At 38.6% G+C, this 72,089-nt stretch overlaps 2 protein-coding genes across 2 annotated transcripts; one reads left to right on the top strand and one right to left on the bottom strand.

Annotated features, from left to right (window-relative positions):
* Window positions 1-37,653: 37,653 nt before the first annotated feature.
* On the top strand, window positions 37,654-39,197 carry LOC104084445 (UPF0496 protein 1-like). Its single transcript, XM_070196958.1, has one exon. It carries the CDS (start codon window positions 37,782-37,784, stop codon window positions 38,982-38,984), a length of 1,203 nt encoding a protein of 400 aa, XP_070053059.1. The 5' UTR covers window positions 37,654-37,781; the 3' UTR covers window positions 38,985-39,197.
* Window positions 39,198-48,339: 9,142 nt separating this feature from the next.
* Window positions 48,340-49,412, bottom strand: LOC108943050 (uncharacterized mitochondrial protein AtMg00810-like). The gene is made up of 3 exons (XM_018766721.2): window positions 49,385-49,412; window positions 48,723-49,221; window positions 48,340-48,673 (listed from the first exon to the last, which is right to left on the bottom strand). The coding sequence occupies exons 1-3, from the start codon at window positions 49,410-49,412 to the stop codon at window positions 48,340-48,342; spliced, it is 861 nt and encodes a 286-aa protein (XP_018622237.2).
* Window positions 49,413-72,089: the final 22,677 nt, after the last annotated feature.

Below are 72,089 nucleotides of genomic sequence, written 5' to 3'. Positions count from 1 at the left end.
AGACTAAGTGTCCCAATTCAATCCAAAACTCTCTCGAAACCAAGCCAACAACCCCAACAAGTCATGTATCAAGAAATACACATATGTAAAGCATCAAACAGGGGAAACATAGCTAAAATACTCAAATGATCGGTCAGGTCATTACATTCTCCCCCTCTTAAACAAACATTCATCCTCGAATGAGTCTAGAATCATACCTGGAATCTCAAAAAGGTGAGGGTATCTGTTCCGCATCTCCTTCTCGATCTCCCAAGTAGCCTCCTCGACCAACGGACCTCTCCAATGAACCTTCACCAATGCTATATTCTTCGACCTCAACTCACGAACCGACCAGTCTAAAACAGCCACCAGCTCCATAGTATAAGTTAAATCCTCATCCAACTGTACCATGCTGAAGTCCAATACATGTTAAGGACCCCCAAGATAACTCTTAAGCATGGAAACATGAAACATTGGTTGAACTCTCAAGAACCTCAAAAAGACCAATATACCGTGGGCTCAACTTTCCTTTCTTCGTGAACCTCATCACATCCTTCATGGGTGAAACTCTAAGTAGAACCTTCTCACCCAATGTATGCCACATCGAGAGCCTTCCTGTCAGCATAACTCTTCTTCCTGGGCTGTGATGTACAAAGTCGCTCCTGAATCATCTTTACCTTCTCCAAAGCATCACAGGCCAAATTAGTGCCCAACAACCTAGTTCCCCAAGCTCAAACCAACCAACCATAGAACGACATTGCCTCCTATATAAGGCCTCACACAGAGCCATCTGGATGTTCAGCTAATAGATGTTGTTGTAGAATAACTCTAATAATAGTAGAAATGGTTCCCATGATAATCAATGACACATGCTCGTAACATGTCCTCCAAAATTTGAATAGTACGCTTGGTCTTTTGTGTCTGTTTGGGAATGATATGTTGTACTCGGTTGGACCTATGTGTCCAACTCATGCTATACTGCAGTCCAAAAATGCGGTGAAAACTACGTGCCTCGATACATGATAATAGAAACTGGCACACCATGAAGGCAAACAATCTCCCAAATATAAATCCAAGCTGGCTGATCTGAAGAGTAGGTAGTCATGACTCGAATGACATTTGCAGACTTAGTCAATATTTCCACAATGACCCACAACGCATCAAATTTCCTCAAGGTCCATGGAAGCCCAACTACAAAATCCATACTGATAAGCTTCAACTTACCCTTCGGCATATTAGGCCTCTGAAGCAGTCCACTCGGTCTTTGATGCTCGTATATCACCTGTTGACAGTTCAAACACCGACAACATACTCCAAATATCCTTCTTCATCCTCCGCCTCCAATACTGCTACCTCAAATTATGGTACATCTTCGCGGCTATTGGATGAACGGAATACCATGAACTAAAGGCCTTCTCAAGAATCAACTCTCGCAACCCATCCATATTTTGGAACACAGATCCGGCACTGAAGCCTCAATACCCTATCATTTCCAATAGTAACCTCCTTAGCATCATTCTTCTGCACCGTGTCTTGTTAGGACAAGCATGTGGGGATCATCATACTGACGCGCCTTGCACTCAAACAAGGACGACTGTGATATAACACAAGAAAAAACACTACTAGGCTTTGAAATATCCAAACTCACAAACCGATTGGCCAAAACATGAACATCCAATGCTAACAGTCTCTTCCTAGATGGGATATAAGCAAGTGACCCTATGCTCTAAGCCTTCCTACTCAGAGCGTCAGCCACCATATTAGCTTTTTATGAGTGATAAAGAATGGTGATATCATAGTTCTTTAGTAACTCTAACCAACCATGTTGCCTTAAATTGAGATCCTTTTTGCTTGAACAAGTGCTGGAGACTCATGTGATATGTGAACACCTCACACGACACGCTGTAAAGATAATGCCTCCAAATATTAAGCGCGTGAACAATGGATGCTAACTCCAAATCATGTACTAGGTAGTTCTTCTCATGGGGCTTCAGCTAATGCGAAGTAAAAGCAATCCCTCTACCCTCCTGAATCAACACACATCCAATGCCAATCTGTGAAGCATCAAAATAGACTATATAAGAACCCGATCCCGAAGGTAAAATCGAAACTGGAGCTGTAGTGAAGCTAGTCTTGATCTTCTGAAAGCTCTCCTCATACTCATCAGACCACCTGAATGGGGAACCCTTCTGCATCAATCTAGTCAATGGGGCTGCTATTGATGAAAACCCCTCCATAAAATAGTGATAATACCGAGCAAACCCAAGAAAACTCTGGATCTCAGTAGGAGTAGACAGTCTAAGACAACTCTCAACTGCTTCAATCATTTTTTAATCCACCTTAATCCCCTTACTAGACACCACGTGGCCCATAAATACCACTAAGTCTAACCAAAACTCACTCTTGGAGAATTTAACATATAGCTTCTTCTCCCTCAAAGTTTGGAGCACAATCCTCAAGTGCTGCTCATGCTCTTCCTGGCTGCGAGAATACACCAATATATCATCAATGAAAACTATGGCGAAGGAATCCAAATAAGCCTGAAATATGTTGTTCATCAAGTGCATGAAAGCTGTTGGGGCATTGGGCAGCATAAAAGACGTCACCAAAAACTCATACTGTCCATAAAGTGTCCTGAAAGCTGTCGTAGTAATATCTGAAGTCTTAATATTCAACTGATGGAACCCAAATTTAAAGTCAATCTTCGAGAATACCCTATCAACCTGAAAATGATAAAACAAATCATCAATACATGGTAATAGGCACTTATTCTTGATAGTAACCTTGTCCTACTACTTGTAGTGAATGCACATCCTCATAGAACAATCTTTCTTCTACACAAAGAGTACTGGTGAACCCCATGATGACACATTAGGCCTGATGAAACCCTTATCAAGCAATTCCAATAACTGCTCATTCAATTACTTTAACTCCACTTGTGCCATGCGATATGGTGAAACAGATATGGGCTGAGTGCCCAACACCAAATCAATACCCAAATCAATATCCATGTTGGGTGGCATGACTAGCAGGTATGCAGGAACACATCTGTAAACTCCCTCACTACTGGAATTGACTCAACAGTAGGAGTATTTGCACTAACATCTCTCATGAAGTCCAAATACGTCGAACACCCCTTCTCAACCATCCGTAAGCCTTCAAATACGAAATCACTCTACTGGGAGTGTGACCAAGAGAACCTCTCCACCCTAGGAAACCCAAGCATCACCAATGTCACTATCTTGATGTGATAATCAAGAATAGCATTGTATGGAGATAGACAATCCATAACCAAAATCACCTAAAAATTAACCATACTAAGCAATAAAAGATCAAATCTAGTCTCATAACAGTTGATGGCAACCACGCACGACAAATATACACAATCCACCATAATAGAATCATCCACCAGTGGAGAGAAATGAACATGCATACCTAATGGATCGTGAGGGATATCCAAATAACGAGCGAAATAGGATGACACATAAGAGTAAGTGGAACCAGGGTCAAATAAAACTGAAGCATCCCTATGGCACACTGAAACAATAAATGTGATCATGGAGTCAGAAGAAACTACCTCTGGCCTGGTAGGAAATATATAGAAACGGGACTGACCAGTGCCTGACAGACCCCCCCCTCTAGGGAGACCTCGAATTGGGTGAGCCCCTCCACTAGCTGGTTGTGTGGGTGGTGCAGCTATTGGTGCTGAAACCATAGGCTGCATGCTCTACTATGGGAGTCTACTCAGAAGTCTTGGGCAATCCCTATTAAGATGACTCAAGTGTCCACACTCGAAACAACCGTTCCTCTAATGAGGCTGCTGACCCTAATAACCCGAATAACTGCTTGTGGAACCCTGAGCAATATAACACGGTAAGAACTATGTGCCAGCAGTGCACTGAATGATGACTGAACTACGCGAGCACTGTATGAAATGTGACTAATTAAAGAAACACGAGAAATCTAACGAGCTGCCTTAGCACACCTAAAACGACAACCTCTACTGAAATTTAACTGGCTTCCGGAAGAGGCCCGGCGAAAACCACCTGAACCACGGGGTGTCTTGTCCTCCTTCTCCTCTCGCTCAAGCCTTCGAACATGCTCCAAACGCCTAACAATCTCAACCACCAGGTCAAACATAACATCTGTCTCAGCCTCCCGAGACAAACTATATCATAGACCATAGTTGAGGAAATCAATGAACCTCCTGATCTTCTCCCTCTCAATGGGCACCAACCATACTGCATGATGTGCCAACTTCACGAATCTTATATCGTACTAGGTCACAGTCATACCCTCCTCGCGTAGCTTCTCAAAGTCCCTACATAACTCCTATCTGCGAGTCTGTGGAATAAATTTCTCTAGGAAGAGATATGAGAAGTGATGCCTTGTAAGTGGTGCTGTGACAGCTGGTCTGCTTGACTCATAGGTCTACCACCACCTGTAGGCTAGCCCTATCAGCTAAAAGTAGTATCCATGTCCACTAGTGCCCACAATACATGTTGTGAGAAGAATCTTATGACACCAATCTAGAAAACCCTGAGCATCCTCTGACTCTTCTCCACTAAACTAGGGAGGATGAATCCTCTAAAATCGTTCAGACCTTTTCTTCTCATCATAAGTTATAGATGGACCAACCTCGGCCCGACCATCAATAACTGGCTGAACTGGTGACATCCCTGGTGTCTGATAACCTCTAGCTAGCTGCTCCAATGTTTAGGCAAAGGGAGTCTGGGATTCTTCAATAGTCCGTGAGGTAGCTGGTGCACCTGATATCATACCCTCCTAAGCCAAAGTTGTGTACACACTCAAAATATGGGCCAAAGCCTCCTGAAGACCAGGTATAGCAACATGTAATGATGGTGTTTGATCTGGTCCCACCGGTTCAACATTAGCTAGAACCTGCTCCTCTATTGGAGACACTGGTGGCTCCACAGGTGCTGCTCTAGCTGCAATGCGAGCCCCACCTCGATCTCTACCTCGGCCACAACCTCTCGTGGCCCTGACTTGTGGCACTGGTGGCCGCTTGCCTGATCCGGCTGAATGTTTCCTCACCTTCCGTGAGAGGATAGAAGAGTAAAGCTTCAAAATTCAAAATTTAACAAATCCGCATGACAAGAATGCAGGAAAGTGAAGTTTTCGAATAGTTCGGTAGCCTCTCGAAGATAAGTACAGATGTCTCTGTACCAATCCGTAAGACTCTACTAAACTTTCTCATGACTCGTAGAACCTATTAATCTAGAGTTGTGATACAAACTTGTCACGACCAAAAATAACAAATAGCCATTATGGCACCTAACGCACTTGATATGTAAATCGAACATATCATTATCAGATCGTAATAACAAAAATAGCAGAAATAGTGCAACTCTAAAGCCAAAAACATAAAGAACTGTGCGAAATACAATAATCCCCCAGAACATGTAATGTAGTGTAATGAGATCTAAACAGAAGTACAAGTTTGGGATACAAATAGCAATAATGTCTAAATGGAAATAATATTTCTAAAAAGGAGAAAAGAGACGCCAAGACTGCAGTCGAGATGCAACTCTACATCGTCTCTCCAAAGTTCTCACAATAACACCTGACAGCTAGCCTAACTCGGTCCAAAACCTGGATCTAAACAATTAACTGTAGAGTGTAGTATGAGTATAACCGACCCCATGTACTCTGCAAGTATCATAACTAACCTCGGTGAGATAATATAAGCAAGATTATTAATGATACTCGCTATTCACTGTATAGTTCATAAATCTAACAAGTACAGAACATCAATATGATCAATTCAGGAACCACAGATAAAACCACCTTGATGCACACAGTAACTTAACAAACTCTACTCAGTAAACAATCCAACATATAAAGAAGATATGCAAGTAGAACTGATAAACGACCAAGGAAATTGCATGTAAAAAAGAAATGCAATAACATAATCAAACACTGGGCAGTCATTCCTCATACCGCATATACACCATCAAGAGAGAAACATGAAATGCTGACCCTAGGGGGATTAATACTTATGAAAACGCTACACGGACAACTCACGTGCCAAAATATGAACCATACGGACAACTCACGTGCCAATAATAACAACATCTCGGATCAACATGGACAACTCACGTGCCAATAATAATAATATCTCAAATCCGCACGGACAACTAACATGTTGCACGTACAACTGACGTGTTGTACGGATAACTCACGTGCCAATAGTAACAATATCTCAGATCCGCATAGAAAAATCTCGTGCTATCATATCTCAACCGCACGGATAACTCACGTGCCAATAATCACAGCCCCACAGACAACTCGCATGCTACCAGTCTAATCCATACACACAGAAGGCAGATATACAAGATTACATATACATGATGACACATTAGGCCTGATGAAACCCTTATAAAGCAATTCCAATAACTGCTCCTTCAATTACTTTAACTCCACTTGTGCCATGCGATATGGTGGAATAGATATGGGCTGAGTGCCCAACACCAAATCAATACCTAAATCAATATCCATGTTGGGTGGCATGCCTGGCAAGTATGCAGGAACACATCTGTAAACTCCCTCACTTCTGGAACTGACTCAACAGTAGGAGCATTTGCACTAACATCTCTCATGAAGGCCAAATACACCGAACACCCCTTCTCAACTATCCGCTAAGCCTTCAAATACAAAATCACTCTACTAGGAGTGTGACCAAGAAAACCTCTCCACCCTAGGAAACCCAAGCATCGCCAATGTCACTATCTTGATGTGATAATCAAGAATAGCATTGTATGGAGGTAGACAATCCATAACCAAAATCACCTCAAAATTAACCATACTAAGCAATAAAAGATCAAATCTAGTCTCATAACATTTTATGGAAACCACGCACGACAAATATACACGATCCACCATAATAGAATCATCCACCAGTGGAGATAAATGAACATGCATACCTAATGGATCGTGAGGCATATCCAAATAACGAGCGAAATAGGATGACACATAAGAGTAAGTGGAACCAGGGTCAAATAATACTGAAGCATCCCTATAGCACACTGAAACAATACATGTGATCATGGAGTCAGAAGCAACTACCTCTAAACTGGTAGGAAATATATAGAAAAGGGACTGACCACTGCCTGACAGACCTCCCCCTCTAGGGAGACCTCGAATTGGGTGAGCCCCTCCACTAGCTGGTTGTGTGGGTGGTGCAGCTATTGGTGCTAAAACCATAGGCTGCATGCTCTACTATGGGAGTCTACTCAGAAGTCTTGGGCAATCACTATTAAGATGACTCAAGTGTCCACACTCGAAACAACCATTCTTCTAATGAGGCTGCTGACCCTAATAACCCGAATAACTGCTTGTGAAACCCTGAGCAATATAACACGGTAAGAACTATGTGCCAGCAGTGCACTGAATGATGACTGAACTACGCGAGCACTGTATGAACTGTGGCTAATTAAAGAAACACGAGAAATCTAACGAGCTGCCTTAGCACACCTAAAACGACGACCTCTGCTGTAATTTAACTGGCTTCCGGAAGAAGCCCGGTGAAAATCACCTGAACCACGGGGTGTCTTGTCCTCCTTCTCCTCTAGCTCAAGCCTGCGAATATGCTCAAAACGCCTAACAATCTCAACCACCTGGTCAAACCTAACATCTGTCTCAGCCTCCCGAGACAAACTATATCATAGACCATAGTTGAGGAAATCAATGAACCTCCTGATCTTCTCCCTCTCAATGGGCACCAACCATACTGCATGATGTGCCAACTTCACGAATATTATATCGTACTAGGTCACAGTCATACCCTCCTCGCGTAGCTTCTCAAAGTCCCTACATAACCCCTATCTGCGAGTCTGTGGAATAAACGTCTCTAGGAAGAGAAATGAGAAGTGATGCCTTGTAAGTGGTGCTGTGCCAGCTGGTTTGCTTGACTCATAGGTCTACCACCACCTGTAGGCTATCCCTATCAACTAAAAGTAGCATCCATGTCCACTAGTGCCCACAATACATGTTATGCGAAGAATCTTATGACACCAATCTAGAAAACCCTGAGCATCCTCTGACTCTTCTCCACTGAACTAGGGAGGATGAATCCTCTGAAATCGTTCAGACCTCTTCTTCTCATCATCAGTTATAGATGGACCAACCTCGGCCCGAGCATCAATAACTGGCTGAACTGGTGACATCCCTGGTGTCTGATAACTTCTAGCTAGCTGCTCCAATGTTCAGGCAAAGGGAGTCTGGATTCTTCAATAGTCTGTGAGGTAGCTGGTGCACCTGATATCATACCCTCCTAAGACAATGTCGTGTACACACTCAAAATATGGGCCAAAGCCTCCTGAAGACCAGGTATAGCAACATGTAATGATGGTGTTTGATCTGGTCCCACCGGTTCAACATTAACTGGAACCTGCTCCTCTATTGGAGACACTGGTGGCTCCACAGGTGCTGCTCTAGCTGCAATGCGAGCCCCACCTCGATCTCTACCTCGGCCACAACCTCTCGTGGCCCTGACTTGTGGCAGTGGTGCCCGCTTGACTGATCCGGCTGAATGTTTCCTCACCTTCCGTGAGAGGATAGAAGAGTAAAGCTTCAAAATTCAAAATTTAACAAATCCGCATGACAAGAATGCAAGAAAGTGAAGTTTTCGAACAGTTCAGTAGCTTCTCGAAGATAAGTACAGATGTCTCTGTACCGATCCGTAAGACTCTACTAAAATTTCTCCTGACCCGTAGAACCTATTAACCTAGGGTTGTGATACAAACTTGTCACGACCCAAAAATAACAAATAGCCATTATGACACCTAACGCACTTGATATGCAAATCGAACATATCATTGTCAGATCGTAATAACAAAAATAGCAGAAATAGTACAAGTCTAAAGCCAAAAACATAAAGAACTGTGCGAAATACAATAATCCCCAAGAACATGTAATGTAGTGTAATGAGATCTAAACAGAAGTACAAGTTTGGGATACAAATAGCAATAATGTCTAAATGGAAATAATATTTCTAAAAAGGAGAAAAGAGACGCCAAGACTGCAGTCGAGATGCAACTCTACATCGTCTCTCCAAAGTTCTCACAATAACACCTCACAGCTAGCCTAACTCGGTCCAAAACCTGGATCTAAACAATTAACTGTAGAGTGTAGTATGAGTATAACTGACCCCATGTACTCTGCAAGTATCATAACTAACCTCGGTGAGGTAATATAAGCAAGATTATTAATGATACTCGCTATTCACTGTATAGTTCATAAATCTAACAAGTACAGAACATCAATATGATCAATTCAGGAACCACAGATAAAACCACCTTGATGCACATAGTAACTTAACAAACTCTACTCAGTAAACAATCCAACATATAAAGAAGATATGCAAGTAGAACTGATAAACGACCAAGGAAATTGCATATAAAAAAGAAATGCAATAACATAATCAAACACTGGGCAGTCATTCCTCATACCGCATATACACCATCAAGAGAGAAACATGAAATGCTAACCCTATGGGGATTAATACTTATGAAAACGCTACACGGACAACTCACGCGTTGCACCGACAACTCACGTGCCAAATTATGAACCGTACGGACAACTCACGTGCCAATAATAACAACATCTCGGATCCACACGGACAACTCACGTGCCAATAGTAATTACATCTCAGATCTGCACGGACAACTCACATGTTGCATGTACAACTGACGTGTTGTACGGATAACTTATGTGCCAATAGTAACATTATCTCAGATCCGCATAGAAAAATCTCGTGCTATCATATCTCAACCGCACGGACAACTCACGTGCCAATAATCACAGCCCCACAGACATCTCGCGTGCTACCAGTCTAATCCATACACACAGAAGGCAGATATACAAGATTACATATACATGATCAATGAATATCAATTTCATACTTCTAGATTGGTATAAGTGACATGCTAAAGTGTATGCATGTGCAAAATGTGCTATCACATCTCAAATCAGGCAATTTCATCACGAAAGTAGCAATTATCATGTTCACTCATGAGACTAACCTCTATGTAACCTCAAACATGGTTGATAGAGCTCACAGAAAGGGTAAAAATATAAGAAACACCAGAACATGAAGTTTAGCAATCAATTCAAGGCATATCATAGCCTAAACACTATCGCGACCATGAATAATACCCTGACGCACCCACATGGGCTCAACCCCACACATGTGTGCCACTCATAACACGTATCTATCACAAATAACTCAGGAAACTAGTGTCTCAACCAAGTTTAGTTAATATACTTACCTCAAGCAAGCTAAACCAGTACTCTAAAAATCCATTCTCACATGAATCAACCTCTAGACGACTCGAATCAAGCCAAAATAACTTAATAATATCAATAGAAGTCATAGAAAACAACCCCAAACAATAAAGCTAACATTTTGAATCAACGGAAAAGGGTCAGAAATGCCCTTAACGTATAAAAAATGACTCAAAAATGCCCTCCTTCTACCTATGGGTTAAAATTTGCCCTTAATATTATTTTTAGGATTAAAAAATGCCCCTCTTAACGGAAAGATGACATGGCATTGATGGGCATTTTAACATTAAGGGCAAATTTGAACCCATAATTGGAAGGAGGGTATTTTTGAGCCATTTCTAATATGTTAAGGGCATTTCTGGACCTTTTTCATTTTAATTAAACATGTAGCATTTATTTAGTTGAAAAATATTTTCTAAAATAATATTTTTGTAAAAACTGAAAAGCAATTTTCTAATGCAATATTTTTGTTAAGCTGGAAAAAAAATATTTCCTCTTCTTCTTCCTTCCTTGTTTGTCCATATGCTTTCTGAGTTCATTTTTTATATATTTTAGTTCTTCTAATGAGTTAGAACATCGAAACTGAAATATTTTCATTTTTTTATTTTTTAGTAAAAACAAATTCACTTTTTTTCAGACTAAATAAATGATATATGTTTAATTAAAACGAAAAAGAGCTAGAACTCAGAAAGCCAATATATTCCTAAATAAATGCTACATGTTTAACTAAATAAATTCTACATTTTCCGACACTAATGAATTTTTTTTTACTAAACACTGAAAAAATGAAAATATTTCAGTTTCGATATTCTAACTCATTAGAAGAACTAAAATATATAAAAAAAAATGAACTCAGAAAGCATATGGACAAACAAGGAAGGAAGAAGAAGAGGAAATATTTTTTTCAGCTTTTACAAAAACATTACTTTAGAAAATTGCTTTTCAGTTTTCTTTTTCCAGTTTCTACACTAAATAAATGCTACATATTTTATTAAAATGCCCATTAATGCCATGTCATCTTTCCGTTAAGAGGGGCATTTTTAAGCCTAAAAATAATATTAAGGGTAAATTTGAACCCATAGGTGGAAGGAGGGCATTTTTGAGCCATTTCTAATACGTTAAGGGCATTTCTGATCCTTTTCCGTTGAATCAATTATGCGAAGTCAACCCAAAAGTCCACCCCGGTCCCGCACCCCAAAACCAGACAAAACTCACAAATTCCCAACACCCATTTCAATACGAGTTCAAATATATATGTTTCATCCACATCCAACATCAAATCCTCAGTTTTCACTCTCTAAAATCATAGTCCAAAAAGCCACCCCCAAATCCCACCTTTAAGTCACTAAATTGGGTGTAATAATCTATGGGTAATCAATACTTAAAACCAATATTAAGTAAGGATTACTTACCCCTTCAATTGTGCTAAAACACCCTCCAAATATCACCTCCAACCAAGCAACTCGGGGAGCGCGACCGGCGCTCAACCTGGTGAACCCGGTCGAGCAAGCCTGTTAGACACTTTCTACCCAACTCACCCATGATCAAGAGGAGGTATGATTTCATTAATTAGATAGTAGGAAGATCATATACATACAATACCAAAACCTTTCTATTATGTTTCTTCATCGTTAATATCTCAAAATACACACCTCTTTATAATCTAATGTGAAACAAGAATTCAAAAACACAACAGTCTTTTTGACTTTTCTAGCACCCATGTACAACCTACATAGCATCTACGGAGCCTCTAAGAGATACAAAAGAGAGTTATGATAGTGCTGGCAACAAGGCTCCGGCTATACCTTAAAACGTGATAACAAAATGTACAAATATACATGACCCCAGAATGAGGTGGGGCTCACCAAGTCTGCTAGGAGGAAGGTGGACTGCTATCGCTGATCAACACTGCCTTCTATGGAACCACCTACATCCATTTAAATATGCAGCGCCCCCGGCAAAAGGGACGTTAGTACTGTCAAATAGTACTTAGTCATTTTAACATATTTTGAGTTATAGAGATCGAATTTGGGCGATTTTGCAGGTGATTTTCACGATATGGATTGGGGTATGTGATTTTTACTCGGATTTTTTAATTATTCATGATTCCAACCTTGATTATTGGATTTAATTGGTGAATCTTAGTGCAGGAATGTGGGCATTTAGTAAAAACTTTCCTAAAGAATAAATTGATGATTTGATGGTCGAATTGAGATGGGATTTAGATGAAATACATATATTTAAACTCGTAACGGAATGAGTATTCAGAATTTTTTACTTTCGTTGGGTTCCAGGGCATGGGCCCGGGGTTGAATTTTTTATTTTGGTTAAAGATCCTAGCTTTATCATTTGGAATCATTTTCTATGGATTTTATTGATGGTAATTGTAACACCCCGGAAAATTTCAAAGTACTTAAGTGTAAGGCCTGGTAAAGTTTGAAAAGAAAATAATATTTCATGGTGCCGGACTAGGCTTACGTGTCTGAGGATTATAGACCGCGGCTCGGACTTTTTGGGTTGAACAATGCACCGGAAAGTAAAAGAAAATTTTTGGTGGAAGTGTGCATTTCTGCGGTCCATTATGCAACCGCAGAACCACTCTACGGACCGCATAATGGCCGCAGAGTGAGGCAGTTAATTGGGTCAGTTGGAAGCAACTATGTGGTCGATTATGCGACCGCATAACTGTTATGCGGTGTATTATGCGACCGCATAACAGTTATGCGGACCGCATAGTGACCGCATACACAGACAGTTCTTTTGGCTATTTTGCAACCAATTATGCGACCGATATGCGGTCCGCATATCGCATATGCGATCGCATACCTTGTTCCGGAGCTCCATTTTTGTATTTTTAAAACCCAACCCTATTTCGTTAAACACACTCTTTGGGCCATTTTTTAGGCATAATCTGACATTTTAGAGTGAGAGAGAGTGCCCTAGAGTGAGAAGGTGTTCTTCAATAACTGTTCTTCAATTCTTGCTCAAGTTTTGGAAGATTCAGAAGGGAAGCTCACTAGGTCTTCATCCTAGAGGTAAGATTCTATACCCTAAACCCTAATTTCGAAATCTTCTGAAAATGGGTAACTAGCAAGATGATTTTTGGGTATGAGAGTTGTTTATTTTACATGCATGTGTTATCAAAGGGTGTAGGAAGATTTTTGAGCTAAAAATGGTCAGAATTGGGTTGTGGGATGACGGAATCCTTCATAGAAAGGACATTGAAACCTTATGCACACCTAGTGTTTGATAAAATGCTCAAATTAGCTAGAACCCTGATCATCTTCCTAATTTTGATTCAATTTGTTATATTTCTACAATAGATTGAAGTTGCTAAGAATTCTGAAACATTTAGAGTGTAAGGAAGCTCAAGTGAGGTATGTTGGCTAAACTCTTCTCTTAGAATTGAATCCCACGATATTCATGTAAATTATGTAAGTCCCGAGTGATTCATTATGAAATTGGCTATTCCGAGTAAGATTAGGTTGAAAGATATATGTTTAACAAGGATCCCAAATGCTCTATTCATGTTATGTTACCAATTGAGGATGTGTAAAAATATGGGTTGTGCATTAATAATGTTTCGACTTTAAGTCAAATTCAAATGGGGGCTATTATGCCAAATTTTGTGAAATATATCTATGTGCTTTAGACTCTAAATTGCTCACATGTGTACTACTCAACTTGATTTGAATTATATTTATTGTTGTTGATGATGATGATAATTGAAATTGAAGGTGAGCATGAAATACTGAATATGGCCAACGTGCCAAGAATGATTTTATAATTACGACCATTAGTGCCAATGAGATGAAAATAGGTGAAAGTAATACGAAATGTGATGATTGATACAAAAAGGTTGATGTCTCAAATAAGACAGCCTAGCCGGTCGAGTCGTGATCGGACACCATGCCGCACACATAGTGGTGATTGTGCTAGAAATTTATAATTTTAAATTGTGATTGTGGTCGATGTCCCTAATGGATAGCCTAGCCGACCGGGTCGTGATCGGACTCCGTGTTAAAGACGGTGGTATTGATATTGAGAGAAATTGTTGTTAATGTCTCTAATGAGATGGCCTAGCCGATCGGGTCATGATCGGACTCCGTGCTAAGAGTACGGTGGTACTGGTTTTGTGAATAATGGTATTGTGAATAATGGTATTGTGGACAATGGTATATCGATACTAAAAATCTCCCAATGTGAGATATGAGAATTAATTTGAACACTATCTTGATCCTAAATTGAGGTTTGATGTTAATTAAGGCTTTCATTGATATTATGATAATCTTGTTTGTATTTTTGTCATTCTATTGAGAGACTGTTTAGTTATACATACTAGTGCTATTCGACGGTACTAACGACCCTTTTATCGGGGGCGCTGCATCATTGAATGGATGCAGGTGGTTCCACAGCAGGAGATATTGATCAGTGATAGCAGTACACCTTCTTCCCAGCTGACTCGGTGAGCCCCCCTTCATTCTGGGGTCATGTATCTTTTGTACTTTATTTATTCGGTTTGAGGTATAGCCGGGGCCTTGTTGCCGGCATTATCACTGTACTCTTATTTATCTATAGAGGCTCCGTAGACATAGTGTGGGTTGTGTATTGGTGCTGGGAATGACAAACTATGTTATGTTATGGTTGTATTACTTGTTCTAGTTAAGACGACTAAAAACGATGGAACTATTGGTAATGAATTGGTATTGTGAACATGAACACCTTTTTGTCTAATTAATGAAAATATGTATTATCTTCATTCGTGGACTAGTTTGGGTAGAAGGAAATCTAACAGGCTTGCTCGGTCGGGTTCACTCGGTTGAGCGCCGGTCGCGCTCCTCGGTTTTGGGGCGTGACAAACTTGGTATCAGAGCCTAAGGTTTTAAAGTGTCCTAGGATGTCTCAGAGCCATGTCTAGTAGAGTCCTTATTATCGGTGTATTGTCGACCGCATCTATAATTAGGATGCTACATGGGCATTTAGGAATAATAACCTTCTTTAATGTTCTTAATCGTGCGATAAAGCTGGTTGTAAGATTGTTCCTCCTTTAACTCCTGAGTTGCTCTACTTTTCAGTACATGGCACCTAAGAAGAAGGCAAGAACTGGCCAACGAGCCAATGTCACCCCAAGAGTGACAGTTGATCCTATAAATGATGATGCGGGTGAGCACCCGAGGGGTGAGGATATTCCCCCAGTTACTACACTATCTGACTCTACTACAACTGATCAGATTGCACCTGTCCCTACACCTACTGAAGGTACAACAGTTCCTCCAACTGATATACTAGTTCCACCTCTAGTTCCAGCTTCCGATTCTGGTGTTTCTGATGTTGATCTTAGGGGAGCCATACAGATGTTGGCTCAAATAATGGCTTCCCAGACCCAAAGGTCAAATGTCGCACCCACTTCTTCCAGTCATCCAGGGGATTCTACTGGTTCCAGGGTGAACAAGTTTCTCTAGTTGGATCCTCCAGTGTTTACGGGTACTAACCCAGAGGAAGATCCCCAGGATTTCATCGATGAGATACACAAGACTCTCCGAGTCATGCGTGCTACTGAGACAGAGGAAGTGGAATTAGCCTCTTACCGCCTGAAAGAGGTGGCATATTCTTGGTTTGAACTATGGGAGGAGTCCAGTGGATAAGGGAGCTCTTCGGCGAGGTGGGGTGAGTTTGCCGATGCCTTCATTGATCATTTCTTTCCTGCCGAGACTAAGGCAGCCCATGCTGCTGAGTTTGAGAACTTGAGGCAATGTAGCCTGAGCGTGTGGGATTACCATATGAGATTCGCGTACCTATCTAAATATGCTATTTACATGCTGCATACTATGGAGGCCAGAGTTCACCGATTTGTACAGGCCTTAGTCCCTTGGTAATTAATGAGACTGCTACAACTGCCTTGAATTCTGATATGAACTATGGAAAGATGGTGGAATTCGCTCAAGCCACAGAGACCCGCAAATTAAGGAACATAATGGAGCGAAAGGGTAGTAATAAGGCCCGGTCTGCGGGCAACTTTGGTGGTTCTTCTAGTGGTGGCAAGTCAGCCTTCAGAAGAGGGTCGTCAGGGCCATCGCAGTCCTTTGCTCAGTCTTCAGTTAGTGCAATGCCATCAGGGCCCAGTCAGCAGTAGCAGTGGAGCCGTTTCAGGCCCAATCAGGGCAACATGGGAGCATATTAGCAAGGTCGTCACGGTGGTAGATTCCAGCAGCAGAGGAGGCCCTCATGCCCTCGTTGTGGAAAGATGCACCTAGGAATATGCTACATAGACTTACCCATATGCTACAGATGTAGATTGAGGGGTCATATTTAGAAGGATTTTCGTTCGTCCCGCCAGGGTGCGGGCAGGGGCCCAACATAGCTAGCTAGTTCTGCAGCTACTACATCCGCATCACCTCCTCCAGCTCGAGGCACTCCAACACCCGTAGGGCGTGGTGCAGCTAGGGGTAGAGCACAAAGTTCGGGAGGATCTGGCCGTTTCTATGCTATGAGGAGTCGCCAGAATTCAGAGGCTTCTCCAGATGTTGTCACAGGTATATTAACCGTCCAATATCATGATGTATATGCTCTTATTGATCCCGATTACACTTTGTCATATGTCACACCTTATGTTTCTATGGAATTTGCGATAGAACCAGAACAGCTTCATGAGTCGTTCTCTATATCTACTCCTATTGGTGAGTCTATTTTGGCCGCGCGGGTTTATAGGGATTGTGTTGTCACATTGCATGGCCGAGACACCGTGGCCAATCTTATTGAATTGAGAATGGTCGATTTTGATGTGATAATGGGGATGTATTGGCTTTATTCTTGTTTTGCCAAGCTTGATTGCCAAACCAGGATTGTTAGGTTCGAATTTCCAAATGAGCCAGTTATTGAGTGGAAGGGTGATGATGTATTGCTGAAGGGTAGGTTTATTTATTACCTTAAGGCCACGAAAATGATCAACAAGGGGTGTATTTACCATTTGGTCCGAGTTACGAACACCGATGCTGAGGCACCTACACTTGAGTCCATTCCTGTTGTGAATGAATTTACGGGAGTCTTTCCGGATGAACTCCCTGGGATCCCACCATACAGGGAGATTGATTTTGGTATTGATGTGATGCCAGACACACATTCTATATCTATTCCACCCTACAGAATGGCACCGACAGAATTGAAGGAGCTAAAGGAACAATTGAAAGATTTGTTAGAAAAGGGTTTCATCGACCTAGTTTGTCGCTTTGGGGTGCACCTGTTCTCTTTGTAAGAAAGAAAGATGGGTCACTACATATGTGTATTGACTATCGGCAACTTAATAAGGTCACAATCAAGAATAAGTATCCACTGCCAAGAATAGATGACTTGTTTGATCAATTGCAAGGTGCCAGGTACTTCTCCAAAATTTGTAGTGTTGTCGTCCTTGTTTGAATGCATCAAGGCTCGTTGGTATGGTGGTCTTCATTTGTTTTCATTTGGGTCATGGTGTTGTGAAATGGTACCTAAGAAGCGGTTATCAGAGATGGAGGTATATGGCGGCTTCAGGATCAGATAGGTGTCTCCATTGCCGATGGTTCGAGGGAGATGATCCTCGATAAGGCTCGGAGGTTATGGTATTCTATTCGTCCGTGCGTTACAGAGATGGATCATGATTCGAGGCAGCATTTTTAGCAGTGAAGGATGAGAAGGAACATGATAGGCAGAAGACTTAAGTCTATGTATTTCGTTTGAGATGATGTCTTCTATACTTAGGAAGTTTGAATATGACAGAAAGGAGTTTACTTGGAATGAAGAGGGATAGGAATGCTTGATTGTCGATTTGGGATGTAAAAACAGTACAACAGAAAAGGAAGATGACTCTAAGACTTACAAACGAAATGCAGCTCTAACTTGAGTTCTCTAAGTGATATCCTCCAAGCACCTCTCAGGACTCCGCTGGTACCAATGTCTGAATCTACACAAAAAGTGCAGAAGTGTAATATGAGTACAACCGACCCAATGTACTCAGTAAGTGTCGAGCCTAACCCCGACGACTTAATGACGAGGCTAATACAAGAAACCTACAAATAAAATTGTACAGTTATATATAGCAAGGAATAAAAAAAATAACAGGTAAAGTATCAAATACAATAACAACATATCAACATGTGCGAGAAATAATAAGTACATAAGTAAGGAACATAAAAACAAGAATGTGAAGAAGGTGTTACTGAGTAAACCACAACTCATGCTTTTACAACAACTCAACACAACCTTTCAAAAGTAAATTATGAAAACACAAAAGCCAAGTCAACAATCCTAATAACAAAGTAAGGAATAATGAAAACAACAAATGGCATGGAATCACCCTTCGTGTTTTTACTCTCATCCTCACATCATAATATAATAACAATCACGAAAATACCCTTCCTGCATATCCTCACTTTCTCTCAAGCACGGAAACACCCTTCATGCAATGATATTGATATATGAATAAAGCAGAAAAATACCCTTCGTGCACAATCACTCTTTCTTACAAGCACGGGAACACCTATTGTGCATTTTACTCTTCCTCACCAAGCATCACATAACACAATACCAACCGAGGTGGGAAGCACAAACAACATCAAGGGAAATATTTGAACATAACTCGCCATATGAGAATTTACCAACAAGTTTTTACCAATAACCAAATCAACAATTCAATGATAACGCCCAATCTCTCATTAAACTCAAAAATAGTAAGTAACATGAATACGAGAAATCAAGAACTATACAATCTATCTAAGGCATGGAAGACATAATACACAAAGTAACAGGGCACAAATAAGGTTGATTCTATCTTCATGCTTATCCTTTGGCCAACGCAGATATGCTAGTCACCTTGCATAAACGCCACCCCAACACATAGTTCACATAGCAAATAGACTCGATTATGTCCTATTTCCCTCAAATCAAGGTTAACCAAGACACTTCACTCTTTTTAGCACAAGCTCAACAATCCAACACGGATTTTCTTTTAAATAAGCCTCCAAACCACCCGAATCTAGTCAATTATTATTCAAATACGTCAAAACAAGCTTTAAAAACTATCCTCGTATGAAAAAGTTCGATCTTTAACATATTTGAAAAAGTCAACAATAAGTCAACCCGGACTCACGTGGTCCAAATCCAAAATTAAGACTAAATCCCGATTATACATTCATCTCTTAGTCCAAATATGGGATTTATTTTGAAATTCGACCTCAATTTGAGGTCTAGCTCTCAACTTTATAGGCATGGGCTTTAGGGGCTGGCAGGGTGGTTCTTCATCGCAAACTCGACAATAGTGTTGAGTTGCGAACATAGAGAGGCCTTTGCGAACATGATGGGTAGTTGGCCAGTGACCTTCGTGAATGCGACAGGTGCTTCACGAATGCGAAGAGCACTTGGCGCCATGGTATAAAAGGGCTGAAAATTGAGATTTAGCCTCTTTTCATTATTTTTGAGACCTAGATCACAGATTGAGGAGAATTTTGAGAGGATTTTCATCCCAACTTCATAGGTTAGTAACTTTAACTTATTTGTTTATTTATTTTCATGCATAGATTTTTATCCCTAAATCTAGTACTTTTAAATTTCAAAATTGGGGTTTTGGGGGAAATTTTATGAGGGTTAATTTTATAATTTTGGACCTCGATTTGAGGTCCAATTTTGATGCAAATCACATATTTGGACTCGGGAGAGAATGGGTAAAGGGAAATTGGTCTTAATTTCGGATTTAAACCATGTGGACCCGTGTTGACTTTTTGTTGACTTTTCCAAATGTGATAAAGATCGAACCTTTTTTATACTAAGGTAGTTTCTAAATATTTTTGACTTATTTGAGTATAAATTGGCTAGATTCGAGTGGTTTGGAGGATTCTGCTATAGGAAAGGTGATTTTGGAAGGCTGAATTGTTCTAGAAAGAGGTAAGTATCTTGGTTAACCTTGATTTGAGGGAATTAAAATATAATTGTGTCTATTTACTACGTGATATATGTGTTGGAGGCATCGTATATGCAAGGTGACGAGGGTATATACATTTGTTATAGGTTAAGCATGCGGGTAGAACTAGCCTTATTTATGTTATGTTGATTTTATGTATTATGTCTTACTTGCTTTAAATAGATTTTGAAATTCTTTGATGTTATCTATGTTGGTAGCTATGTTGGAATTGTTGAAATATTGGGCATTGGAAATTCTTGAAATGTAAGTCTGGCTATTGGTGCAAAAGTGATGGTTATCTCTCTTATGATGTGTTATATTTAATCGTTCACATTGATGTTGTTGTTGCTCCTCACCTTCTTTGGTACTGAATTTATGTGTTTTTGGTGAGGATGAGTGTTATGCATGACGGGTGCTTCCGTGTTGTGAGGTTGAGAGATATTGCACGATAGGTGCTTTTGTGCTGTGAGGTGAAAGATATTACACGACAAATGTTTTTGTGCTTGTGAGGAATAATGAATATGCACGACTTGTGTTTGCGTGATGTTGTTATGTTACCTTAAGTTCCTGTCATTTACTATGCGGACTGAATACTTGGCAATGTTATTTTGTGGTTATTTTGAAATGCTTGTTTGGAGTTGCTTGTGGAGCATAATCTGTTGTTAATCTTAGTCGTTTCTTTCATTATTTTCCCGTTCTATATCTTCTTGCTTTTATACTATTTATCTCTCTCTTGTTATCTATCTTTTCATCTTACTTACTATTTTACTTGTCATCCCATTGTTATATGTATCGTTATTTTCTCGTTATTTAACTGCACATACTTATATATAAGTGTCTTGTCTTAAAAGACAACAGAATAAAAAGAAAATCGATAAACTCATAAGAATGGGACCCAAAGGTCTACTAACAGAGGGCCCCAGAATAATATCCTCTCAAAATGCTCATAACACAGTACCAGAATAGAACATTACAGCTACAAACATTATAACATATTATACTCCATTGCGGCGTGCAACCCGATCTTACATTAACATAATATCTGTTGCGGCGTACAATCCAATCCCAATATCATATCATTATCTGTTACGGTATGCAACCCGATTCACTTATCAATTCATTTCAATATTGTTGCAGCGCGCAACTCATTCCCAATATCAACTCATTATCATAAACAACTCAATATAACCAATAACGTAATCTTAACATAAAAGGAAAATAAAGCGTACAGAACATCAAGGAACTAATAGGACAAGGGAGAATAATGAATACCTCATAATCACATGCCTCGACAATTCATTAATAAAAGAACAGCTAAATGACTCACGCAATTGAATATAAAAAAATAAAGTACAATAAGCAATGTAAAGACAATAAAACCAAGTAAAGACATGAAACAATGAAGATATATAATTAATACATGTAGGAACATATGGCACGTAAGCAAATATAGGGCGAGAAATGAATCAGTCGAAACCGGTAACATCTCAATGATAGATAATAAATAAGGCATGGATAACAAATAAGATCATGTAGCAATCAAAGCATGTAACAAGAGATAACATAGAATAAGTGATGATATAAAGGTAAATATCCCAACCCGCATGCTTCAACCAACGACAGCTCATATACACTCGTCACCTTGAATATACGTCGTCCTCACACATAATTCACATAGAAAATAAACAACAAGTCCTAATTTCCTCAAGTCAAAGTTAATCACAAATGAAAAAGGTTCAATCTTTAACAAAATTGAAAAAGTCAACAAAAGTCAACCCCGGGCTGCTTGGTCAAAATCCGAGATTCAGACCAAAGCTGGATTACCCATTCACCCCCGAGCTCGATTATGTGATTTATTTCTAAATCCGACCTCAATTTGAGGTCAAAATCCCTATATTCTACCAAAAACTCCTAAATTCTACCATGAAATTTATAGATTTAAAATTAAAATCAATGGGTGATTATTGAAATATATCAAAACTAGTTAAAAATCACTTACTAATGAAGTTGGGATGAAAATCTCTTCAAAAACCTCTCTAGTCCGCGCTTTAGGTTTCAAAAATGGTGTAAAATGACGAAATCTCGACTTAGAATTTTTATTTAACTGGGCGTCAAGTGTTCTTCGCGTTCCCGAAGCACCTTCCGGGTGAAGCATACTGACCAATTAGCTTTTGCGTTCGCAAAGTCTACATCGCGTTCGCGAAGGCATCACCCAGCCAAGTCTCCGCATTCGTGACCAAAGGGTCTTGTTCGCGATGAAGAACTCCCATTTTTCCCCCTGCTTTCCCAAAGCTACGCGTTCGTGAAGGGGAGCCCCCCCTCCCCCCAGGCCTACGCGTTCGCGTCCTACCTCTCCCGTTCCCAAAGAGTATCCATCCCTAGCCCCAATTTTCCCCTTCGCGATCGCAAAGCATAAGGACACCAACATAAAACCAACAATTCAACAAGTCCAAAAATGATCCGAATCCAATATGAAACTCACCCAAGCCCCGGGCTCCCGTATAAACATGAACACAAGTGTAATAACAACATATAACCTCCCTCTACCTCAAATCATCAAAATAACATCAAATAACAAGAATCGATCATCAAAACTCAAGATTTCAACTTGAAAACGCATTTTTCACAATCTTACACATAATGCGCCGAAACGCACTCGGGTCACCCTGGACACCAAGAAAACATGCATACATATCCAAACACATAATACAAACTTACCGTAATTGTCAAAACACCGATCTGAGGTCGTTTACCAAGAACGTTGGTCATGGTCAACTCAAATTATTTTTAAAGCCAAAAATTATATTTTCTTTAAAATTTCACATAAAAACTTTTCGTAAAACAACACAGACCATACACGCAAGTCATATAACATCAAATGAAGCTATGAGAGGTTTCTGAACACGGAAATAAGGGCTAGCATTCAAAATGACCTATCAGGTCATTACATTCTCCCCTTCTAAAAGAAACGCCCGTACTCGAATGGACATAGAAAAGTACCTGGACTTGTAAAAAGGTGGGGGTATCTACTCCGCATATCGGACTCAGACACCCACATAGCCTCATCGATCGGCTAACCTGTCCATTGAACTTTCACAAAAGGAAAACTCTTGGATCTCAACTTTCAAACCTGCTGGTCTAGAATAGCAATTGTCTCCTCCTCATATGTGAAGTCTCATCAAGTTATACCGTGCTGAAGTCTAAAACATGTGACATGTCCTCGTGGTACTTCCGAAGCATGGAGACGTGAAATACCGGATGTACCCTTTCTAGGCTAGTAGGAAATGCAAGCCTATAAATAACCTCCACAACTCTCTCCAAGATCACAAATGGGACAATAAACCTCGGGATCAACTTGCCCTTCTTCCCAAACCACATCACTCATTTCATAGGCAACACTTGGAGAAGAACCTTCTCACCCACCATGTAAGCCACATCTCGAACCTTCCAGTCTGCATAACTCTTCTGCCTGGACTGAGTTGTACAAAGCCGCTCCTGAATCATGTGAACCTTCTCCATAGCATCACAGACCAAATAAGTGTCCAACAATCTAGCCTCTCAAGTCTTAAACCTACCAATCGGTGAACGACATCGCCTTGCATATAAGGCCTCGTACGGAGCCATCGAGATGCTTGACTGAGAGCTATTATTGTAGGTGAACTCTGCGAGCCGTAGAAACTGATCCCATGAACCTCGAAAGTCAATAACACAGGCACATAACATGTCGTCCAAGATCTAAATAGTGTGATCGGACTGCCCGTCCGACTGAAGATGAAACGCAGTACTCTGCTTGTCCGACATACCCAACTCACAATGCATGGCTCTCCAAAATTGCAATGTGAATTGCGTTCCTCGATCAGAAATTATAAAAATAGGCACGTCGTGCAGGCGGATAATCTCTCGGATGTAAATCTGAGCCAACCGCTCTGAAGATTAGGAAATCATCAGCGGAATGAACTGTGCGGACTTAGTCAATCGGTCAACCTAGACTGCATCGTATTTCTTCAAGGTCAGCGGTAAGCCTACTAAGAAATCCATAGTGATACACTCCCACTTCCACTCCGGTATCTCCAATCTCTGAGTTAGCCCACCCGATTTTTTATGCTCATACTTTACCTGTCGACAATTCAAATGCTGAGAGATATAAGCAATGATATCTTTCTTCATTCTCCGCCACCAATAGTGTTGCTTTAAGTCATGGTACATCTTCGTGACACCTGGGTAAATGGAATAGCGCGAACTATGGGCCTCCTTAAGGATTAACTCTCTCAACCCATCAATATTTGGAACACAAATCCGTCTTTGAAGCTGCAGAACTCCATCATATCCAATCACAACCTCCTTAGCACCACCCCGATGCATTGTGCCCCTCAACACCAACAAGTGAGGATGATCAAACTGGCGAGCCTTGATACGCCCTAACAACAATGACTATGCCACAACACAAGCAAGAACCTGGCTAGGCTCCGAAACATCTAGCATCACGAACTGATAAGCATAAATATCCATGGCTAGTGGCCTCTCCCCTACGGTAAATATGCCAAACTGCCCATGCTCTCAGCCTTCCTACTCAATGCATCGGCCACCACATTGGCCTTCCCCGGATGATATAATATGATGATATCATAGTCTTTCAGCAACTCTAACCATCTCCGTTGCTCCAAATTATTGTCCTTCTACTTGAACAGGTACTGGAGACTCCGATGGTAGGTATAGACCTCACATGGAATGTCGTACAAATAGTGACTCCAAATTTTCAGTGCATAAACAATGGTTGCGAACTCTAAATCATGCATATGGTAAATTTTCTCGTGAACCTTCAACTAGCAAAATGCGTAGGCAATCACCTATTGTCTTGCATCAACACCGCACCAAGCTCAATACCCGATGCATCACAAAACATGGTGTAAGATCCCATATGGGAATCGGGCGAAATTCTAGTTTTTGGCCGTAAAATGCAAAACGATGAACGGCCATGGCGGGGAGGTGACTATGGTTCCTTAGGTCGTATTTGATGGCCCCGAATATTTTTAGGCGATCAGGGTGAGGGGGCCCGGACCCACTCGGAAGGCATGGGCTATAGAACACGAAAATATGGGAATCGGGCAAAATTCTAGTTTTTTGGCCGTAAAATGCAAAACAACAAGGAACGGCCTCAGCGGGGCGGTGACTATGGTTCTGTCTCTACCAAATGAATCTCTACCTCCAGTTGAGGCACCACTAAATGCACTGGAATGACGAGACCTCTTCTCAGATGATGCCTCTCAGCCCTGAATACGAATCCTATCGATCTTCCTCACAATCTGTACAACCCAAGTGAAGGAAATATCATCCTTAATATATCTGGCCATCTGCAGTCTGATATCATAAGTAAGGCCATCAATGAATCTCTTCACCCTTTCCCTATCAGTAGGGATCAAGATAGCTCTATGGCATAATAGATCCACAAATATGGTCTTGTACTGGGTAACTGTCATGCTACCATGCTATAGGCACTTAAACTAAATGCGCAGATCCTCTCTCTAGGTGAAGGGAATGAACTTCTCCAAAAATAGCTGTGAAAATTGATCCTAAGTGAGTGAAGGTGAACCTGCTGGTCTACCCCGAACATACTCCCGCCACCATTTCTTGGCAGAACCAGTCATCTGAAACACTACAAAGTCAACTCCATTAGACTCCACTATGCCCATGTTATATAACATATTATGGAAACGGTCTAAGAAATCTTGTGGTTTCTCAGAAAGTGTACCACCAAAATGAATAGGGAATAGCTTGGTGAACCTGTCCAACCTCTTCAACCCCTCTATCGACATAGCATGTCCATCCCCAGACTGTGTATCTATAACAAATTTTACCGCTCCAACTATTGGAATTGACGTGGTCTGATATATAAGAGCCATCTACTCTGGAGTGTGAGTAGCAGGAGTCTGGACTACTCCCCCAGCCTGAGAGACGGCTAGTGCTACAGGAAATGCCCGACCTAGACCACATTATCCGTAAGGCCTACCAAGTGGACTGGGGCATCTTGAAGTATTCGGGTAGTAATGAGCCCATCTAGGACCTGTGCTAGTCTACCTGGAGTAGTCTAAATCGAGATCTCCTCCCCCGGCTCGATCAGAGGCTCTCCTATAAGTATTGTTGTACATGCTCTTAGTTAAGCTCTACCTCTACCTCTGGCTATTCCTCGGCCTCTACCCCTGGTAGTGGTAGGAACCTGGGGCGTCGACTCCTAACCAGTTGTGGATGTTGTACGTCTACTCACCATCTGTGAGAGGACAAGAATAGAATGGTCCAAACTTCAGCAATAGAATAAAGTCGCACGACTAAGTAAGAAAGAAGTGAATTTTTCTAAAGGCCTTATAATCTCTAGAAGATAAGTACAAATGTCTCTGTACCGATCCTCAAGACTCTACTTAGCTTTATCATGACTCGTGAGACCTAGGCAACCTAGGGCTCTGATACCAACTTGTCATGATCTAAAATCCCAATTATGAGGTCATGATGGCGCCTAACATCCACTTGCTAGGCAAGCTAATTTTTGCTAATTAATAAACCGTTTTTAACAATTTAAAAGCAGAAAAATAATAATTAATGACTGATAAACTCTGAAATACATGAGGTAAATACATAAGCAATATAGTCTATTATAATTCCCAAAAATCCGGAGTCACAAGTACATGAGAGACTAGAATACTATAAATAACGTCTGAAATGAAATACAACGGTCTGAATTTGTAAAACATGATAGAAGGGGACTTTAGGGACTGTGAACGCCAAGCAGATATACCTCAAGTCGCCTGTAGAAGTCGAATTTGAGCAGTCTCCTCTACGCTCCGCTAGGACCAACACTAATATCTGCATAAGAAGTACAGAAATATAGTATGAGTACAACCGATCTCATGTATTCTACAATTGTCTAGCCCAACCTCGACGAAGTATGAGGAAGCTATGACAAGACACTCACAATAAACTTATACGGGCAATAAATAAAAGACAACAAAATATAAAGAAAACTGATACCCTCATAAGAACGGGACCCGAAGGTCAACTAACAGAGGGCCCCGAAACAACATCCTCTCAAAATGCTCATAACATAGTACTAGAATAGAACATTATATCTATAAATATTATAACATATCATACTTCGTTGCGGCGCACAATCCGATCGCACATTAACATAATAACTGTTGCGGCATGCAACCCGATCCCAATATCATATTATTATCTGTTGCAGCGTAAAACCTGATCCCATTATCAATTCATTTCAATACTGTTGCGGTGCGCAACCTATTCCCAATAACAACTCATTAATATAAACAGCTCAACACGACCAATAACGTAATCTCAACACAAAAAGGAAATAAAGCATACATGACATCGAGGAACTACCATGACAAATGGAGAATAACCAATACTATGTAATCACAAACCTCGACAATTCACTAATACAAGAATAGCTAAATGACTCACACAATCAAATATAGCATAATAAAGTACAACAAATAATGTAAAGAGAATAAAAGCAAGTAAAGACATGAGACAATGAAGATATACGATTAATACAAGTATGAACATATAGCAGGTAAGCAGACAGCGAGCGAGAAATGAATAAATTGAAACAGGTAACAACGAAATAATAGATAACAAGTAAGGCATGTATAATAAATAAGTTCATGTAGCAATCAAAGCATGTAACAAGAGATAACATGGAATAAGTGATGATATAAAGGTAAATTTTCCAACCCGCGTGCTTCAACCCATGACAGCACATATACACTCATCACCTTGTAGATACACCCTCTCCATATATAATTCATGCAGTAAATAGACCAACAAGTCCTAATTCCCTTAAGTCAAAGTTAAACGTGACACTTACCTCTTTTTGCAATCAAATCAATAATCAACCATGACTTTTTCTTTAAACAACCCTCTAAACCAACTGAATCTAACCAATTATCGTTCAAACAATTCAAAATAACTTTAGAAACTATCTACGAATGAAAAAGGTTCAATCTTTAGCTAAATTAAAAAAGTCAACAAAAGTCAACCCTAGGCCCATTTGGTCAAAATCCGAGATTTAGTCCAAAACAAAATTACTCATTCACCCCCGAGCTCGATTATGTGATTGTTTTCAAAATCCGACCTTAATCTGAGGTTTAAATCTAAATTTTACAAAATTCCTAAATTCTATCCAAAACCCCTAATTTCTACCATGAAATTCATAGATTTAAGTTAAAAATCAATGGGTGATTATGGAAATATATCAAAACTAGTTAAAACAAACTTATCAATAAAGTTGGGATTAAAATATCTTCAAAAACCTCTTTAGTCCGAGCTCTAGGTTTCAGAAATGGTGTAAAATGACAAAAAATTGTGAAGCTCCTGCCGCATTCGCGAAGCACACATGCCCGTTGGCCTTCGCGTTTGCGAAGTTTGCATCGCGTTCGAGAAGGCATCACCCAGCCAAGCCTCCGCATTCATGACCAAAGGGTTGCGTTCGCGATGAATAACTCCCTTGTCTTCCCCTAGCCAGCCCAAAGCTACGCGTTCGTGAGGGGTTTGCCGCGTTTGCGAAGGGCAGTCCCCCCCAGTCCTACGCGTTCGCAAAGAGAATCCAGCCCTAACCCCAACTTTCCCCTTCGCGATCAAGATAGTGGCTTCACGATCAGGAAGCACTGAGACACCAGTAGTAAACCATCAATTCAACAAGTCCAAAACTGATTTGAAACTCACCCGAGCCCCCCGGGCTCCCATCCGAACATTCACACAAGTATAATAACATCATATAAACTCGCTCACTACCTCAAATCATCAAAATAACATCAAATAACAAGAATGATCATCAAAATTCAAGATTTCAACTTGAAAACTCATTTTCACAATCTTTCACATAATGCACCGAAATGCGTTCGGGTTACCCCGGACCCCAATCAAACATGTGTACAAGTCCAAAAATATTATACGAACCTATCGGAATTGTCAAAACACCAATTTGAGGATGTACTCTCATTCGCATGCCTTGGAGTCACCTATCTTACGGTCTTGTTACTTTTTATTTGCTTTGAACAATGTATTATTTATTCTAGACTTTGTATTTAGTTATGTTGTAGATGCTCATGTACTCAGTGACTCCAGTTTCTAAGAGGTGTTAGATGGTCGTTGGTTTTAGACTTGATATACTTCTCTGAGTTTTTATCTTTTATTTATGATATCATGTTAATTTACCTTATGTATTGCCTTTATTTTGTTATTTGTTAGCTTGCCTATCAAATGGTGGTCATGAGAGTTACCAGTTGTTTGCAACAAATGTTTTAAGTTACTGACTTTTTTCTTTGGTAAGTAAAATAACTTTAATTACCAAATGGAGTTATATATATAAAAAAAATATCAAACGGACAGAAAGCTGATAGTTTGACATAAGCAACAACTCACCTTGCATCCTTCAGCCTATAGTTACCAGCTTGTATTACTTGTATTCAGACGCGCAGTGAAGGCGCTCTAACCAATAGAGCTACGAGATCTTGTTTATCTCTTGTTCTGGTTCGAAACAATTATCTCTTATTTCAATATAGATGAATTTTCTATAAAATTTAAATATAGCTACTAATGGTAATTTTCTAAAATAATAGCTACAAATAGTAAATATAAGTGTATATGTTTGTTGTGTTACATAATTTTTCTATCATGACCCAACTCTCACCGGAGCCGCGACGACGCCTAACACTACTTGCTAGGCAAGCCAACAGTCACACAAATATAACAAATTCGGATAAACATGGTTTAATAACCTCAACAATGGAAATATCATAAAATAACACCAACAATACTGTTACTACCATCCCAATGATCTTGTGTCAATGAGCATATGAGCACTACTGAGTATTACAATACAAGACCAAATCTTCAATACAACTATCTGAATAGTAGAACAGTAATAATAGAAATAATGAAAGAGAACTTCAAGATTTATGAACGACATAACAGCTATCTCGTAGTCTCCTAAAGTACCGGTATCAACACAACTCTAGCAGTCACCACGTCTGGAAGTACCTGGATCTGCACATGAAGTGCAGAGTGTAGTATGAGTATAACCGATCCAATGTACTCAATAAGTAACAAACCTAACCTTGGGCTGAAAGTAGTGACGAGCTCAGAAGAAACAATCAGAGACCAATATCAATAGCCAATAACAGTTTAGGATATAAAGGAAACAATAGAAGCGGACAACTCAATGATATTATGTTCAGCTCGTTCACATTTTAGGAATTTAGCTATGCTTTCCAAGTATAACAGTTTAAGCTCAACACGGAAAAAACATTTCATTTATCAGCTAGCATGAGGAATGTACATATCTATGTCAAATCAACGATATCACAATGAAACCATTAAGAATAACCACACAATAACACTTAGTATTGTACGGGCACCTGTCATAAATGCCCATCACCAAAGCACGTATATATAATATTGTGTTTGTGCCCACTGCTATTATGTCAGACTCCGGAGGGACAAATCCTGCACAAGCGCTAATCATAGTCACATAGCCCAAATAAGGGGCCTGGTGTACGCGTCACCCCAAATCAATAACACTTAGCCCAATATGAGCCTGGAGTACGTGTCACCTCAAAATTAATACCAAATCGGATGTATGGACCATGCTCAGTCATTAACTGCTCAAGTCTCAAATAATCATATCTCACAATACTCAGTTCAACAGTGTTACACATATGAGGTATTAACATGTGAGAAATCAAATAAGAAACTACTTTGGCAGAGATATCATACACGGATATAGCATCACGACTGAGAGTATATGTGCAATTAAGGAAATTGCTCAGAAACATCAAGAATTGCCCTATCATGTCTCAAATAAGTAGCACATAGCCTAGACATAGTTTCTAACATGAATTATAGCTCAAATAACTATACAAGTAGAAAAGACACGAATACAATGAGGCATGATAGCAAAACAAATCTCATAATAGTCTAAAAACTACCTCTAATCATGAACACTTCGGTGCATGCACACACGTCCATCACCTAGCGTGTGCAACACCACAGTACCTCTCATGTAATATAGTTTTCAGAGTTAAATACTCTCTAATTTAAGTTTAGATATGTTACTTATCTCAAAATGCGCAAATCAATACTCCAAAAAGCCCTTGCCACGCAAATTGGCCTCCGAGCGACTTAAATCTAGCCAAAAGAACTTAATATCATCAATAATAGCCAAAGAAAACAACCCCCACACCATAAAGCTAAGGTCTTGAATCCAATATGTAAAGTCAACCCAAAAGGTTAACCTGGGGTCCATACCACGGAACTCGACAAAATTCATACATTCCGAATACCCATTCAAATACGATTCCAACCATATAAATTTTATCCAATTCCAACCACAAATCGACCTTTAAATCATCGAATCTCACTCTCCAACATAGTCTAAAATTTCCAAATTTTACCTAAAACTCATATAAACTAGGAGTAATAATCAATGGGTAATCAATATCTAACATCAAAAGTGAATAAATTCACTTACATCTCCAATTATAGAAAAAAGCCTCACAAAAACGCCTCCAACCGAGCTCCAAAATTTCAATTATGAGAAAAATGACCAAACCCTTTATATGAACCTTCTGCCCAGCGATCCCGCATCTGCAAAAACAACCTAAATCCTGACCATGTGCACATGCGGTCCCTTCTTCGCACCTGTGGGACCGCTTTTGCGATCCCCCTTCCGCATCTGCGAACTCCCAGGCCTCCGCCCACGTTCACTTCTGTGCCAACTTTTCCGCATCTACGGGCTCGTAGATGCGACAACCACCTCGCATCTGCGCTCCACCCCAAGTCCCACCTAGTCCGCTTCTGCGATCACCAGACCGCTTATGCGGCCTCGCACCTACGAACAAACCCTCGCAGGTGCGATTGTACCAGAACTCCAAAAAACTTCAACAATCTTTCAAAGTCCAAAAATGATCCGCCAATAATTCGAAACATGCCCGAGGCCTCAGAGACCCCAACCAAACATACCAACAAGTGCCAAAATACAATATGAACTTACTTGAAGCCTCATATCACATCAAACAACACCAAAATCATGAATCTCACCCCAATTCAATCCTAATGAACTTCCAACTTCTAAAACTCATATCGAACTATATCAAATCAACTCTAAATGGCCTCAATTTTTTTATGCAAGTCCCAAGTGATACAACAGACCTATTCCAAATTACGGAACAAAAATCGAAATTCGATATCAACAAAGTCAACTTCCGACCAAACCTATAAACCTTCCAACTTTTGCCAAAAAGCACCAAATCAACCTACGGACCTCTAAATCCATATCTGGATATACGCCTAAGTCCAAAATTATCATACAAAGCTATTGGAATCATTAATATACTGTTCTGGGATCGTCTACATAGAAGTCAAACTTTGGTCAACCCTTTCAAACTAGGCTTCCAACCTTGGGACTAAGTGTCCCAATACACTCAGAAACTTCCCTGAAATCAATCTAACCATCACGGCAAGTCACATAACCACAAAAACAAGAAGATGAGAGGCACTAAATAAAGGAATGGGGCTACAATACACAAAACGACCGGCCGGGTCATAACATTTTCCTAGTTCAATTTCTCTAATCTCCCAGCTAGTTTACCCTTCATTTCTTCTACAAAAAAACTCCCAAACCAGCGTTGATATTAGGCTTGAAGTATGTATATTTATATGTATATTGCCTCTCATTTTACTCATAATTCATAGATTTTGGATATGTAATGTAATAATTTGTGCTAATTAATAATATTTTTATGTGTAGGAATCATCCGGAAGTAATTTGGGACGAAGCTACGTGAATTGAAGCGAAAAGGGGAAGAAACGAGAAAAAGCCACAAAGTAGCGCCACATGTAGCATGGGGCGCTACCTATACCGCAGTTTCCATAAGCACAAAATTTCCAGCGCCATGGCTAGTGCCCCACGCTACCCTGGGTGTTGGTGATGTGGACTTGTCCTATTTTGCCCTGGACTTGGTTATTTCGACCCCAAGACACTCCCAACTTGTATAAAAATAAACCTAAACCTATTTTGGAGGTGGAGATGCGACTTTGAGAGAGAAACACGAGTATAAAACTCTCGGGAGCACGGAATTCATCAATTCTTCCATTCTTCTTTTAGTATTCATAGCTTTTATGTTTGTATTTTGATGATTGTTATGAACATGAGTGACTAAGAACCTTATTATTCTGTGGTTATGGATCGTTCTTGACTATTATAAATTGACGGTTGATTGTTTTGCTTGACTTTATCATATTAATTTGTTTATTCAATCTTACACTCAATTATTCTATTGCGTAGCCAACAATAGAGTACTATCTACGAATTTATAGTTGAACTCGAAAGTGAGAAATGTAAATTGCACATAAAATTGAATAGAGTAAGTTTTTGAATCTGAGCATCGGATAATAGATTCGTGATTAGGATAGACATATTCTAGTTGCCTTACTTGGTTAATTTTGCAGGAAATATACATGTGTTCTTGTCAAGTTTGATTCTATAGACATATAGTCTTAGGTTGGCTTGAATAGGCGAGTGAAACGTCGAAAGAACTCGCGAGCATAGTAAACCCTGTTAATCAACAAATTAGATAAGTCAAGTGATTACATCAACCCAAAAAAGCAATAAGAGAGATGTTAATCCCATAACCCTGGAATATCTCCATCTCATTGAATTCTTCCTAAGTGTTTGTTTGCGCCATTTTGTGATCTTATTTTCTTGCTTGTTTATTAGTTCGTAGTAATTTAGTTATAAAAATCACAATCATCTTCTTAACACTCACTTGAGCATTAAATTCATAAATAGCTTAGATCGGACATTATTACTTGTCGACTGCGTATGCTTGTATGTGCGTTTGGACCCAACAAACATCCATGTGATATTCTCCACTGTCCTCTTCTATTCAAAATTTTCTGTGATTCGGGGGCTGAAGTAGAGTCTTTCTTGCATCTAGGATGATATGGGCCTTCTTATGATGTATTTGATCGCTAAGAATATTGGGCAACACTTTGGTATTTCGAAGATTAAAGCGGCGTCTTGCTCGAACTAAGGGTGAGATAGACCTCACGATGTATTTAATCAACGAGAATGTCGAGCAGTACTTCAATATTCGAGGACTAAAGCAATATCTTTTCGAACTAAGGATGATGATTATGTAGTTGATTCTGGATTTCTCTACTTGCAGATGCCTTCACCAACTTCGGATGCTCTGTCTAATGATGGATGATCCGAGAGAGTTATGTAACCCTCTATCTATAATTGTAGAGGATAAGCAGTCCAATTATATATGAACTCTCTTGCTTGGTTCTTTTTAGCTCATGTGAGTCATCAAGTCTATCACAAAAGAGTATGTGATAGAGTTAGTATGCAATTAGCCAAGACATGTCACTTTGGATACTTGGCGGCCTGTTGGCCTTGAATTTGACTAGACATGATAGGTCACTTTAATACATGGCATGAACTTGGGCCTCAAGTTGAAATGGACTTTGGGCTTAAATATAAAGTAAACTTATTTAATTTGTAAAGTCCAAATTAATTATTCAACTCAAATAAAACTGGATTTAAATTAAACCCAAATACATGGACCTAGCAATTAATCCAATTAAATTTTTTGTGCTTACACCAGTAAGACGGTAAGAATCATTAATTTTAAACACTTTTTAATTTTTTAAAATTAATAAATTTAAAATAAAGTTATATTACTTTGAAAGTTGATACAACATATTTTAATAAATTACCTTGTCAATCAATAACTATATTGGTAATGTACTACATACCTTGTCCTATTTTTTTTTTTTTTTATGATTTGCACCCTAACCTCATTATTTTCTTGCATAATAATAAAATCGCTATTTCTTAAATTTTTCAAGAGGGAAAAATAATAAATACAAATACAAAAAAATGACATAAAACTAAAAAAGAACTTTAAAAAATGACGTTTGACTTTTTCCCTAAAAGCGCATAATACCAAAAACATTGCAACTAAAATTATGTTCTCTCTAATATATATATATATATATATATATATATATATATATATATATATATATATATATATATTGTTATTATACAACTCACCTTACTCAAAGTTAAATATAACCTTAACATGAGCATAAAATTTTGAAATGTTGAACGAAATCTTGAGCAAAAAATATTCCGTGTTCGCTGATGGTTATATAATAATATTCAGTATTATTATCTTTTTCATATTTTTTTTAGGTGTTTATTTGATAGGGGGTTAATGAATTCTTGATGGGGTTTTCTAGAGTTTTTATTGTTGATTGAGATTTGTTGCCTAAGGTTTAATTTTTAGGGGAAAGAGACCAATATCTTTTTTCCAAAATTCTTTTTTAGTGATATGCCATGTCCTTTTTTATTATTTGTATTTTCTATCTTTCCCTCTTGGAAAATTTAAAGAAGACTAATTTTTATGTTTTGCAAAAAATTAAAGAAGCGAGCGTGCAAATCATACAATAAAATAAATAAAAAATAACATGGCGCAAATACAAAAAAGGCATACGTTAGACATGCAAAACGTAACAGGAGCCGAAATATGATGATTGTTGCATTTAAGAAAATCTTTTTTCTTTTCTCTTATTTTTAAAAAATATTTGTTTCTTTTTCTTTTAAATACAGTTTTTTGGGTGCTATATCACACCGATTTTAAAAATGTAAAATGGTATTTTCCTTTTTCAGAATTAAGCACAGGAACCATAAGGTGGGAAAAGGGCCAAATATAACCATCTATTTTCGGATATTCTCTACATTTAACCTCAATTATACTATTTGGCCAAATTTACCCCTATCATTATACTATCCGGCAAAAATTACCCATACCATCAGCAAACTTTTAAAAATTACCCTTCACTCCGTCAGGTGACCCAAAATCTCCCAAATCATTTTCATTAAGTCACTTACTCTTCTTCTTGATCCACTATTTTTGAAATAATTGACATTTACCTGCCTTCTTAATAGAGAAAAAATAAGAGAAAAAAATATTAAAATAATACAACGGTTTGTGAACAAAGTATAGTAAATTGAAGAATCTAAACTAGATAGCATGTCTAAATTTCAAAAGTATTTATGACTTTTCAACTTTAATGAATTGGTTGCACCAAAGGCATGGAGACTTTGCAAGTATTAGTGATAGAAGTTATCCTTGAAGACTTTACATCGTCGAATTCAACTTTATTTTAATCAAACGCCTACGCATTGTACACTCTTAAGTTAGTCAATCGAACTTTATACTAACCAGACAATAACAAAATATATTCGAATATACATACATGATGATCAATTGCATATAATACATAATAAATAGACCCATTGATTTCTATGGCGTGTATATGATTGAAAAATAAATAAAATTTTAAACCAAATTCCAAACCTATTATCACGAGAAGAGAAGTGGATGCATTGGTAATTAAAAATATCCATGAATAATTTTTATAGTCTAGTAGGCTATAACATTCACATCTATAGTAATTTTGTAAAATAGTGGAGCAAGAAGAACAAGTGATTTAAATAAAAAAAATTGGAAAATTTTGGATTACTTGACAGATCAAGGATAAATTTTAAAATTTGCTGATGATGGGGTAAATTTGATCGGATAATATAATGATATAGAAAAATTTGGCCAGATAATATAACGAAGGTTAAATATGAACAATATACGAAAGCAAACAAAAGTATACGTGACCCTTTTCCCACCATAAGGTAGTAGGAAGCTTTATGTACGAGGATATGGCAGCTCAATAAGAGTAGTATTTTGGTCAAAAGAAGTGACCACAAAACATCTATAGTTGACTAGTAGACTTCTTTGGAAAAATAAAAATAAAAAAAGAAGAGAAAAAACACTAGGGGCCTTCTCTTAGATATTAATGATAACCATCTTTATTGACAGACAGTGACCTGAGTATGAGACATATTAATACTTGGGAAACACTTGTATTACCAACAACGAAATAAAAATATTCTTAAATTTGACCAACCACCTTTTTATCTTTTAAATACTTAAAATCACAAAATAATTTAATGTCATAAACCTCAATGGATAAGGTACAATCTATGTTACCAAAAGCGAGCTAAAGATTTCTTAAAGTTGACCAGCCACCTTATTATCTTCTGAAATTTTAAAATTACAAAACAGGTTGATGTTTTAAACCTCAATGCACAAGGTACAATATTTCCAAAGCACACACTACAATAATTTAGACAATAGAATCTACTTTGCCTCATCAAACTCTGTTAGTATATCCTTGTCAAATATCTACCATGTCTTTTTCAGACAATAAAAAGAAGATTCTAGATTTGAAAATTCCAATTCTCATTTTACCCCTCCCCTTGACTTTGTCAACTTCCCCTTCCTCATGTTACTTCCTAGCAGTTACCCACTCCCCCCCCTCCCCCCCCCCAAAAAACCCCCTCACACACGAATCTTAAACTGAATTTTCAGGACCCCTAAAACCTCATTTCTACAAGCTCATTTTGTTGTGTGTTTGAAACTTTTGCAATAAAATGGGTAATCAGTGTGCTAGACCCCAAAACCAGACCCCACCATCTTCTCCTCCGGTGCCGGCAGGTTTACCGGCGACACGACCAGAAACAAGCTCAAATTCTGATGTTTCACCAGATCTAAGCTCATACCAATCAGCATGTGAAGAAGATCCGGAACTTCAACGGTTTGATTCAGCTCTTCAAGCAAGAACATCATTAGCACTGAATTCCATAGCTGTTAACATGGACCATAGGTCCCTTTCTCTTGACTCTTTACGTGAGGTTACTTTATGCTTCTTAGATATGAACCAAGGGGTTGTCAATTTCATTCTTGAAAGCAAAAAAGATATTTGGAAAGACCCTGATTTATTTGATCTTGTTAAGGATTACCTTGAAAGCAGCATTCACATTATGAACTTCTGTTCTTCACTTGATGACTCTCTTGAACGTGCACGTACTAGTCAGTCTATAATTCTTGTGGCATTGACCAAGTTTGAGAATGAGAGCAGTGCAAATGAAGTGGATTCAAAGCTTCTGTTTTCGGAAACTTTGGAACAGTTGAAGAGTTTTAAAGCTGCTGGTGACCCTTTTACTGCTAAGTTCTTTTCTTCATTTCACACGGTTTATTTGCAGCAAGAAGCTTTGTTGATGAAATTGAAGTCGAAAAAGAGTAAACTTGATAAGAAATTGAGCAGAGTAAAGACATGGAAGAGAGTTTCTAATATAATTTTTGCTACTGTGTTTGTTTCTGCTATCATTTGCTCAATTGTTGCTGCAGCTGTCACAGCGCCACCAATTGTGACGGCGTTAGCAGCTGCGGCCTCAGTGCCATTGGGGACAGTGGGGAAATGGATCAATTCAATGTGGAAGAAGTATGAGGATGAATTGAAGAGGGAGAGGGAGATATTGACTTCGATGCAGGCTGGCAGTTTTGTTGTGATTCAAGACTTGGAGCATATTCGGGTTTTGGCTGATAAATTGCAGATAATTGTTGAGGGGTTGTTGCATAGTGCTGATTTTGCAATTAAGGGAACTGATGCAGTCGCAAGTGCAATGGAAGAGGTCAAGAAGAATGTAAATGGCTTTTCAGAGACCATTGAGGTTTTGAGTCAGCACGCCAAGAAATGTAACCAGGATATTAGGATGGCACGAGCAGTGATCTTGCGGAAGATTGTCAGTCAACCCAGTAGCTCGAATCAGGGCATTGGTATGTTCTTTGATTGACAGTAGCTGTCTTGCTGATTTTCTTTTCGTTCATATACCATGTATGTTTGTAAAAAGTTGGTCCAACTATGTTCTGTTGGATCTGTTGATTTGAGATTTCTGACCCCTGCAGAAAATTAAGTTATAGTCCTCATTTTGTTAGTGTATCTCTTTTGGCTTACTGTTTTTAATTGAGTTACTATACATTTTTGATAACAAATGACATTGATTCAATTTGAATCCAAACAAGTGGGGAGGACTTGGGAAGTTTCTGTAAAAGAAGAATCTTTGGTGTCATTAAGAAATGCAGCACGTTTTCTAGTTGATAATGAGCTGATATTTGCCACTTGATAGGTAAATGTGATGCTTTGTCTCTACTTTCCTACATCTTTTTCTCTTATTTCAAGATTTTAAAAGTTGGTAATAACTGGCCAAGTGGTGTTTTTACGGATTCTTTTAAAAGATTATTAGTCTAATTATAACAACAGCAACAACAACGACCCGGTGGATTCCCACAAGATTGTTAGTCTAATTATGAGCAGAATTAAAGTTTAACTGCTTTAAGGATTTCTTGAGCTGATTACACACCCTAAGATGTTGAAGTTCAGCTCTGCCATGGAAGGCCTACATTTGGCAATATTGCGGCTTTTAATTACTTGTCTTGATCAAGAAATATTCGTTATGGTTCATTATCAAAATAGGATGAAGTCATCACTTCATATCCGAAGAAAGCCCTCATTTTGTAACATGCAGTGATTCTGAGTTGAACAAGCTTTTGAATGATTCTATTGTTTCTTTTTGATGTATTAAGCTTTTAGAGCTTAATATGTTTAGATTTCTCCGTTCATCTCTTTTCTTACGACCCGTATGGGTGGGGTTCATCTTTTTTGAAGTTTATTTTCAAAAAGAGCAGATGGGGAAGTAGAAATGATGCATGGATTGTGATGTGTGCTCATTTTTGCTTGAGCTGATCCTTATGAAAGAGAAAAAAAAAACCGAGAAAATCAGAGAATAATGCTTAAATTTCCAGGCTATGAGAAGTCCTATTTCTTATGACTTCTTAGTTTTGGAAGCTCTACCCTCTTTCCCATTATTTCTTTTCATTCGTTGAAACAACTCAAGGATTTGGTGCAACCTCAATATTCCTTGATACAGTAGAAACTTTGGCTGCATAAACATACAAGTAAAACTTGTCACTCTTTGCATTCTTGTAAGGATGATAATATTTTTTGAAGTTTCATTGAATAACTTCTTGACATTGGCAAGGGCTTAACTTATTTTTGATTTATTAAACTAATGGTTATTTTCAAAGAGAAGCCGATTAACCGTTGGACAGATGCAACTATACAGAAAGATTTGAGATTAACGAACCTCAGGCCATGTGTGCTCTCAAATCTGTGAACGACATATGCTGCTGCCAAAACCCTTTTTTCATCTTTTACAGTATTTATTAAACTGGTGGTACTTCCAAAGAGAAATATTTGAAAGTTGATTAATTGTTGGACGAATTACAACTTAAATCTCAAAATGGTTAAGATTAAGCCACAAACATCAGGTCGTATGTGCTCTCAACTTTGTGCAGGGGCATGTGTTGCTGCCAAAGCCCTTTCACCTCATAATGCCAGTTCCTCGTGGAACTCTCTATTAAGTTGATGTATTTTATAACACTAGAAATGATGGACTCACCAGGTGCATCCTTGTATCCTACTCATTTCAGCTGTAACTATATCTATTCATGCATAGCCATCTTAGTTTTCTCTTCTTCTTTTGCTTATGTTTTAATCTTTTTTTTTTTTATACTTTTCTTTGGATGGTCTGTGGATAGAGGGAGGTGATATCATAGGAACAATGGTCTGGCAGAGTTAACTATTTTCACCTCAATTTGCTAGCTTGTGCTTGCTTGTTTGCTTGTTTGTCTTGGTTTTGGATGTTTGTCAAACTGCACGACACCAAACAGTAGTATGATACAGTAATGGTGACAAAAAGTGCAATCCGTTTTAAATTTTAATATTTTTCAGTAAGAAAAGAAAAATTCTTCAGTACCTTAGTGATTTGGATTTCTTGTGTTTCTTTCTGAAGAGGGGATAAAAGTTCTACTGTCAACCTTTGTAGTTGGTGCATGATAATTATTGATTGTTTCTTGTTTATTCTTTGTTCTTCCAAATTCTGTGGTGATTTATAGGATCTTGTTTCTGCACCCTACTTCCTTGCTATGACTGAGACATGCCTAATTCTAACCTATTTCCTTCCTGTAGTTGTGACACGCCTAATTCTGACCTTTTCCTTCCAATAACTGGGACATGCCTAATTATAATAACAACCCAGTATAATCCCACTAGTGGGGTCTGGGAATGGTAGTGTGTACGCAGACCTTATCCCTACCCTGAGGTAGAGAGGCTGTTTCCGATAGACCCTCGGCTCCCTCCCTCCAAGAACTCCCCACCTTGCTCTTGGGGTGACTCGAACTCACCCAAGGACATGCCTAATTATAACCTAAAATTGAAAACCCAAATGTTCTATTTCCTTCCTATAGTTGAGACATGAAAGGCCTAAATTTTCTTTGATCGCTAAATTGCTATTAGTCGCCCTTCTTGGACGAAATTTCCTAACATGCTTGTCTACTACTGAGTACTGACTAGTGTTATTTGCTGCATAATGCAATTTTATAAGACTGTGCAAAGGATCCATTCTGACAATTTGGAAAAATAAAAAATGCATAAGCTTCACATGCATAACAGTCTAGCATCTTATACATGGTCCCAAAAATGGTCTCGCTTCCACTGCATCCAGATATTCAGTTTTAGTATTGGTCTTTGCCTTTGGAGTGTCATCTGGATGTGTGCATTTGCATATACCATTATCTGTAACAAAGTGTAGCATTCTGGAAAATGGTAGTGTACTTCTCTTTTCTTTTATGCCAAGTTTGCAAGCACGAGCTTCTGTTATTCAGCTCACCTACAACATTTGGTGTTTGATTATATGATTAAAGGGCTAGAATTCCCAAGAGACGTTTGGGGGGGGAATAATTTTCCTAAGACTATTTCCGTCTTGATCCTTTCCCTTTACTTGTTTCTTTCTTTTTTTCTTTTTCTTTTTGGATAGGGGTTGTAGGTATCTGCGTTTATTAGAATCTATATGCAGAAATTTTATGTTACCTTATTTGTTTGAGTTTTGTTGGAAATTTAGTAAAAGAAAAAAGAAGCAGACCAACTTTTCCTACTAATTTTATGACCTTGTTGTCCTCATTTTTCTTGTTTCCTTTCCACTTGAATGTGTTTGGTATAACAAACAATATTTTGTGAATTATTTTCAGATGTTGGTTATCAAAAAATAGTTCTGAAAATGACTTCTCTTCCTTTTGGGCGAAAGTATTTTCAATAATCTTAATTCTTTATGTCACATTACTGCTCCAATCAACATTTGAACATTGTTATCAATTTTATATTTCGAAAAGTTTCATCAACACACTATCCAAATTTGTTTGCATTATAATCAGTTTTTAATAAATTATTTGTTAGAAAATATTTTTAGTGTTCCAATTATCATGATTCTGTTATATGATTTTCCGGTGAGCAATATACAGTAAAAGCTTTTACGCGTTGGTAAGACATGACACACACCTACATTTACATGTCTGCAAAATATGCCTATAGATATATTTTGTATGGAGTTCATGTGGCCAATAGGAATTTTTTTTTAGTTGAGATGTCTAAGTGAAAATTTGTAAGGAGTTCCAAGCTGTGTAATTATGGTCAAATGATAGTGGAGTCCATCTCACATAAGCATAAGCCTATTTGCAAAGTAGACTGTGTTGGCAATATTCTTTGGGACCCAAAAATATTGCATTGTGTGGTGGATATCATTTGCACAAGTTGTATCTTTTCTTTTACAACTAAGAGGACAAGGCTTTTTTGCTTATAAAAGGAAATGTCATTAGTTCATTTTAAACACACCAACAAGACTTGAGTCTTCATTTCTTGTTTCTTCTCCTTCTTTAGTAATTGAGAGTATTTTGTAAGAGAGTTTGAGTGTTGGGAAATACTTGTGTGATCCCCTTTCTTTGGAGCGATCTTGTGAGGTTATTCTCTCTGGGTATTTGAGATTAATTAGAGTATTTACTCTAATTTTGTATGATCTTTTGTACTCTTGTTGCTATAGTGAATTTGTTCCTCTCCGCTTGTGGACGTAGGTCACACTGACTGAACCACGTTAAATTGGTGTCTTCTTTATATGCTTTAATTGTTGTTGTTATCAACTTGCATTGTCTTTGTTATTGTCACTATAATATTGTTTGGCTAAATTTCGCACTACCCGAGTTTCCGATTCTAACAAATTAGTATCAGAGCCGGATCTAACCGGGTCAGATTCAATAGCCAAAATAACTCTAACAAAGACCTATGTTGAGAAATTTGACCGAAGTGCAAACTTCGGAATGTGGCAATTAAAGATGGAAGCTATCCTAATTCAGGATGGCTTAGATTTGGCGTTGCAAGGAAAGAAGAAGCCGGATAAAATGACGGACGAGGAGTTTACCGTCATAGATAAAAAGGCAAAATCAGGTCATCTTAAATCTCTCAAATGAGGTTTTACGTTAAGTTTTTAGAGAAACCACAGCCAAATGCATGTAGGAAAAATTAAAAACTTTATACATGAAGAGGACAGTGGAAAATAGACTTTACCTGAAGCAGAGGCTTTTTACAATTCGTATGGGTGATGGTACCTCTATTCTCTCTCATCTTTATATCTTTGATTCCATTCTTATGGATTTGAGTAATATATATGCTGAAATTAAAGATGAGGATCAATATGTGTTATTGCATTGTTCTCTACCCCCATCTTTTAAGCATATATGAGATACTATGATTTATGCAAAGGATAATATCTCTTATAAAGATATTAAATCTATCTTAAAATCAAAGGAACAAATAGATAGTGATATTACTGGGGAAGCTAGTGGAACTCAAGCGGAAGTTGACTTTGTTTGTTAGGGGCAAATCCTACTCCATATCCAGATACAATAATTTAGAGTGTCGCTATTGTTATAAGAAATGTCACATTATCTCTGAATGCTATAAACTGAAAAATAAAGAAAAGCATAAAGAATGGATTCCGGTTGAGGAAACTATATTTTTAGCAACTGAAACTAGTTTTAGATCAGACAATGAGTGAATTTTAGATTCCGGTTGTTCATATCATATGTGTCCTAGCAGGGACTTGTTTTCTACATATGATTCAGTTGAAGGTGGGGTTGTCCACCTGGGCAACAATGTTACTTGTAACGTTATTGACAAAGGTACAATTCGAATCAGAATGCACGATGGTATGGTGAGAACTCTCACCGATGTTAGATATGTTCCTGAGTTGAAGAAAAATCTCATCTCTTTGGGAACTTTAGAATCCCTTGGGTGCAAATTTACTGGCGAAGGTGGAGTTCTTAAATTTTTTCAAGGTGCTCTTGTGATCATGAAAGCACACAAATCTGGTTCGTTGTATACTTTATTGGGATCTACTGTTATAGGCCCCACTACAGTTTCGGTATCAGGCAACTTGTGTAATTTTGATGGCATTAAATTTTGTCATACGCCCATTGAGGCTTTTGCGGAGAAAGTGAAGCAAATTTACTATATCAGCCAAAATTAGGCCAAGGTGGAGATTTGTAATTATGGCCAATATTTTGGCTAGTGGAGTCCATCTCACATAAGCATAAGCCTATTTGTAAAATAGACTTTGTTGCCATATATTCTTTGGGACCCAAAAATATTGCATTGTGTGATGAATATCATTTGCACACGATGTATCTTTTCTTTTACAACTAAGAGGCCAAGACTTTTTTGCCTATAAAAGGAAAGGCCATTAGTTCATTTTAAACACACCAACAAAACTTGAGTCTTCATTTCTTGTTTCATCTCCTCCTTTAGTAATTGAGAGTATTTTGTAAGAGAGTTGAGTGTTGAAAAATACTTGTGTGATCTCCTTTCTTTAGAGTGATCTTGTGAGATTATTCTCTCGGGGGTATTTGGGATTAATTAGAGTATTTACTCTAATTTTGTAAGCTCTTTTTTGCTCTTGTTGCTATAGTGAATTTGCTCATTTCCACTTGTGGACGTAGGTCACACTGACTGAACTATATTAAATTGGTGTCTTCTTTATATGCTTTAATTATCGTTATCAACTTGCATTGTCTTTGTTGTTGTCATTATAACATTGTTTGGCTAAATTTCGCAATACTCGAGTTCCCGATCCTAACAAGGTGGTTAATTAGTACAAATTTTAGTTGAGGTGTCTAAGTAAAATTTTGTGCCAAATTTAAAAGGTTGTGTATATATTTGGCCTTTCTTAAATTAAACGAGCTCCAAGCCACATTAGCGTTGAAACCTTTTAAGAACAATGTCATTTACTTATCAGTGTCTCCACTAATACATTAGTTTTCCAAACTAATATATCCTTGTGCACCCGAAAAGAATAAATTCAAATGAAGTTTTACTAGTGGTAAATTATCTAAGAAAGACATTTCTTTATTTTGTATGGCAAAAGTCACTTTATTTTTGTCATTTTACATACAAGGTCACTCACTACATTCAAGTCATTTGAGCTAATGTAGTAATTTATTTATTTTTAAATTCTTCTATTTAAAAGATAGCAAGAGACTCACTAAAATTATTTTTGACCCACTCCGAAATCCGACTCATCCTTTATACCTATTTAATTTTATTAAATCCCATTTAAATTGTCTCCTTAGTCGAAAGGTGAGTAAATCAAAGTCTAATTTCATTTTATTAACCATGGTTTTAACGTTTTTCTAGGTTTTTTCTCAGTAGTCTAAAGTTTAATTTTCAGAGGCATTTATTTATTGGTTTTGATTTCTTATCTTAATTATTTATATTGAGCTTATCAGGTTAATTAACGGTACTGTTTTCATTTATGTTGCCAATATTCTTTTCATTTAGCATATCAAAGAAATATTTTTGCTATGTCCAATTGATGTCTTTTGCTCACATTAAATGGCCACAACATCACCAGTTGATGAACTATTTTAGGTGATGAAATAGCAAGAACTTGACTAATGCTGCTATCTGTACTCAATCTAGATGAATACTTTAAATGGTCCAAGAAGCTTAAGCTAGTTAAGTAATCTTTAATCAGTCAAAAGATTAAGGCTTTAAGCCATATCTCAATCTCAAGTATTTGTTTAACAAATCTGCTTGTTCAGAATGCTGCAGCCGTCATCAATGTAATAAACGGTAAAGGGTCAAATATACCCCTGTACTTTTGAAAATAATCTAAAAATACCCCTCGTTATACAATTGGGTTATCTATACCCCTGCATTCATACTTTGAGTTCAAATATACCCCTCATTTAAATGGAGGGACACGTGTCATCGTCCTGTTGGCCACTTCTAAATATCTCTTAATTAATTAAAAAGTAATTTTCTAAAGCATTTATTTTTTGTAAAAACTGGAAAAAACTGAATTTTTTTTACTAAAAACTGGAAAAAAACGAAAATATTTTTTTTTTTTTCAGTTTTTACAAAAAACTGCTTTAAAAAAAACTGAAAAATATTTTCTAAAATATTGTTTTTGTAAAAACTGGAAAAAAAAACTGAAAAGTAATTTTCTAAAGCAATATTTTTGTAAAAATTGAAAAAAATTGAATTTTTTTTAATAAAAACTGAAAAAATCGAAAATATTTTTTTCCAGTTTTTAGAAAAATATTGCTTTAAAAAAACTGAAAATAATTTTTAAAGCAATTATTTTTGTAAAAACTAAAAACAAAACTGAAAAGCAATTTTCTAAAGCAATGTTTTTGTAAAAACTGGAAAAAAAAAAATTCAGTTTTTAGTTTAAAGAATTTCAGTTTTTTTCAGTTTTTAATTTCTTTAGAAAATTGCTTTTCAATTTTTTTTTCAATTTTTACAAAAATATTATTTTAGAAAAAAAATTTCCGTGTTTTTAAAAGCAGTTTTTAGTAAAAGAAAATCAGTTTTTTCCAGTTTTTATAACAACAAAAAATTGCTTTAGAAAATTACTTTTTTAATTAATTAGGAGATATTTAGAAGTGACCAATAGAAAGATGACACATGTCCCTCCGTTTAAATGAGGGGTATATTTGAACCCAAAGTATGACTGCAGGGGTATAGATAACCCAATAGTATAACGAGAGGTATTCTTAGACCATTTTCGAACGTACATGGGCATATTTGGAATTGACGTTGTAGGCTCGCGAGCAGTATTTCTTTGGAGGAAGACGAGGGTTTGTGTGTCGAAATATTTGGGGAGATTAAAGGATCAGTAGTAGAGTTGATGTTTTGCATATCTAGAGGTTTAGGAGGGATTGAAGGTTTCGCTGGATTGGGTGATGGAATAATCATTTAGTTGTTGATAGTGGGAACTAGAGAGAAGTTGGACTTTCTCTCACTAACTTTCTACTGAACCCTTTTTCACATGCTATATTTGAAAGTTATTCATGAAGGCAAAAGGTAATAATTTGACGATATAATTTTTTATAAGATTCCTGTCCAAGTTACCTTTATAAAGTTTTAATCAAGCTGCAGTAAAATTCAAACTTCTGATATTGCAGTTTAAATTGTGACTTTTTGACATATTGAATCTTCTTAGAAAATAAAAATAAGCAAATTATATTCTCCCTCAAAACATAATTGTCTAATTCTACCATCCGAAGCATGAAATTCCAGTCTATGGAGTGTTTGGCCACATCAGAAAGTCCATATGTTGCTCATGAAGACATAACAGCTGAAATGAAGCATTCGCATCAGGGGTGCAATGGTTCGGTTCGACAATAGAAAAATTTATACCATACTATTTTTTTGTCAACTAACTCAGATTCAGTGTGGAACACTATCAATTGCTATATGCAAGAGTAGGAATCTATAATTAGAAGAAGGTTCTAGAGAGAGAATACAAAGAATATTTTCATTTCCTGTGTATTGAGTACAAGTCTGTTAATTCTTATATAGAACAATGTTAACGACCTCTAACTAACTATAAAAACTAAATACTCTAACTTTATGTTATTACAAGCTGACCCCTAGAACATTTCCTCTATTACAACACTCCTCCTCAAGTTGGAGGGTGAAAGACATCGAGCACTCCAAGCTTGCCTAAGAAAAGTGTGTGTTGAGATGCTCCGAGACCTTTTGTCATCATGTCTTCCATTTGCTACTTTGTGAGGATGTAATTGGTTGTGATTATCCCTTCCTTGATCCTTTCTCGTACAAAGTGGCAATCAATTTCTATGTGTTTTTTTTCTCGGATGGAAATTTGGATTTGCAGCAATCTGCAAGGCTGTCTTACTGTCGCAATGTAGGTGTATAGGTACTTCTACTTAGTTTCCCAATTCTTGCACTAAACCTTTCATCTACATTAACTCTACCATAGCTACTGCTATGCTTCTATACTCTGCTTCTGCAGAACTTATACTAACAGTTTGCTGCTTCTTTGACTTCCAAGACAACAGAGAATCTCCTAATTTCACCACATAACTTGTAACTGATCTTCTAGTGTTTGGACATGCTACCCAATCTGAGTCACAGTATGGTGTGAGACTATTAGTGTTTCCACTTTTCAACAGAATTCCTAATCTTGGGCTTCCCTTAATATATTTGACAACCCTCAATGCTACTTCCATATGTGATTCCTTAGGATGTTGCATGAACTGGCTCAACACTTGGACTGCAAAATATATGTCTGGCCTTGTAATTGTCAAGTACAACAGCTTGCCAATTAACTTTCAATAGCTACCAGTTTCCTGCAGCATCATTGACATTACCAACATGCTTATCATAGTCGATTGTGGTAAGATTGTGATTTTGTTCCATTGGTGTTGAGACTGGCTTGCATGCACTCAAACCAACTTCTGAGATCAAATACAATGCATATTTTCTCTGGTTGAGTAAAATGCCTTTGTTGGATCTCATTACCTTAATTCCTAGGAAATATCTAAGTTCCCCTAGGTCCTTCATCTTAAAGTTTTTGTGTAAGGTCTCATTTGCCTCATGTATCAAGCTACTGCTACTTCCTAATATTAGAAGATCATCTATATACACCAACACAATTAAAATATATGCTCCATGTCTCTTAGTGAATAGTGAATGGTCATGAGAACTTTGAATGAAGCCATCTTCCAGTAGTGCATGCGTTAGCTTAATATTCCACTGCCTTGAGGCATGCTTTAAGCCATAAAAGGATTTAAGCATTCGACATACGCTGGACTCCCCTTGACTGTGAAATCCCCGGGAAGCTGCATATAAACTTCCTCACATAAGTCCTCTTGCAAAAATGCATTATTTACATCGATTTGAAATAATGGCCAACCTTTAGATGCTGCAACACCAATAGCTACAAGGGAAAATATTTTATGGTAATCTAAGCCCTCATGATGTATGTACCCCTTGGCTACTAACCTAGCCTTAAATCTGCCAACTTCACCATTGGCTTTGTACTAGATTTTATACACCCATTTGGACCCAATAGCTTACTTATTAGGTGGTAGGTCTACAATGTCCTATGTATGATTGTCTTCTAAGACTTAAATCTCTTGTTGCATAGTATTCACTCAATTATGATATGCTGCAACTTTCTTGTACGCTCAATTGAAGAAGCAAAGGCTTGAAGATATGCTTGATAGGCAGCTGATAAGTGACTATAGGACAAATGGTTGGACATGGGATAGATATGTTTTCTTGGTAGTTTAGTGGTAACATAGTCCTTAAGCCAAATTGGTTGTTTTGTTTGTCTATGAGGTCTTGTGTTTTTAGTGGTTTGAGGGATGTCAGAGGCTTGTGGTGCACTGATAGGGAGGTCATTAGTTGGAGTTGGAGAGGCAGATTCCTCCACCTGAGAGTCAGTGGGTTCCTGATCCTCAGTAACATGATGATGCTAAGTGAACTCATTGTCTGCTTCTGAACTCCAGTTTCTGTCAAAGTGTCACGCCCCGAACCTAGGCCTGGACGAAATACGGTACCTGGTGCCTGACGACATGTGAACGAGCGAACCAACTGGCTGACTGAATCAACATATGATATCATAACTTACTCAATACGGAAGATAAACTATCACATGCTGATATACGGAAAGCCTGAATGATATAAATAAAATGCGAAAACACTAACATAAGTCTGAAACATATATGTGGATACATTGCTTAACATGAAAATCCTATGACTCTGTCTAACTATTACTCTAATCTATGAAGCCTCTAATAAAGTACTGAAAACACCGAATATCTGAAAATACGTACTGAAGACTGTAAGGTAATTAGAATTCTCCGAAAGAACTGGGGATCACCAAATAGCTGGTATGAGAATCCTAGCGCTTTGAATTATCAACCTGTAAATCATTACCTGCATCGTGAGATGCAGTCCCTAGGCAAAATGGGCGTCGGTACATTTAAATTGCACTGGTATGTAAAGCAACTGAAAGAAAGAACTATAAATGATAAAACTAAAATTGAGTTAATAACTGAGAACTGATAACTGATATGATAACAACTGAAACCGAACTGAAATTATAACTGATAACTGATAACTAATAACTGAACCGAACAAAGAAAGTAAGGATATGAATACTCCCTCTTCTGAATGATTAACCACATGTTTATCTGAATAAACTACGGCCTCGGACCCAATATATATGTGCATAAGCTACGGCCTCAGGCCCAAGTATACGTATACATAACTACGGTCTCATGCCCAAAAATGCATAAAGCATCAACTACGGCCTCAGGCCCAAACATGTATAACGCATAAACTATGGCCTCAGGCCCAAATACTGGTGTTCAACATTCAGGGATTTAAATTCAGGAACTAAGAATCGTACTGCCATATATCATACTGAAATATTGAATCATACTAAGTTGCATGATACTGGAATACTGAATAGTACTGGACTGAGACATATACTAATGAACTGATTAAGAAAATTGAAACTTTAACTGTTTATGACATGCTGAGTAATCTAGACTAAGACTCATGGGCATCAAACCCAAGTCTATATTGATTTCTCACTGAGCTCACAACGTTCAAAATGAAAGTCATGAACGTGTTATGAAGCTAGAGAATAAAAGTTCCGAAACTGTTCAAGGAACTAGGCTTAACTATATATTTCTGAGGCAATTAGTAATGTTGTAAAAGAAACGTAGTGTAGGGAGAAACATTAACATTCCCAAACATAGAGAATTAGCCTTACATACCTTGACTCTAGTCCTTTTAAGCGTATCACAATGTTCATCGTCTCTTTCAACGATAATCTATGTAAATATATATCAAGAGGAACCAATATTAGCATTAATTCTCATGTTTTGGTTAGTTAGGTATTTTATCAAACACGTTATGAGCGTAAAGCCTCATAGACCTCAGTAATTGATCTTTTCTTCACAAAATTCTCATTCTACTACTTCTAGGTGATTCTACAATCCCAAATACATGTAACTAACATCATTTCTCATCACCCACATGCTTACAACAATCATAAGTCAACAACCCAAAACCCTAGCATAGTTCATATGATTCTCTTTATTAAACCTATCTACAATTCTCCCAAAAACTCATCAATTCATAGCTATAAATGATTAAGGAGTAGAACAATTACCTTTTTGAAGTTCAATCCTCTTGAATTTGAGTTCTAGGGTTTCTTTTCTCAATAATTGTGTCTCGATCAAATATCTAAGGATTTAAAGGGGCGCTGACTTTAATGCCCTGGACAGTGCCTTGCACTGTACTATCCGGGGCGCCGAGGTTAATGTCCTGGACAGTGCCTTGCACTGTCTGTGGTGGTGAGTTTTTATGACCTTACATTGTCTATAGCCGTGAGTTTTCATTGCCTTGCACTATCTAAGGCTGAATATTTCATGGCCTTGCACTGTCTAAGGCTATAAGACGGATCTCCCATAAACTTAGTCGATTCTATCGAATTTTATGCACCTCACTATCGGTCTGTATTTCGAAACAACGATTTTCACCTATTTTCCACCTATACTCATCCCGATAGGACTTCACATGTTAAATGGTCACGTTAATATTCATTTAATGCATCCACAACTAATTCATATTTATGGAGTGATATATTATCTCCCCGTGGGATCATTCGTCCTCGAATGATTGTCCTGATTATAACTACGACAAACTCTGGACCTTAAACATGACTGATGGAAACATGTGAACACTGAAATGTCATGAACACGTTCATACTAAACTGAATGAATACACCGATTACTGAACTGCTGAGATACTGAACTAAATAGGTACTAAACTAAATGGCTAATGAACTTACTGAATACTGAAAGACATGGAGATTATAATATAAGGTCTGGATGAGAAGGTTAGTTATCTTCAACATTTCTCCAAAACACTTGCCAGCTAACAGAGCACAACACAAGCCTCACAGGGCATCATAATACGCATAAAATGAAACATATATGTGAATACTGGTCTGTCATGGATATGTGAATGTTGAATTAACATGGATATATGAATACGAAACTGACACAAATGTTTGAGTACTGAACTGACATGAATGTTATAACATGATATCTACATACTGAAAACATAAATGTCGTGACATGAGATCTAAATACGCGAACTTGAATGTTATAACATGACACGTGATATACTGGGTGTACAGTCGCCAATTCTGGTGGCAACTTTACCTCATAAGCTACTTGCCCGATCCAGTAAGATCCTATACGACTCAATGTATCTGGTACTGGGTTTTCCATTCTTCCCAAATCTTATAACACATTTCATAGGCAAAACTTTCATAAACACCCAATCATTAACTTGAAACTCTAGGTCTCTACGCTGCATATCCGAATAGGACTTTTGGCGATTTTAAGTCGTATTCAAATGCTGTTGGAATCAATTTGACTTCCTCCACAGCCTGATAGACCAAATCTAGTCCCAATAACTCTACTATCACTGTACTTCAGGTTTAACTTAAACTCTTCCGGTTCTAACATGCGTTCGGTGTTTCAAACTGTTACCCACTCACTAGTGTTAACCTGACTAAGTAAATCAAATTGTACCTCTACTAGTTCTGTTGAAATTGCTAATTTGTTGTATCGACTCAAAACTTACTTCCTATCCTTTTACTAACCACATACTAGCATCATGTTTTCTTATTCTGCTTTGAATAACTAAAGTGAAGCATAAGGTTATTCCTAACTTCCCTCATTATCCGACCCTATTCTACGTTCACACACTATCTTTCTTTTGCACTATGTACATGGATCACACTTAGGGAAATTTCATCTGTTTTAAACGAAATTGTAATATCTAACACCAAACTTTCTATACACTTCAAAATCACGTCAGACTATAAACATTCGGGGTAAACACTTAGTCACATAATCAAAGGGGAACTGATATATCCTTTATCTCACAATAATAGATGCTTCCTATAGTAACTTACTAACGTGGTACTTTCTCGTTTTTATTTGAATAAATCTGAACAACTTAAAATCATTCCATGAAATTCAATGTCGGTTGCTCTTGATTCTCATTTCATACATCATATCTTCTTAGTCATATGCATGAATCATACGAACGTGACATCTTTGGTAATGACAAATATTTCCGACTCCTATTTATTTTGCCCTTAGGCTCCTTTTTGTCCAAAACTATGGTGAATAGTTCATGCCCATTGCGATTAAATTCTTAACATATTACACCGTAGGGTCTAACATCTGAACTACCATCATCCAACCTGTGGCTCCATTTTTGAGAATTAAAATAAAAATTTTCTATGAGGTAAAACATATACAGATACACTACCATACACAAACTTGTCCTTCAGAATATACCATCATCTGATTAATCACTTCCTACACCATTCGGCGAGTCTTGAGTCTTACTCTAGACCTAAAACATGCAAAGATTTTACTATAAAAACTATTACTTACATTTTCTTTTGTCACCCATAGGTATCACTCTGTACTCAGAAGTCACCAAATTTTGGATACACTGAAAATTGGAGATCTGATAACTGAATAACTGATAATTAGCGTACTGAATAACTATAAACCTGCTAACTGAAAGACTGTATAACTGGTAGTTGAGGTAAACTGATAACCATAAAATATGATAATTGCTTTCGTATTTTCTAATAAGGTTATGCTCTAATATGTACTACTATCGATTGTATCCGACAGTCAATATCCTCTCAAGTCTCATTTGTTACCACCTTGTACTCCATAATTATACCCCAATAGGCGATCATATATTCTAGGACCTTGGGTTTTTCCTGCCCGTCGCTTGTGCATTCGATATGTGTGAAATTCGATTAGAAGAGAAGGTTACCTATTGCTCTAAGCCTCTGGCATGCTCTAGAGTTGCAAGAAATGAGACAATCTTGAATGTATTGGCAGTTACCCATTTATATGCAAGGCTGACACACATATATAAAGGAAACTCCATTGGACACAACTTCATAGACTCCCTGGGACACTTGAGTGTAGGGCTCTGATACCAAGCTTTGTCACGCCCCGAACCTGGGCCTGGACGTAACACGACACCTAGTGCCTAACTACATATGATTGAGCAAACCAACTGCCTGACTGAATCAACATGTGATATCATAACATACTAAATGCGGAAGATAAACTAGCACAAGCTGATATACTGAAAGTCTGAATGATATAAATTAAATGTAGAAACACTAATATAAGTCTGAAACATATATGTGGAAATATTGCTTAACATGAAAAGCCCATGACTCTGTCTAACTGTTACTCTAGTCTATGAAGCCTCTAATGAAGTACTGAAAACACTGACTGTCTGAAAATACTGAAGATCTTAAGGTATTATAATTCCTTGAAAGAACTGGGGATCACCAAATAGCTGGTACGAGATTCCTAGCACTCTGAATTGTCAACCTGTAAATCATTACCTTCATCGTGAGATGCAGACCCCAGAAAAAAGGGACGTCAGTACATTTGAATTGCACTAGTATGTAAAGCAACTATAAGAAAGAACTATAAATTATGAAACTAAAAATGAGCTAATAACTGAGAACTGATAGCTGATATGATAACACCTGAAACTGAATTATAACTGATAATTGATAACTGAAATGATAAGTGGTAACTGATAACTGAACTGAACAAAGAAAGTAAGGATATGAATACTCCCTCTTCTGAATGATGAACCACCTGTTTATCTGAATAAACTATGGCCTCGGGCCCAATATATATGTGCACAAGCTACGGTCTCAGCCCAAGTATACATATACATAACTACTGCCTCAGGCCCAAAAATACATAAAGCATCAACTACGGTCTCATGCCTAAACATGCATAAAGCATAAACTACAGCCTCAGGACCAAATACAGGTGTTCAACATTAAGGATTTAAACTCAGGAACTGAGAATAATACTACAATACATGATACTAAAATATTGAATCACACTGAGTTACATGATATTAGAATACTGAATAGGACTAGACTGAGACATGTATACATGAAATGGTTATGAAAACTGAAACTTTAACTGTTTATGACATGCTAAGTAATCTAGACTGAGACTCATGGGCATCAAACCCAATTCTATATTGATTACACACTGAGCTCACAACGTTCAGAATGGAGGTCATGAACGAGTTATGAAGCTAGAGAATAAAAGTGCCGAAACTATTCAAGGAACTAGGCTTAAGTATATATTTCTGAGGCAATTAGTAACGTTGTAAAAGAAATATAGTGTAGGGAGAATCATTAACATTCCTAAACATAGAGAGTTAGCCTCACATACCTTGACTTTGGTCCTTTTAAGCGTATCACAATGTTCGTCGCCTCTTTCAATGATTCTCTTTATTAAACCCATCTGCCATTCTTCCAAAAAGTCATCAATTCATAGCTATAAATGATTAGGTAGTAGAAGAATTACCTTTTTGAAGTTCAATCCTCTTGAATTCGAGTTCTAGGGTTTCTTTTCTCAATAATGGTGTCTCGATTGAATATCTAAGGATTTAAAGGATTTACCCATATTAATAAGGTGTTGGAGAATTGAAATTAACTTAGAATAATCGTTAGAACTTCCTTGGATGATGGAGGGACCTTTGGGAAGTTGGGTTCTTGAGAGCTTCCTTTTCTTGAGCAAAGTTATGTGTTTGAGTTGTGGGGGACAAGGTAGGGTTTAAATAAGTGTACACGTCCTCAAAAAAAGAAGAGGAAATAAATGTCGCTCGGATAAAGATCATCCGCGTGGGACATCATCTAAGGCGCCAAAATAACTATGCAAGGCGCCATCTGAGGCGCCAAAACTACAGTGCCTTGCACTGTTAGGGGCGCTGACTTTGATGCCCTGGACAGTGCCTTGCACTGTCAGGGGCGCCGAGGTTAATGCCCTGGACAGTGCCTTGCATTGTTTGTGGCTGTGAGTTTTTATGTCCTTGCACTGTCTATGGCCGTGAGTTTTCATTGCCTTGCACTATCTAAGGCTGAAAATTTTCATGGCCTTGCACTGTCTAAGGCTTTAAGACAGATCTCCCATAAATTTAGTCGATTCTATCAAATTTTATACACCTCACTATCAGTCTGTATTCCAGAACAACGGTTTTCACCTATACTCATCCCGATAGGACTTCACATATTAAAAGGTCACGTTAATACTCATTTAATGCATCCACAACTAATTCATATTTATGGAGTGTTAAATTATCTCCCCCTTGGGATCATTCATCCTCGAATGATTGTCCTGATTATAACTACGACAAACTCTAGACCTTAAACATTACTGATGGAAACATGTGAACACTGAAATGTCATGAACATGTGCATACTAAACTGAATGAATACACCGATTACTGAACTGCTGAGATACTGAACTAAATAGGTACTAAACTAAATGGCTACTGAACTTACTGAATACTGAAAGACATGGAGATTATAATATAAGGTCTGAATCAGAAGGTTAATTATCTTCAACATTTCTCCATAACACTTGCCAGCTAACAGAGCACAACACAAGCCTCAAGGGGCATCATAATACGCATAAAATGAAACATATACATGAATACTGGTCTGTCATAGATATGTGAATGTTGAACTAACATGGATATATGAATACGAAACTGGTACAAATGTTAGAGTGCTGAACTGACATGAATGTTATAACATGAGATCTACATACTGAAAACATAAATGTCATGACATGAGATCTAAATACTCTAACTTGAATGTCATAACATGACACGTGATATATTAGGTGTACAGTCGCCAATTCTGGTGGCAACCTTACCTCATAAGCTACTTGCCCGATCCTTGGTAAGATCCTATACGGCTCGATGTATCTGGGACTGGGCTTTACTTTCTTCCCAAATCTTATAACACCTTTCATAGGCAAAACTTTTAGAAACACCCAATCATTAACTTGAAACTCTAGGTCTCTACGCTGCACATACGAATAGCACTTTTGGAAATTTTAAGTCGTATTCAAATGCTCTTGGAATCAATTTGACTTCCTCCACAGCCTGATAGACCAAATCTAGTCCCAACAACTCTGCCTCACCAACTTCGAACATATCAATTGGCGATCTACACCTTCGCCCATACAGAGCTTCGTGCGGTGCCATTTTGATACTATAATGGTAGTTGTTATTATTAACAAACTCAATGAGAGGTATGTGATCATCCCAAATACCTTTAAAATCAAGGACATATCGTCAAGATTCTGAATAGTGCGCTCTTCCTGGCCATCTATCTAAAGATGAAAAACTGTGATGAGGCTTACTCGTATGTCTAATCCTTTCTGAAAGGACTTCTAAAAGTTTGTTGTAAAATTGAGCACCACAATCTGAAATGATGGACAATGGAGTCCCATGCAATTGGTCGTCCCATGAAATTGGACGATCTCTTGAATGTACACCTTAGCATAATCTTCTGCTCACATTGTCAATCCTAGGAGACCTTTTTCGATAATTCTTAAAGGATTTTCTTCTGTAGTTTGCTCTCTTATTACTAGCTGATTTTTTCCCACTATCACTATACTTCAGGTTTAACTTAAACACTTCAGGTTCTAACATGCGTTCGGTGTTTCAAACTGTTACCCACTCAATAGTGTTAACCTGACTAAGTAAATCAAATTGTAGCTCTACTAGCTCTGTTGAAATTGCTAATTTGTTGTATCTACTCAAAACTTACTTACTATCCTTTTACTAACAACCTACTAGCATCATGTTTTCTTATTCTGCTTTGAATAACTAAAGAGAAGCATAAGGTTATTCCTAACTTCCCTCATTATCCGACCCTATTCTACGGTCGCACACTATCTTTCTTTTGTACTATGTACATGGATCACAATTAGGGAAATTTCATCTGTCTTAAACGAAATTGGAATATCTAACACCAAACTTTCTATACACTTCAAATTCACGTCAGACTATAAACATTCGGGGTAAACACTAAGTCACATAACCAAAGGGGAACTGATATATCCTTTATCTCACAATAATAGCTGCTTCTTATAGTAACTTACTAACGTGGCACTTTCTCGTTCTGATTTGAATAAATCTGAACAACATAAAATCATTCCCTGAAATTCAATGTCGGTTGCTCTTGATTCTCATTTCGTACATCATATCTTCTTAGTCATATGCATGAATCATATGAATGTTACATCTTTGGTAGTAACAACTATTTCTGACTCCTATTTATTTTGCCCTTAGGCTCCTTTTTGTCCAAAACTATGGTGAATAGTTCATGCCCGTTGCAATTAGATTCTTAACATGTTACACCGTGGGGTCTAACATCTGAACTACCATCATCTAACCTGTGGCTCCATTTTTTAGAATTAAAATATATTTTTTCTATGAGGTAAAACATATACGGATACACTACCATACACAAACTTGTCCTTCAGAACATACCATCATCTGATTAATCACTTCCTACACCATTCGCCGAGTCTTGAGTCTTAGTCTGGACCTAAAACATGCAAAGATTTTACTATAATCACTATTACTTACATTTTCTTTTGTCACCTATAGGCATCACTATGTACTCAAAAGTCACCAAATTTTGGATACACTGAAAATTGGAGATCTGGTAACTGAATAACTTATAATTAGCATACTGAATAACTATAAACCTACTAACTGAAAGACTGTATAACTGGTAGTTGAGGTAAACTGATAACCATCAAATATGATAATTGCTTTTGTATTTTCTAATAAGGTTATGCTATAATATGTACTACTATCGATTGTATCCCACAGTCAATATCCTCTCAAGTCTCATTTGTTACCAACTTGTACTCCATAATTATACCCCAATAGGCGATCATATATTCTAGGACCTTGGGTTTTTCCTGCCCTTCACTTGGGCATTCGATATGTGTAAAATTCGATAAGAAGAGAAGGTTACCTATTGCTCTAAGCCTCTGGCACGATCTAGAGTTGAAAGAAATGAGACAATCCTGAATATCTTGGCAGTTACCCATTTATATGCAAGGCCGACACACATATATAAAGAAAACTCCACTGGACATAGCTTCATAGACTCCCTAGGACACTTGAATGTAGGGCTCTGATACCAAGCTTTGTCACTCCCCGAACCTAGGTCTGGACGTAACACGACACCCGATGCCTAACTACATGTGACCGAGCGAACCAACTGCCTGACTGAATCACCACATGATATCATAACATACTGAATGCGGAAGAAAAACTAGCACATGATAATATACAGAAAGTCTGAATGATATAAATGAAATGTAGAAGCACTAATATAAGTCTAAAACATATATGTGGAAACATTGCTTAACATGAAAAGCCCGTGACTCTGTCTAACTGTTACTCTAGTCTATGAAGCCTCTAATGAAGTACTGAAAACACTGACTGTCTGAAAATACTGAAGATCTTAAGGTATTATAATTCCTCGAAAGAACTGAGGATCACCAAATAGCTGGTACGGGATTCCTAGCACTCTGAATTGTCAACCTGTAAATCATTACCTACATCGTGAGATGCAGGCCTCGGGAAAAAGGGACGTCAGTACATTTGAATTACGCTGGTATGTAAAGCAACTATAAGAAAGAACTATAAATTATGAAACTAAAACTGAGCTAATAACTGAGAACTGATAACTGATATGACAACAGCTGAAACTGAAACTGAAATTATAACTCATAATTGATAACTAAAATGATAAGTGGTAACTGATAACTGAACTAAACAAAGGAAGTAAGGATATGAATACTCCCTCTTCTGAATGATGAACCATCTGTTTATCTGAATAAACTACGGCCTCGGGCCCAATATATATGTGCACAAGCTACGGTCTCAGGCTCAAGTATATGTATACATAACTACTGCCTTAGGCCCAAAAATACATAAAGCATCAACTACGGTCTCAGGCTCAAATATGCATAAAGCATAAACTACAGCCTCAGGACCAAATACAGGTGTTAAACATTAAGGATTTAAACTCAGGAACTGAGAATAATACTGCAATACATGATACTAAAATATTGAATCACACTGAGTTACATGATATTAGAATACTGAATAGGACTAGACTGAGACATGTATACATGAAATGATTATGAAAACTGAAACTTTAACTATTTATGACATGCTGAGTAATCTAGACTGAGACTCATGGGCATCAAACCCAATTCTATATTAATTACACACTGAGCTCACAACGTTCAAGATGAAGGTCATGAACGAGTTATGAAGCTAAAGAATAAAAGTGCCGAAACTATTCAAGGAACTAGGCTTAACTATATATTTCTGAGGCAATTAGTAACGTTGTAAAAGAAACATAGGGTATGGAGAATCATTATCATTCCCAAACATAGAGAGCTAGCTTCACATACCTTGACTCTGGTCTTTTTAAGCGTATCACAATGTCCGTCGCCTCTTTCAACGATAATCTATGTCAATATATATCAAGATGAACCAATGTTAGCACTAATTCTCATGTTTTGGTCAGTTAGGTATTTTATCAAACACCTTATGGGCGTAAAGCCTCATAGCCCTCAGTAATTGATCTTTTCTTCACAAACTTCTCATTCTACTACTTCTAGATGATTCTACAATCCCAAATAGATGTAAGTAATACCATTTCTCATCACCCAAATGCTTACAACAATCATACGTCAACAACCCAAAACCCTAGAATAGTATATATGATTCTCTTTATTAAACCCATCTACTATTCTTCCAAAAACTCATCAATTCATAGCTATAAATGATTAGGTAGTAGAAGAATTACCTTTTTGAAGTTCAATCCTCTTGAATTCGAGTTCTAGGGTTTCTTTTCTCAACAATGGTGTCTTGATTGAATATCTAAAGATTTAAAGGATTTATCCATATTAATAAGGTGTTGGAGAATTGAAATTAACTTAGAATAATCGTTAGAACTTCCTTGGATGATGGAGGGACCTTTGGGAAGTTGGGTTCTTGAGAGCTTCCTTTTCTTGAGCAAAGCTACGTGTTTGAGTTGTGGGGGACGAGGTAGGGTTTAAATAAGTGTACATGTCCTCAAAAAATGAAGAGGAAATAAAAGTCGCTCGGATAAACATCATCAGTGTGGGACATCATCTAAGACGCCAAAATAACTATGCAAGGCGCCATCAGAGGCGCCAAAACTACAGTGCCTTGCATTGTCAGGGACGCTGAGGTTAATGCCCTGGATAGTGCCTTGCACTGTCTATGGCCGTAAGTTTTTATGGCCTTGCATTGTCTATGGCCGTGAGTTTTCATGGCCTTGCACTTTCTAAGGCTGTGAATTTTCATGGCCTTGCATTGTCTAAGGCTATAAGACAGACCTCCCATAAACTTAGTCGATTCTATCAAATTTTATGCACCTCACTATTAGTCTTGGTTCCAAAACAACGGTTTTCACCCATACTCATCCCGATAGGACTTCACATGTTAAAAGGTCACGTTAATACTCATTTAATGCATCCACAACTAATTTAAATTTACGGAGTGTTACACAAAGGGTGGTCAGGATGATCCTCCTCACACTGTTGATCAAATGGTGGTGTATAATTTAGGCTGGGATTAGATGGGTCTACTGCATGCCGTAAAAATAATGTTTCATCATCATCACTAGAAGCTTGTTTGAAAGGGAAGATAAACTCCCGAAATTTTACATCCCTACTGAAAAATATTGTGTGAATGTCAAGGTCATACAACTTGTACCCTTTTTGTGTCTTAGAGTATTCAATAAACACTGCTCTCTTTATGTTTGGGAGCAAACTTATCCCCCTTAGGTATATTACAAGCATAACTTTGGCAACCAAACACCCTTAAATGGTCCAGACTAGTTGTCTTCTCATATAGCATTGCATAAGGTGTCTTTCCGTGCACTACTTTTGTTGGTAGGCTGTTGATCAAATATGCAGCAGTCTTGACACACTCACTCCAGAACTTGAGAGGTACCTCACTTTTAAATTTTAGAGCCCTAGCAACATCTAAAATATGCCCATATTTTCTTACAACTATACCATTTGTTGAGGAGTATATGGATAACTACTTTGATGTATAATAACAATTGTAGCTAACAATTCATTACATTTGGCATTAAAGAATTCTATGCCATTGTTTGACCTCAAGGTCTTGATATTCACATCAAACCGTGTCTTTATTATTGAAATGAATTTCTTCAATACAACACACAGTTCACACATAGTTTGTATTAAACATATCCATGTTATCTAGTAAAGTCATCAACAAATAGTCACAAAGTAGTGCTTTCTGACTATCATGACCTAAAACTTATCCCGTCGTGATGGCGCCTACCGTGGAACTAGGCAAGCCACAACTCAACATCCCAACAAAGAAAAAATCTTTGAACATAAAGACGGAAGCAATTTAATAATTTAGGAAAGCCTTTTTGAAAACAGAAATATCCAAAATACGATACAATCCATCCCAAAAACAGGGTGTCACAGAGTACATGAGTGTCTAAATTAGAATACAGTCCACTACAGTGTCTAGAGAAATAAACTGAAAATACAACTGGTGATAAAGGAGGAGAGTCAAGGCCTGCGAATGTCGTCCAACTACCTTGGTAGTCTCCGAACTCTGAAGCCGCAATCAGCAATCACCGCCGTGACCAAAAATGCCTGGATCTGCACACGAGGTGCAGGGAGTAACGTGAGTACATCCAACTCAGTAAGTAACAAGTCCAAACTTTGGACTAAAAGGTAGTGACGAACTCAACCGGTACCGATAAATAGAAATAACTGAACAGAAATGTAGGCATGCTTCCAAATTAAATAGGCAACTCAAACAATAAAGTGCAGTAGATCCGAACAGTGTAAAGAACATAACTCTGCTATCTCTACACGCCAATGCACATGTTGTATGTGATGCACCATGATGTCAGCCTCATGTGCTCACACTCTCGAATGCTCAACCACACGGTACTGTATATGGCCCATACGGCCCAGGGAAGATCCATCTCAGAACATATACATCACTGACTATAACTCACCCAGTACCGAGGAAGGCCAATCCAGCCCTGTGGAGAAGATCCATCTCCGGGTATCAAGTACTTCGGACAAGATCCATGTCCATGGAAGATCCATCCCTCAATAATATTAACCGTGCTCACTGGGGGTGTGTTACAGTCTCCAGAGGGGCTCCTACAGCCCAAGCGCTATCACAAAATCAGTATAACCACTGCGGCGTGCAGCCCGATCCCATAACTGTCACTCATAACCAAGCTCTCAGCCTCACTCAATCACCAATCTCTCTAGTCTCACTCACGGGCTCACAATATCATGAAAACTAGCCCGAAACAATGATATGATGTATCAATAAACAACAACTGAGACGGAGATATGATATGGAATGCATGAACATGACTGAGTACATAATATCAATGAAATTAGTGAGATGACAGCAAGAAACGACCACTAGGGATCCCCACAGTACCAGCATAAAGCCTAAACATGATATCTAGCATGATTGAAAGGTCAATTATTTTATCACAAGATGAAAACACGGATATCAACAAAATAGAGTCACTATACAGTGCCATGGAATCAACCAGGCCACCTTTTTCACGGTGCACGCTCACACGCCCGTCACTTGGCATGTGCGTCACCTTAATACCAATCGTATAGCACATAGTTCGGGGTTTCGAACCCTTAAAGCTAAGTTTGAAAGTGTTACTTACCACAAACCAAGCAAAGTCCTACTCCGGAATGCCCTTGCCTCTCAATTCGGCCTCCGAACGTCCCGAATCTAGTCACCAGTAATACAATACTGTCAGTATAGGCTAAAGGAATCAATTCCACAAGAAGAATACCAAATTATAGCCTAAATCTGAAATCGACTCACCCCCTCCCCCCCGGGCCCACGTCTCGGAATCTAACAAAAATCACAAAACCGGAAAGCCCATTCACTCACGAGTCTAACTATACAAAATTTATCAAAATACGACATCATTTGGTCCCTCAAATCCCCAAATTACACTCTCCAAAATCCCAAGCCCTAACCCCCAATTTTTTCACTTCAAAGCCCCACTAATTAGATGAGAAATCAATGGGAAAACACCATAGCTAAGGATACATAGGCTCAAGGGACTTACCTTAGTGAATTTCCTTGAATCCCCTTCAAAATCACCTCAAAAGCTCCAAAGTCCAAGTTAAAAATAGTGGAAATGAGGTAAAATCTCGAAGTCCTCTATTTATACTTTCTGCCCAGTGAAACCGCACATGCGGTCCCTTTTTCCGCTTCTGCATCGCCCTGCGATCCCTTTTTCCGCTTCTGCATCGCCGCACCTGCGGAATTTCCATTGCAGGTGCGGAACTCACTTAAAATCCCAGGCTCCGAATCTGCGGCCAAATACTGCACTTGCAATAGCGCACCTACGCCTCTCCCTCCGCTTCTGCGAAAATCGACCAACTCCTCACTTCCGCATCTGCGACTCAGCCTCGCATCTGCGGGCACGCAGATGCGACCCCCTTTTCGCACCTGCGGTGACAATCCAACTGAACACTGCCAGCATCTGCGACCTCCCATGCACTTCTGCGTTCGCGCACCTGCGGATCCCTCTCCGCAGGTGCGGAAAACACCAGCAGCAGCAGTTCAGCTGCATTTTCCAAGTTCCAAACCTCCCGTTAACAACCCGGAACCACCCCAAGTCCCTTGGGACCTCAACCAAATATACCAAAACATCGCATAACATCATACAAACTTAGTCGAGCTTTCGAATCACTCAAAACAATATCAAAACACCAAATTACCCTCGGATTCAAGCCTAAGAACTTTTAAACTTTTGAATTCCACAAACGATGTCGAAACTTACCAAACCACGCCTGAATGACCTCAAATTTTACACACACGTCACAAATGGCACCACAAACCTACTCCAATTTCCGAAAATCCATTCCGACCCCGATATCAAATTTTCCACTGCCGACCATAATCACCAAATTACCAATTTTCGCTAATTCAAGCCTAATTCCACTACGAACCTCCAAATCATATTACGAACGCACAACTAAGTCCAAAATCACCTAACGGAGCTTACAGAACCATCAAAATTAAAATCCGAGATCATTTACACATAAGTCAACATCCGGTTGACTTTTTCAACCTAAGCTTCTAATAAAGAGACTAAGTGTCTCAATTCACCCAGAAACCACTCCAGACTCGAACCAACCAACTCGGTACATCATAATATAGCTGAAGAACATAAAAAGAAGCAGTAAATGTGGGAACGGGATTATAACTCTCAAAACGACCGGCCGGGTCGTTATATCCTCTTCCACTTAAACATACGTTCGTCCTCGAACGTGCCAAGAGTTATTTCCATGCAACCAAATCACTATTCTATCTTACCACGCACGAACCCGGGGGTGACTCTGTGTCACCCTATCCTATATAGGTCTGATAACACAACATAACTGAAAATTCTCAATTCAACCTAGCCCACAAGCCTTAGAATCCTATTTCCAACATCCAAAATTTCTTATAAGATCAGAATCTCGCATCTACATACTGTATAAGTCTGAACAAGCTATATCAAGCCATATCTATAACCCAAGATGTAATCACATAACTCAAATACTCATAGCAAAAATTTCAAATCACAGTAGCTGCTCAAACAACCCAATACCGGTAATAGACCTCATATCAAACAAGCCTCGCTCTAAAAACTTTGTACGCTGCCGATGATGAAAGAAACATGCAGAATTCACAACCATTCATCAGACCAGCGGTCATGGAACTCCCTCTCATTCTACAAGAACTATAGCCAATTTCTAAGTCGACTTCCGATATTACCCTTCCAAATATACCACAATCAAATCCGATAGTTTCCATTCTAGGTCTAATGACCTCATCTCATCTAATACGACCACTCTAGTAACATGACACATCAATACAATCTAAAGCCAAACTTGTGCAATCCGTGCACCAAATAGCAACATTCCAAATGTACTCAATCATGGAAAATGACTCAAACGAGAGATCCGTCCCGCAAGCTCATCAAGTACCACCACCACGAAATGCTTAAACCATCACACACCATAGAACCATAACACACGAATCTAACACAAAGGATCATATTTCCACATAACTCTGCTGCAATACGCGACCCTATCCAAATAGTGGTCCATATGAAACACCTCAAGTCACCATGCTAAAACTTTATAACCATGCACAATTCGACATCAAGTACTCAAAGTGCATTACCATATCCGCGGAGAAGAAAATGATGCCATGGCACATAAAACCCAAAAGAACATAACAATACGCCATCAACCAAGTAATACCCAATACTATTCTCGCTCAAATTCCTCTATAAGTCCACAATAGAACCGCACCATATGTGCATATAACCAACGAATCACAACTCCTCGTAGCATAGAAGAGTAACTCACAGATCATTTCAGAACATGAATAAGCTTCACAACAACCGAATTGCATATCCCTCAACAATAGCAGTATGGAGCCAACTAATCCGGCTCGGTGTAGAATACATATCCTAATTGGGCCTACCAATGGACCCCCAAATCAGCTCTAGTCACCCACAAATAGATAAATAACCTTCCGATTTTCCACAATTACTAAATCATAACACATATTATCATCTGGATAGCTTCGGCCACGACTTCACAGTCCACAACCATGATACAATCTGCTCCTGAGAACTCCTAGTCTCCAAATCCATAGAACACACGAATCACTATATCTGATCTCAACTCCACTGCCTGAATGTTAACACTTCTCCAATACATGATTATCCCATGAGGAATACTTCTATAATTCTTCTGTGCCACAAAGCAAAATTTGAACATCAGCAGTCGATCAAACAAGAGAGTGTCGCAATACCAATGAAGTATCCATAAATCAAAACACATTGCCCTTTCTGAAATATATACCCTCATCAAGCCATACCAGATAGAAATATCAGTTACCTAGTCATCCGAAACTGCCCATGCTGCCTAAGGATTCATGACCTCCCTTCAAAATTGAACCGTGACCTTACACATGAAATTCTCAATCCTACACAACACCGCACATACCATGCCATCATACGAAAAATATGAGAGCTTGGTAATCCACTCCGAGTCACAAGAAACTGCATACTTAATTAGCCAAGAACTTTCCATTTGATCCCATCCAGGAGAAAATCACTGTACATCACATGCTCCTCACGTCAGTAGGAAATATACTCCTCGAATCGTGGTAGAAACTATTGAGATCTCTTCGAAACCCATTTGTACATAATTAAGCCATCAGAACTAAATCTCTCTAACTCAACCAAACCACGCAGGTCACCAAAAACCCGAGAGCATTGCCACGAAACACTTGTAGAAAACCACCACATTATAAGCACCCAACGAACCGATCATATCCATTACCATCTGATACAACCTACTACCAAGTTGTCCTATTTCTTCGAGTTCCTTCTGAATTACCTTCAAATTGATACTCCTCCTTGCCATAATACTTCAATCCTCAACCCAAGACTCACCACACGAGACCCTAGCATTAAAACCACACCGCCCTAAGGCTCATAAGCCATTGTGCTCTTCTTAAGTTCCTCCATAAATACCTCAACTGTGACGCTCACTCTGAAAATACCTTATGCGAATTTAAAATTATTCTTCTTACCTTTCTTATACTAAAATGTAGAATCCATAATCATACAGAATTACCGTAAATCTCGACACCATTAAATGTAATTTCAGATTCTAAATTGCATCGCCCAAGCAGGATAAAAAACACGTGCCTCATTAGTACAGCAACGCTCGAAGGGGTAACCCTACCTTAACACCACCGATCAAATTCACATCCCGTACGCACTGCATCCTTCAAAATAACAATTTAATCATAGATAGCAGACTCCCCCACTTGGCTCAATGCCATATAACAAAATATCTGATAACTCACCACACCCAAGATAACATCTAAATTGACCATACTAAGCAATAAGAGATCTACTCTAGTCTCCAGACTCCCAATAGTCACCACACATGACTGTTATACACGATCCACAATGATAGTATCACCCACCGGTGTAGACACATGAACAGGTGAAACTAGAGACTCACGGGGCATATCCAGATAATGAGTGAAATACGAGGACACATACGAATAAGTGGAACCAGGGTCAAATAATACAGAGGCACCTCTATGGCAAACTAAGATAATACCTGTAATCAAATCATCCAAAATAATGGCATCTAGTCTGGTAGGGAATACATAAAAACAGGCATGACCGCCACCTGATCGGCCTCCCCCTCTAGGGCGACCCCTAGCTGACCTAGCTCCACCCCGATCTGGCTGGGCAGGTGGTGAAGTAACTGGTGTCGAAGTCGAAGGCTAACTCCCCTGCTGAGATGAACCTCCCTAAAGGCGGGGACAATGCCTCTTGATATGACCCAAATCTCCGCACTCAAAGCAACCTCTCTCTGCAAATAGCGGTGGGGACTGAAGGGAACCCCGAGCACCGGAATAACTGCTAGAAGGTCCTGAAACAGATGAACCCTGAGCTGATGGTGCACTAGACGAACTCTGAGCTGGTAGTGCACTAAATGAAGACTGGCCTTGCTGATAGTTTTGTACACTATGGCCAGATGGTGCACCACGGTGAACCGGGCGAGTCGTCTGAGCATGTCTAAAACGACGACCCCTACCGTGGTGGAACTGACTCCCAGAAAGAACATCGCTGAATCCACCCTGTCCATGAAGCCTCTTAGCCTCCTTCTCAACCCGCTCCTGACTACGAACTATCTCAATTTGACGAGCAATATTGACAACCTCATCAAATGTAGCACCAGACACACTCTCTGTAGTCATAAGCAATCGCAACTGAATAGTGAGGCCATCTATAAACCTCCTGATCCTCTACCTGTCTATAGGAACCAACCAGATAGCATGACGGGCCAACTCCGAGAATCGCATCTCATACTGCATCACAGACATATCACCTTGATGAAGCTGCTCAAACTGTCTGCACAGATCTTCTCTGTGAGACTGAGGCACGAACTTCTCCAGAAAGATAACGGAGAACTGCTTCCAAGCAAGGGGCGCTGCGCCGACCGGCCTACGCCTCTCGTAAGCCTCCCACTAACTGAATGCAATCCTAGAGAACTGGAATGTAGTGAATGAGACCCCACTGGTCTCCAGAATACCTATTGTACAGAGTATCCTCTGACATCTATCCAAGAAACCATGTGTGTCCTCTCCCTCTGCAACACTGAAAGATGGAGGTTGGAGTCTTCCAAACCTCTCCAATCTACGCTGATCATGCTTAGGCATAGCAGGAACCACATAGTCCCGAGCAACTGCAACTGGCTGGGCTGGTGGTGCCCCCGGTGTCTGGAATCCCTGTACCACCTGCTCTGTATTGCGGGTAGCGGGAGTCTGAGTACTTCCCCTGGCCTGAGAAGTGGTTGCTTCGGCCGGAACAGAGACCGCCTAAGCAAGACTAGTACACGCGGTAAAAATCTGAGCTAAAGCCTCCTGAAGGCTTGGAATCACAATAGGCACAGGTGGTGCCTGAGCTGGTGCATCAATAACTAGAATCTTGTCCTGACCCGGGCAACTGGTGGATCTGCAGGTACTGGCCCATCTACTGTGTGGGCTGCACCTCTGCCCCTACCGCGGCCTCGGCCTCTCGCGGCCTAGGCTGGTGGTACTGGTGGCTGTCTATCCTGCCCAGTAGTACGAGTCCTCACCATCTATGAGAGAATGAAACAACAAATGTTTAGTTACTAGAATCAACAGATTCGCACGACAAGAATTCAAGAATGTGGAGTTTCCTAAGGGTTCTGCAGACTCTCAAAGATAAGTACAGACATCTCTGTACCGATCCTCTAGACTCTACTAAACCCTCTCATGACTCGTGAGACCTATGTAACCTAGGCTCTGATACCAACTTGTCACGACCCAAAACCTACCCCGTCGGGATGGCGCCTATCGTGGAACTAGGCAAGCCACAACTCAACATCCCCACACAGAAAAACTCTTTCCACATAAAGACGGAAGCAATTTAATAATTTAGGAAGGCCTTTTTGAAAACAGAAATATCAAAAATACGATACAATCCATCCCAAAAATAGGGTGTCACAGAGTACATGAGCGTCTAAATTAGAATACAGTCCACTATAGTGTCTAGAGAAATAAACTGAAAATACAACTGGTGATAAAGGAGGAGAGTCAAGGCCTGCGAACGCCGTGCAGCTACCTTGGTAGTCTCTGAACTCTGAAGCCGCAATCAGCAACCACCGCCGTGACCAAAAATGCTTGGAACTGCACACGAGGTGCAGGGAGTAACATGAGTACATCTAACTCAATAAGTAACAAGTCCAAACTTTGGACTGAAAGGTAGTGACGAACGCAATCGGTACCGATAAAATAGAAATAACTGAACAGAAACGTAGGCATGCTTCCAAATTAAATAGGCAACTCAAACAGTAAAGTACTCAAACAGTAAAGTGAATCAGATCCGAACAGTGTAAAGAACATAACTCTGCTATCTCTACATGCCAATGCACATGTTGTATGTGACACACCATGTTATCAGCCTCATGTGCTCACACTCTCGAATGCTCAACCACTCGGTACTGTATATGGCCCATACGGCCCAGGGAAGATCCATCCCAGAACATATACATCACTGACTATAAGTCACCCAGTACCGAGGAAGGCCAATCCAGCCCTGTGGAGAAGATCCATCTCCGGGTATCAAGTACTTCGGACAAGATCCATATCCAGAGAAGATCCATCCCTCGATAATATCAACTGCGCTTACTAGGGGTGTGTTACAGACTCCGGATGGGCTCCTACAGCCCAAGCGCTATCACAAAATCAGTATAACCACTGTGGCGTACAGCCCGATCCCATAACTGTCACTCATAATCAGGCTCTCAGCCTCATTCAGTCATCAATCTCTCCAGTCTCACTCACGGGCTCACAATAACATGAAAACTAGCCCGAAGCAATAATATGATGTATCAATAAACAACAACTGAGACGGAGATATGATATGGAATGCATGAACATGATTGAGTACATAATATTAATGAAATCAGTGAGATGACAGCAAGAACGACCACTAGGGGTCCCAACAGTACCAGCATAAAGCCTAAACACGATATCTAGCATGATTGACAGCTCAGTTACTTTATCACAAGATGAAAACATGGATATCAACAAAATAGAGTCACTATACAGTGCCATGGAATCAACCAGACCACTTTTTTCACGGTGCACACTCGCACGCCCGTCACTTGGCATGTGCGTCACCTCAATACCAATCGTATAGCATATAGTTCAGGGATTTGAACCCTCAGAACCAAGTTTGAAAGCATTACTTACCTCAAACCAAGAAAAGTCCTACTCCGGAATGCCCTTGCCTCTCAATGCGGCCTTCGAACGTCCCGAATCTAGTCACAAGTAATACAATACGGTCAATATAGGCTAAAGGAATCAATTCCACAAGAAGAATACCAAATTATAGCAGAAATCTGAAATTGACTCAACCCCCCCCCCCGGCCCGCCTCTCGGAATGCAACAAAAATCATAAAACCCGGAAGCTCATTCACTCACGAGTCTAACCATACAAAATTTATCAAAATCTGACATCGTTTGGTCCTTCAAATCCCCAAATTATACTCTCCAAAATCCCAAGCCCTAACCC

Source organism: Nicotiana tomentosiformis, chromosome 3 (genome assembly GCF_000390325.3).
Source record: "Nicotiana tomentosiformis chromosome 3, ASM39032v3, whole genome shotgun sequence".
Classification (NCBI taxonomy): domain Eukaryota; kingdom Viridiplantae; phylum Streptophyta; class Magnoliopsida; order Solanales; family Solanaceae; genus Nicotiana; species Nicotiana tomentosiformis.
Note: the sequence above shows the minus strand (reverse complement) of the source record. Positions and strands in the feature narration are given on the sequence as shown.

Bases quoted from the DNA above. Each gene is read 5' to 3' on its own strand.
- LOC104084445 (XM_070196958.1), top strand. From the start codon at position 37,782: ATGGGTAATCAGTGTGCTAGACCCCAAAACCAGACCCCACCATCTTCT.
- LOC108943050 (XM_018766721.2), bottom strand. From the start codon at position 49,412: ATGGTGAAGTTGGCAGATTTAAGGCTAG. The intron at 49,222-49,384 runs GTTAGTAGCCAA...GTTTATATGCAG, and splicing joins GTTGGCAGATTTAAGGCTAG to CTTCCCGGGGATTTCACAGT. The intron at 48,674-48,722 runs GTAGCTATTGAA...GACAATTACAAG, and splicing joins AATGATGCTGCAGGAAACTG to GCCAGACATATATTTTGCAG.